The 72089-nt window shown below is 33.7% G+C and overlaps 1 protein-coding gene across 1 annotated transcript; it reads left to right on the top strand.

Moving 5' to 3' along the window:
• Positions 1-17176: 17176 nt before the first annotated feature.
• Positions 17177-47664, top strand: LOC127733774 (FK506-binding protein 5-like). Its single transcript, XM_052243087.1, has 14 exons — positions 17177-17406; positions 41268-41305; positions 41896-42070; positions 42322-42570; positions 43329-43418; positions 43818-44066; positions 44949-44984; positions 45077-45193; positions 45312-45347; positions 45618-45677; positions 45797-45853; positions 46334-46423; positions 46865-47045; positions 47405-47664. Exons 2-14 carry the CDS (start codon positions 41270-41272, stop codon positions 47451-47453), a joined length of 1425 nt encoding a protein of 474 aa, XP_052099047.1. The 5' UTR covers positions 17177-17406; positions 41268-41269; the 3' UTR covers positions 47454-47664.
• The last annotated feature ends 24425 nt before the right edge of the window (positions 47665-72089 follow it).

Here is a 72089-nt window from a genome sequence, read left to right as displayed (position 1 = left end):
CGGACTAAATTTAGATAGTACACTTTAATTTTATTAATAACCTTTTTAAACACCCTTTGATTTTCATCAAATCATACATCTATCTTATTTATATATTGATCTTACTGAATCCAAGGTGCTTATGTAGTTTGGTGTATTGCTGTCAATTCAAAAATTAAAATATTCTTGGTCAAAAAACTAGAATTTGCAGTTCTGACTAAATTTAGATGTTACACTATAACATTTTTAATAACTTTTTTAAACTACCTTGGATTTTCATCAAACTATACAGCTTTCTTTGTTATATATTTTACTTACTGAATTTAAGGTTGTCACACAGTTTGGTGTATTGTTGTCAAATTCAAAAGGTCAAATAATCTTTGTCAAAAAAGCTCGAATTTGCAGTTCGGACTAAATTTAGATAGTACACTTTAATTTTGTTAATAACTTTTTAAAACACCCTTTGATTTTCATCAAATCATAAATCTATCTCATTTATATATTGACCTTACTGAATCCAAGGTGCTTATGTAGTTTGGTGTATTGCTGTCAATTCAAAAATTAAAATATTCTTGGTCAAAAAAACTAGAATTTGCAGTTCAGACTAAATTCAGATAGTACACTATAACATTTTTCATAACTTTTATAAATTACCTTGGATTTTCATTAAACTATACAGCTAACTGAGTTATATATTTATCTTATTGAATCATAAGTAATTAGGTAGTTTGATATATAGCTGTCAAATTCAAAAATTAAAATAATTTTCTTCAAAAAAGCTTGAATTTGCAGTTCGGACTAAATTCAGACAGTACACTTTAGTTTTATTTATAACTTTTTCAAACACCCTTTGATTTTCATCAAATCATACATCTATCTTATTTATATATTGATCTTACTGAATCCATTGTGCTTATGTAGTTTGGTGTTTTGCTGTCAATTCAAAAATTAAAATAATCTTCATCAAAAAACTAGAATTTGCAGTTCTGACTAAATTTAGATGTTACACTATAACATTTTTAATATCTTTTTTAAACTACCTTGGATTTTCATCAAACAATACAGCTAACTGAGTGATATATTAATCTTACTGAATCCTAAATAATTAGGTAGTTTGATATATAGCTGTCAGATTCAAATTTTAAAATGATCTTGGTAAAAAAAACCTAGAATTTGCAGTTCGGACTAAATTCAAATAGTACACTTTAATTTTATTTATAACTTTTTGAAACCAATTTTAATTTTTGTCAAATTATACAGCTTTCTTAGTTATATATTTTGCTTACTGAATTCAAGGTTTGTTAAGCAGTTTGGTGTCTTGCTGTCAATTCAAAATTTAAAATAATCTTCATCAAAAAGCTTGAATTTGCAGTTCGGACTAAATTCAGATAGTAAACTTTAATTTGATTTTTAACTTTTTCAAACAACTCTTGATTTTCATCAAATTATACATCTATTTCATTTATATATTGATCTTACTGAAACCAAGGTGGTTATGTAGTTTGGTGTTTTGCTGTCAATTCAAAAATTAAAATATTCTTGGTCAAAAAACATAGAATTTGCATTTCAGACAAAATTAAGATAGTACACTATAACATTTTTCATAACTTTTTTAAATTACCTTGGATTTTCATCAAACTATACAGCTAACTGAGTTATATATTAATCTTATTGAATCATACGTAATTAGAGTTTGATATATTGCTGTCAAATTCAAAAATTAAAATAATCTTGGTCAAAAAACCTAGAATTTGCAGTTCAGACTAAATTAAGATAGTACACTATAACATTTTTCATAACTTTTTTAAATTACCTTGGATTTTCATCAAACTATACAGCTAACTGAGTTATATATTAATCTAACAGAATCCTTAGTAATTAGGTAGTTTGATATATAGCTGTCAAATTCAAAAATTTAAATAATCTTCGTCAAAAAAGCTCGAATTTGAGGTTTGGACTAAATTCAGATAGTACACTTTAATTCTATTCATAACTTTTTTTAACAACCCTTTGATTTTCATCAAATTATACATCTATCTCACTTATATAATGACCTCCCTGAATCCAAGGTGGTTATGTAGTTTGGTGTATTGTTGTCAAATTCAAAAATGAAAATAATCTTTGTAAAAAAACCTCGGATTTGCAGTTCGGACTAAATTCAGGTAGTACTCTTTTATTTTATTTATAACTTTTTCAAACCAACTTGGATTTTTCGTCAAATTATACAGCGTTCTTAGGTATATATTTTACTTACTGAATTCAAGGTTGTTAAGCAGTTTGGTGTATTGCTGTCCATTCAAAAATTAAAATAATCTTCATAAAAAAAACTAGAATTTGCAGTGTAGACTAAATTTAGATAGTACACTATATAGATATAAGAAGATGTGGTATGAGTGCCAATGAGTCAACTCTCCTTCCAAGTCAAAATTTATAAAAGTAAACCATTATAGGTCACAGTACGGTCTTCAACACGGAGCCTTGGCTCACACCGAACAGTAAGCTTTAAAGGGCCTCAAAACATTACTAGTGTAAAACCATTCAAACGGGAAAACCAACGGTCTAATCTATATAACATTTTTAATAACTTTTTTAAACTACCTTGGATTTTCATCAAACGATACAGCTAACTGAGTTATATATTAACCTTACTGAATCCTAAGTAATTAGGCAGTTTGATATATAGCTGTCAAATACAAAAATTAAAATGATCTTGGTAAAAAAAACCTAGAATTTGCAGTTCTAATTAAAATAAGATAGTACACTATAACATTTTTCATAACTTTTTTAAATTACCTTGGATTTTCATCAAACTATACAGCTAACTGAACTATATAATTATCTTACTGAATCCCAAGTAATTAAAAGCAGTTTGGTGTCTTTTTTGTTTGATATACTGCTGTCAAATTCAAAAATTAAAATAATCTTCATCAAAAAAGCTTGAATTTGCAGTTCGGACTAAATTCAGATGGTAAACTTTAAATTTATTTTTAACTTTTTCAAACCAACTTGGATTTTCATTAAACTATACAGCTATATCAGTAATATTGACCATACTGTCTCGAAGGTTGTTATGCAGTTTGGTGTATTGCTGTCAAATTCAAAAGGTAAAATGATCTTTGTCAAAAACGCTAGAATTTGCAGTTCAGGATAAATTCAGATAGTACACTTTTATCGTATTTATAACTTTTTTAAACACCCTTTGCTTTTCATCAAATTATATATCTATCTCATTTATATATTGACCTTACTGAATCCAAGATGCTAATGTAGTTTCGTGTATTGCTGTCAATTCATAAATTAAAATAATCTTAGTAAAAAAACATAGAATTTGCAGTTCGGACTAAATTTAGATAGTACACTATAACATTTTTCATAACTTTTTTTAAATTACCTTGGATTTTCATCAAACTATACAGCTAACTGAGTTGTATAATTATCTTACTGAATCCTAAGTAACTGAGTAGTTTGATATATTGCTGTCAAATTCAAAAAATAAAATAATCTTCTTAAAAAAAACTTTAATTTGCAGTTCGGACTAAATTCAGATAGTATACTTTAATTCTATTCATAACTTTTTTAAACACCCTTTGATTTTCATCAAATTATACATCTATTTCATTTATATATTGAACTAACTGAATCCAAGGTGGTTATTTACTTTGGTGTATTGCAGTAAAATTCAAAAGATCAAATAATCTTGTTAAAAAAACCTCGAATTTGCAGTTCGGACTAAATTCAGGTAGTACACTTTTATTCTATTTATAACTTTTTCAAACCAATGTTTTTCGTCAAATTATACAGCTTTCTTAGTTATATATTTTACTTACTGAATTCAAGATTGTTACGCAGTTTGATGTATTGCTGTCAATTCAAAAATTTGGGAAGAGACTTGTTGAAAATGGGAACGAAACAACTTAAACCATGATGTTTATATCGCATCTTATAAAAATATTTTCCGATTATTTTGATAACCTTCCTTTCCGCCTCGATATTTGTACATGTAACTTTTGAAGAAAATATAGAAAATCTGCTAGTCGCTAAAGTTATTGGAACTGATTTTTTGTAATTAATAAATGTAAATGTTTCGAATTAAAAGTGTTTTCGAATTATTCTGGTTTGAAACACATATACGTAAAATATCAAGATAAAAGTCGAGTCAATAAAATAAATGTACAAATGAACACGAAGTTTATTTTTTAATTTACACGATTAGTTAACGCGAAAAGTAAACGCTAGTTTATGTTCAGGTGCACGTAAAAATACATTTGTGAAATATGTAGTTAACGCCCGTTTACTTTTAAGTTCACGTAAAGATAAACTTGTGAAATCTGAAGTAAACGCCCGTTTACTCGGGTAGACATTAGAAATATCCATATTGACCGCATTAACGTAATTATAGTCAACGGGCGTTTACTAGCAAACGCGAATATTGTAGTTATCTCGATACGACGACTTATGCTTCCGATCAATAATTGTTACATCGGTAAGGATTAAAAACCCAAACCCAAAATTCCTTTAAATCAGTATTTTGAAGGCCTTCTTTTATCTTGGTAGGGATACATATAAGTAGACTTGGGGGTTAAAAAAGGCAACAGTAGTATACCGTTGTTCAAAATTCATAAATCGATTGAGAAAAAACAAATCCGGGTTACAAACTAAAACTGAGAAACATAAAAAAAAAAAAAAATTCGAAAGCCAAAACAAGCGCAAAGCTGAAGAGCACTGAGGACCAAAAGTTCCAAATAGTTGTGCCTAATACGGGTAGGGTTTTCCGCCTGGGACAAGAAGATCCTTTCTATTTAGAATAATTCATACTTTTGCAAACAGTAACTTTCTATAAAATGACTGTATGATAAATATTCATGATAAACCGAAGTGGTGATTAACTACAGAATAAAAACGAATACATAATTTAAAACAACCTAACCCAGCACATAAAAAATCACAGCCGAGTTGTATTTTTGTATTAAGTTTTTTTCACGAACGTCTCAAAAATCACAGTTTTGGAAGGATGGGGATCAGGTTATGGTTTTGGTAGACTTCAAAGTCGATCTTTGCAAGATCTCAGCATGATCCAGTGTTCCGATCGGATTGAAATTAAAATATCTAAACCAAGACTTTGGTAAAGACTGAATATCGTTTTCTTTTGTAGTTTAGGTGTTTGTGTTAATGTTGGGGTTAGGCTTTACTCTCACACAAACATTTCTTAAGTGAGGTCGGAAAGTGCGGCCATATACTTCAGTGATACAAATAAGTCTTCATCCTCTAGATCGCCTCTTTAGCTTTTCGGAAAAATTAACATATAAAAATATCTCTATCTGAATCTATTTTACACCTGTTTGAACATTCAAGTCTGAGGCACTTTTCATACACTAAACTGAGAAATAATTTGGGAAATTTCACGCATGCGCAGTTACCAAAAAGGAAACCCTATGCACAGAAGTGACAAAGGTTACCTCACTAACCCTTGCAAAAGTTCCATACCATAGTCCAATCCCTTACTCTAACCCAAACCCTAACGAAAACCTTAACCTTGACCCTGACCCAAACCCTTACCCTAACCGTAACTCTAACCCTAACCCGAAGTTGTTATTTTCAAGGTCTTACTTTATCTTGGGATCGGATTGAAATAAAAAAATGACATGAAAGGGGGAGTACTTTTCGACGGACAAGCCTAATAATAAGTTTTCGTCCCCTAAATCGCCTATTTATATTTTCGGAAGAGTTAACTTTAAAAAAATATCTCTATTCAAATCCATTGTCGTTGCGAAAGAGATGATCGTCTCGATTAAGATGGTCGTCCCGAAAAAGATGATGGACCCGCATCCTCGGTACAACAACTTATGCTTCCGATCGATAATTGTCACATCGGTAACTGATTGTAGTTTTGTACTAAGTTTTTTCACGAACATCTCAAAAAGCACAGTTTTTGGAAGGTTGGGGATCAGGTTATGGTTTTTGGTAGACTTCAAAGTCGATTTTTGCAAGATCTCAGCATGATCCTGTGCTCCGATCGGATTGAAAATAAAATATCTAAACCAAGACTATGGTGAAGACTGAATGTGTTTATCTTTTGTAGGTGTTTGGGTTAATGTTGGGGTTAGGCTTTACTCTCACGCAACCATTTCTTAAGTGAGGTCGGAAAGTGCGGCCATATACTTCAGTGATACCAATAAGTCTCCATCCTCTAGATCGCCTTTTATAGCTTTTCGGAAAAGTTAACTTTAAGAACATATCTCTATCTGAATCCATTCTACACCTGTTTGAACATTCAAGTATGAGGCACTTTTCATACACTAAACTTAGAAATAATTTGGGAAATTTTGCGCATGCGAAGAAGTGACAAAGTTTACATCACTAACCCTTGCAAAAGTCCTCTACCATACTCCAATCACTAACCCTAACCCAAAACCTAACGAAAACGTTAACCTTGACCCTGACCTAAACCCTTAACCTAACCCTTACCCTATCTCTAAATTGTTTTGTTGAAGGTCTTACTTTATCTTGGGATCGGATTGAAATAATAAAAAAATGACCTCAAAGTGCCAGTACTTTTCGACGGGCAAGCCTAACAATAAGTTTCCGTCCTCTAGAATGCCTATTTATCTTTTCGGAAGAGTTAACTTTAAAAAAAAATATCTCTATTCAAATCCATTGTCGTCCCGAAAGAGATGATCGTCTCGATTACGATGGTCGTCCCGAAAAAGATCATGAACCCTAACGCAAACCTTAACCTTGACCCTGACCCAAACCCACACCCTTACCCTAAATTGTTATTTTGAAGGTCTTACTTTATCTTTGGATCGGATTGAAAAAGAGGGACGAAAGATACCAGAGGGACAGTAAAACTCATAGATCGAAAACAAACTGACAACGCCATGGTCAAAAATAAAAAAACAAACAGACAAAAAATAGTACAGATGACACAACATAGAAAACCAAAGACTAAGCAATACGAACCCAACAACAACGAAATGAGTTTCCGGCCTCTAGATCGCCTTTTTATTTTTCAGAACAGTTAACTTTAAAAGAAATATCTCTATTCAAATCCATTGTCGTCCCGAAACAGATGATCGTCCCGTTTAAGATGGTCGTCCCGAAAAAGATGATAGACCCACATCCTCGGTACGACGACTTATGCTTCCGGTCGATAATTGTCACATCGGTTAGGATTAAAAACCCAAACCCAAAATTCTTTAAAATCAGTATTTTGAAGGCCTTACTTTATCTCGGCAGGGATAAATATAATAAGTCTTTGGGGAAAATATAGGCAACAGTAGTATGCCGCTGTTTGAAATTCATAAATCGATTGAGAAAAAATCAAATCCGGGTTACAAATAAAAACTGTTCAGGGTTAGGGTTAGGGGTAGTCATTTTCGACGATTCAGCCTATGTTGAAGACCGAAAGTCTTTATCTGTTGTAGTTTCGGAGTTGGGGTTAGTGTCGGGGTTAAGCTTAACTCTTTTCAAAGTCGATCTTTATTAAATCTCAACATGATCCAGTTCTCCGATCGGATTGAAATAAAAACAAAATGACATGAAAGGGGGAGTACTTTTCGACGGGCAAGCTTGCCAATAAGTTACTATCCTCTAGATCTCCAGTAAATCAGTGGTTGTCGTTTGTTTATGTGTTATATATTTGTTTTTCGTTCATTTTTTGTACATAAATGAGGCCGTTAGTTTTCTCGTTTGAATTGTTTTACATTGTCATTTCGGGGCCTTTTATAGCTGACTATGCGGTATGTGCTTTTCTCATTGCTGAAGGCCGTACGGTGACCTATAGTTGTTAATTTCTGTGTCGTTTTGGTCTATTGTGGAGAGTTGTCTCATTGGCAAGCATACCACATCTTCTTTTTTTATATTTATCTTTTCGGAACAGTTAACTTTAAAAAAAATCTCTATTCAAATCCCGAAACAGATATTCGTCCCGAGTAAAATGGTCATCCCGAAAAAGCTGATGGACCCGCATCCTCGGGACGATAACTTATGCTTCCTGCCGCTTCCTGTTACATCGATTAGGATTAAAATCATACAGAATAGATGTATCAGACACTGTGAGAAGGTAACGCAAACCCAAAATTCATTAAAATTAGTATTTTGAAAGCGTTACTTTATCTCTGAAAGGATAAGGATAAGTAGTCTTGGGGGTAACCGATTGTATTTTCTAATAAAGAATTTTCACGAACGTCTCAAAGTTGATCTTTTCAAGATATCAGCATGATTCTGTGCTCCTATCGGATTGAAATTAAAATATCTATCCTAAAAAAGGAAACCAAGACTATGGTGAAGACAGCATGTCTTTATCTTTTGTAGTTTAGGAGTTGGGGTTAATGTTGTGATTGCGCAAGCGTGATATTCCCCCAAAAAATTCTAAGTACAGAGTTATGTCGACTTTAAAAGCTCTTCAGAGCTTATGTTTGTACTTGTATTGCATATACCGACTTTAAATAAAGCCTCATGTCTTTTTTATGTCTCATATGTCTGAAAAGTGCCTTTGACTTTAATGTTCAAACATTTAAACAAAAGAATTGATTCGAGTTAACTGTTCCTAATAGCGGAAAATGCGATCTAGAGGACGGCATTTTATTAGTATCACTGAGGTGTACGGCCGCACTTTCCGTCCTCACTGAAGAACCGTTAGTATGAGAGTAAAGCCTAGCTCCCGACATTAACTTCAACTCCTAAACTACAAAAGATAAAGACATGCAGTCTTCACCATAGTCTTGGTTTTCCTTTTGGGGTTACCTTCTCACAGTGTCTGATACACCTATTCTAAATACTTTGAATCCTAACCGATTTGACAATTATCGTCCCGAGAATGAGGGTTGATCGGCTTTTTCGGGACGACCATCTTGATCGGAACGACAATGTCCATCCGGACGGTACATTTATGATTAAGTGAGAAAAAAACAAATCCGGGTTACAAACTAAAACTGAGTGAAACACATCAAATATAAGGGAACTACGACACAAGATTAAAATGTAACACACACAGAAACGAACTATAATATAACAATGGCTATTTTCCTTTACATAAGAATATATTGTTTTCAACTAGCTCAGTTTCCCTCTACCGTACTATTCCGGACCTGAACATGTCGGTAACCTGGTGGGCGTTTCCAGAACTTGGTCCGCAGAAGTGTTAGGCGAAGTCTGAGAAATTGCGAAACGTCAGGGTAATGACATCACAGACTAATTAATTTGAGTTTCTAGTTAAGGCACGAGTAAATTGTGTGTATTGTCAACCATCTTTGTTTATTAATCATGATTTATTGTAATCCAATCATGAAGTTGATTAAATCATCTCACAATTCAATCAATGTAGTTCGTGTATTGCATTATTTTATTTCAACCAAACATGTATTTCATTTGAAATATTAATGAAAAATAAACATGAGATTATTGCCAAGAAAAAACCATACACAAAGTAACACGTTTTTGTTTTCTCTTTTTTTTTTTGCCGTCTTTAATCAGACATCTCAATGTCTTCTAAAGGATCTTCTGAAATAATGTGCTAAACTTCACCGAACAGTTCTTGCCTCAGTTCGGCTACGGTTTCTGCTTTCTGGTGAGCGTAGTCGTAGAAAATGTTGCGCAATCCTTCAACAACTGCTATACGTAGACATAGCGAGTATTCGAAAGACTTGTTGTCAGTCTTGGCTTTGTTGTTTGTTGTATGCGTCTAAAGAGTAGTTCAATTGAACAATCTGTTCACAGGATCTCTTGAATCGACGTTCCCTCTCAACCAGTTTAGACATCTTGTTGGGGTATCTCATTTGTACTTTAGCTTTCATGATTGTAGTTGTTAGCACTATGAGAGTTGAAACAAGTTCTGATGATTCTTTGGAAAGGATAGCTCTTCTTAGTGACACCTGAAATTTAGAATTAAAAGAGTAAATAGATAAGACGCGGAATGTAATCTATCTTTTTCTCGCGGTGTATGAATACATTTTACTGACTTACTGTTTCAAAGTTTACCCTTACATAAATGGACGATTTTTTTTTACAAATAATCGTTCAAGACGTCAATTGGCTTATGTACAAAAATAAAATATGAAGTAGTTAATAAATAACACGCGGAATGTAAAATGTCTTTCTCGCGGTGTGTGAAAACATTTTACTGAATTACTGTTACAAAGTTTACCCTAACATAAATGGACGAATTTTTTATACAAAAAATCGTTCGAAACGTCAATTGGCTTCTGTACAATAAAAAATATGATGTAGTTTATACATAAGACACGCAATGTAAACTACCTGTCTCATGGTGGATGACAACATTTAATTGACTTACTGTTTAAAAGTGTCCCTTAATATAAATTGAAGAAAAGAAATATTAAAACTGACCTTCTCACAGTGTATCACAAACCTATACTGAATACTTTTAATAAATTTTCCTTTTGATGTGACAATTATCGTGCGGAAGCATAAGTCATCGTCTCGAAGATGCGGATCGATCACCTTTTTCGGGACAACCAGCTGTTTTGGGATGACAGTGTCCTCCCGGATGCTAAATTTGTGATTGAGTAATGCAACAAAAACTGATCTTCGCACAGTGTATGACGAACCTCAACACACTTTACTGATACAGATCCCTCTTTTATATGCAAATGATCGTTCGAGAGGGCAATTGGCTTATGTACAATAAGAAATATAAAGTAGTTAATAAATAAGACACGCAATGTAAACTGTTTTTCTTGCGGTGTATGAACACATTCAACTGACTTACCGTTACAAAGTTTACATATTTTCGTATTTGTTACTTTTCGAAGTCGATCTTATCTAAATCTCAACATGATCCTGTGCATCCTGAGTTAGTGCCACCTCCTGCATATTATCTAAGGACATATCTATGGACATCATTTCGATTAATTATGAAATGTATATGTATGACATATGTGTAGCCGATGCAACTAAATTGGTAACACAGCACAGGACTATCAAACAATGGCTTTCTGAAACCTCACTGTAGCCTGTCAGACATCTGTATGAACATTTTACATTTCGAAAAAAATCAAGACTGATTTTGTGTATAGCCATGTACAAAACAATTTCAATACTGTGACTTGGTTATTTTCAGCATAGATTTGATGTTTTATCAGTTTAATGATCTTTCTTCTTGATTAATTTGACTGTTTATACGGTTCCTTGGATGCACCTTATAGTTGCAATAACATTGATTAATTGACATACGAATTATAAATAAAGGCAACAGTAGTATACCGCTATTCGAAATTCATAAATCGATTGAGAAAAAAAACAAATCCGGATTACAAACTAAAACTGAGGGAAACACATCAAATATAAGAGGAGAACAACGACACAACAGAAACACAACAATAAAATGCAACACACACAGAAACGAACTATAATACAACAATGGCCATTTTCCTGACTTGGTGCAGCACATTTTAAGAAAAAATGGTGGGTTGAACCTGGTTTTGTGGCTAGCCAAACCTCCCGCTTTTATAGCAATGTTAAAAATAACATTAAAATGACAAGATTACATGACAGGACTACAATACAAATAAATGGGAGAACATACAGGACAGAGACACACACAAATAATAGCTACCCAAAGGTACCAGGCTTATAATTTAATACGCCAGACGCGCGTTTCGTCTACATAAGACCCATCAGTGACGCTCATATCAAAAACGTTCGAAAGCCAAAACAAGTACAAAGCTGAAGAGCATTGAGGACCAAAAATTTCAAAAAGTTGTGTCAAATACGGCTAAGGTTATATGCCTGGGATAAGAAAATCCTTAGTATTTAGAATAATTCATACTTTTGCAAACAGTAAATTTATAAAAATGACTATATAATAGATATACATGTTAACACCGAAGTGGTGACTAACTACAGAATAAAAACGAATACGTAAAACAACCTAAATCAGCAGATAAAAAAGGCACAGCCGAACAACGTATTATATGTTAGCCGAAGAGATCGACGCACAATGTGACGTCACATATAAATTTCTATAAATTTCCAAAAAATAGGATAGAGTTCAAGGTTAGGTTTGTAATACTGATATAACATGTATTAATAACAATGAAAATTACAATACTTATTAATATACAATTATGGTAGTAATTAGATAATTAATTGTATTATCAAGCTATGTCGGTATTTCTTCTAAATCAAACTGTAAACCAAATACATCGTATTAATTTAGTTGACCCAAACTAAAATCTTATAAATGAACTGGGTGATTAATTATCTTTACCGTAACACACGAATAGAACAGAAAAAAAAAAAAGATTTACAACTACAAACGATAAGACATTTGACAAAATCCGATGAGAATAACAAACATAACATCAAAACTAAATACATGGATTTTGGATAGAAAAATACCGTGACACGTCTTATAGCAATGCGAGTTCGCACTAAGACTGAAATTTTTACCTGTATACAAACTATTGTTTAAACTGTACTAATGGATGAAAATTATTAGTGACATATCACATCTTAAGTGAAACTACTTTTAATTGGATTTTATAGTGCCAGTGTAACATATGTCAAAATTGTGATTGATATTGTGTATATGCCTCAACATTTCTATGAAAATACAACAATCTTTACACTAGGAACGCGGAACTCGAAGACAGGACCTAACAACAACTTTCCAGGTAAGGCTTCTTATACGAACCATGGATAACGTTAATGAATTTTGATGCCGTTTTCAATGATAAGAAGATCAATAGGTAAATTCCGAGAGGAATCGAAGAGTACATAACTGTATAAATATTTTAATATTCATAAACTGTAATATTGTAACAGTAATATTACGTGTTTTCGTACAATATATATTTTTTCATACTTAAATTCATACGTTTCGTCTAAAATGTAGAGAGGTGAGGGTTGCACATTGATTTCATAAATCAATCTTTTGTCTACCTATATATATTGCTATTTTCATCTTTTTTTTTTTAATTGGAAAACACAGTTAACACAAATGGTAAGTTAAACGCGGCAAAGAATATGGGGAAACAATAGGTATTATTTAGTTCCATATATTTACTTGTTATTAAATACGTTAATGAAAAACTAGAAAAAAAACAATATAAATGAGCCAGAGACAGTGTTGGGAGTCAGAGTTAGTGATGGGAAACAGATACAATAGACCTGAACTTTTGGGATATTTAATTTTTTGTTTTTCATGAATGCTATTTTTGTTTCGTTTGTGCCGCTGTATGTGTATTTATTTATAAAATGTATATACAATTTCTTTGTTGTGTTATTGCATGTTTTCATACCAAAGAAGGTTCTTTATTTAATGTGTATATTATGATGTATTTGATTTTTCATGAATACAGTTTGTTTGTTTCCATTCATTCCATATGAAAATGTCACGCATAACATGCATAAGTAACAAAACAAGTACAAGTTTTATATTTTAACACTATTTTATTCATGTATCAGTATATATATATGTATATATATATAAAATAAAAAAGTATAATACAAAAACGACAGATACATATAAGTCATCCCCTGACCACCCTAACAAACTGTCACTGGAAGGGATAGGGATATGAGTATGTGTAGGTATACTGTGTGGTACAAACGCAGCAGTTCACTCTTCGAAAGGACACTCCTTACGTGTACAGATATATACAAGTTGACCACTAACTACCCTGAGATTGCACGGAAGGCGACCACCACTCAAAGCCACTTGACGGATGTTAAATTGTGGCTACCTGCATGGATACTGAGGTTAGCATTCACTTTAAAAACTAAATTGTTTTGGTTGAAGATTACAGTTAAAACATATCCACACCAACATTGTACATAGCATGTGAAATAACAACAATCATATAAATCAAACTAAGAGGCTAACCATCTATTCTCTGCTATGACATCAAGTCTACGTTCGTTATAATCCCAAACGCATTCACAACCCTTTGGAATTGAAAATTTTGAAACGACATATAGCTGTATATCATTTCCTTGATGTTCGGCTAAAAGTTTACAGTTCGGAAATCTAAAGGAATGATTAACATAACGTGCAATATTCTCATCTGTGTTAAACAGTCTCCCGTTTTTATTTCTATTTCCGTCTAGAACTGTATGTTTGTTAGGGTTGGAAATGGCTACAGGTGGCAAGCCTTGTCTTGCATATGCAATATCTCTCTGGCGGTGACTTTCTTCACTAATCCATTCACCCATGTATTCTGTTAATTTTGAACCCTTCGCAATGTTTACTGAGGCAAACACTCCTCGTCCTTTCTGTGAATCAATTGAAAGTCTGTGTATTAAGGAGGTTGTCGGTCTGTTAATATGGTCATATTCGACAAAATTAAAACTATGACGTGAGTACCGCTTTACCCGTATAAAGTAACCCCGTGGTTTTGTCGATTCTCTCCATTTATTCATTATGGCTAATTTTCGGAATGATCGTGGAAATCCTGACTTTGACTGCTTTTTAATGTTATTTGATAACGAATTTTCTGTTCTCATATTAACGAATTCTATATAAAGTGTCTGAATTTCGGTGGACTTTATTATACTATCGGAGACTTGAATCAATCTTGCAAAATCCTCCAGATATGGCGTAAAACTCCCTGTGTCTCTAGGATGGGCTGATGTTCCCCTCAGTAAACGATTTCTTGGCATCTTAGTAAATATTTCTCCTCAAAATCTACAATGCAAGTGGTTAAAAGAAATGTTATATTATGGTTATGCCAAACGTTTTGTAAGTATTACAAGTTAACTCCTAGAAGCACAACTTCAGTTTCCTTAAATTAATGAAATAATTCACAAGGCACATTTTGATTTTGCTTAGGTCGTCTAAATAAGAATGTATCAAAAGTTGAAAAGTACTTAATGCCTACTATGTCAGACCTGATGGCGATTAATCAACATGCAATTGAATCATAACATGGTATGAAACGACTCTCTGTATTCTTGGAGTCCTGATAAGCAATTATTAAAACATAAAATTAATTGAAGAATGTCACCATATGATTTTATGTAAGTTTTAAACACATTTGTGTTATCAGTTCGCCGTTTAAACTAACTCGATCAGAAACAGTAAATATGAACTGCTGCTTAACTCATTTAAGGACTACAGATGTAATACCACCAAATCACAGTACGTCACATCCGGTTGCATGCGTAAAATAGTCGAACAAATTATTCTCTTGAATTTGACAGTTGTAGGAGATTAATCCTACACTTCATTGCAGTAAAACAATTCAGTGTCATAGACATATATCTTGGGTGTTTCAAAGCACCATTATTTTTTGGTGGTTTTATAGAACTTTTGAAAACTTGAGGTTACATGGTTACCGAAGCTTGTACACAGGAAGAGAAAGGTGAACATTTGATTGCTTTACTTCCAATGATGGTTATTTTCTTAAGGCAATGAAACATTATGTGAATTTTTGTCTTTAGGATTGGACAGGATAAACTTTACTCATGCCAAGTATTTCTTTTTTTTTGAAGCAAAGATAAATTCTGCACAATTTTTTGAAAAGTGCAAATTTAACAAACACTAATAGGGGAAAATCAATGATGGTATTACACTTGATTTGGGAAGCTGCACATTCATGTACGCTCATTTATTAACATTTATGCTATTTAAGTGAAACATTACAAAAATGACGTATTTTGAATGAATTGAGTCTCAAAATCACATTTTATTAGAAAATTACCTTAAAACAGGCTCTACTGTAAATATTAATAGACAGAGCAAGCCATAATTTAAGAAATAGACAGTTATAAGTAAATGAAATTATTTTTGAAGGATTTACAACTTTTACACTAAAAGGGAAGCTTTTTATGTCCCTATATGGAACGCGGCGTTAATTTTAAGTTTTACGTAAAGACTTATTTAAACCTCCATTGAGTCAGTAAATTTTCCTATGGATGGTTTTATGGATGGTTTATTCAGCTTGAATACTTCAATTACTAATTTATTGTCATATTTCTTTCATAAGTGAGTAAAATATACCCAAAAATTTATATTTATTGGCCTAAAAAGTTTCAATTTTGAGGAAATGAGAGGTATAAATGGATTAAAAGGGACTTTATAAAGAAGACAAATGGGTCCTTTAGTGGTATTTATCATCCTAGAGTCATCTTTTGCATCATATTCAACTATTTTCAGGCAGATGAGATAAATATTTGATCGTTTATTCCCCCTATATTCTATCATGATGCTGCTTGATTTGGATTTTTCGAAGAAATTTTGTTCAAATCGCTTTAGATGTCGTATTACATCATACCAGATTTTCTCAAACTATTGAACAGATTATGACAAAATTTGACAGTAACGCTTGAAATAACTAGTACTAGTATTACAAAGGAAAAAAATCACATTCATTTGATTCATTTGATTCAACAGAAAAGTCTTCATTAGAAGTAAAACCTCCAAATTGTCATACGTTTTTTCTTATACGGTAACGGTAACCGTAAGCCATACTTCATATTTTTGTTGTACATAAGCCAATTGACGTCTCGAACGATTATTTGTATAAATAATGTCCATTTATGTTATGGTAAACGTGGCCATAGTACGTTATTAAATGTTTTCATACACCGCAAGAAGATATATACTGTATATAAGCCAATTGCCATCTCGAACGATTATTTCCATATAAAAGAGAGATCTGTATCAATAAAGTGTGTTGAGGTTTGTCATACACTGTACGAAGATCAGATTTTGTTGCATTACTTAATCACTAATTTAGCATCCGGGAGGACATTGTCGTCCCGAAACAGCTGGTCGTCCCGAAAAAGCTTATCGATCCCCATCTTCGGGACGACGACTTATGCTTCCGCACGATAATTGTCACATAAAAATGAAAATTTATAAAAGTATTCAGTATTGGTTTGTCATACACTTTGAGAAGGTCAGTTTTTATATTTCTTTTCGTCCATTTATTTTAGAGGAAACTTTGTAACAGTAAGTCAATTGAATGTTGTCATCCACCACGAGAAGGACAGTTTACATTGCGTGTCTAATTTATAAACTACAACATATTTTTCATTGTACATAAGCCAATTGATACCCGCTTCTTCGGGACGAGTTATGCTTCCGCACGATAATTTTCACATAAAAATACACCGCGAAAAGGTCAGTTTACATTGCGTGTCTTATTTATTAACAACTTCATATTTCTTATTTTACATAAGCCATAGGTGTTTCCAACTATTATTTGTATAAAATAGAGGGATCTGTAACAATAAAGTTGTTGAGGTTTGTCATACACTGTGAGAAAATCAGTTTATGTTGCATTACTTAATCATGTATTTATCATCCGGAAGGTAATAGTCGTCCCGAAACAGATGGTCCTCCCGAAAAAACTGGTCGATCCGCATCTTCGGGACCAGTTATGCTTCCGCACGATAATTGTCATATAAAAAAGGAAAATTGAGAAAAGTATTCGGATTAAGTTTGTCATACACTGTGAGAAGGTCAGTTTATTTATATATTTGTTATCGTACATTTATATTATGGGAAACTTTGTAACCATAAGTCAGTATAATGTTGTCATACACCGCGAAAAGGTCAGTTTACATTGCGTGTCTTATTTATTAACAACTTCATATTTCTTATTGTACATTAGCCATAGGCGTTTCCAACGATTATTTGTACAAAATAGAGGGATCTGTACCAATAAAGTTTGTTGAGGTTTGTTATACACTGTGAGAAAATCAGTTTATGTTGCAATACTTAATCATGTATTTATCGTCCAAAGGTAAGACATGTACTGATTGCTGATATTTTTTACCAGTACTGTATATTTAGTGGCATTAAAAGTACATGTAAACGCTATGTAAATTCCTGGTAGTGTATTTATTTTTGAGAACATGTGACAACAATACCAAAACACGGTATGGACGTGCATCACTGCATAAGTTGTTCTAAAGCAATTCGTAAACAATGTCCTTACAAAGAAGTCAATAAAACATTGACAAAGAATTTCCTTTCATGACCTACAACTCAAAATCACCAAACCCCAAACCAAATATAAAATCATTCGTTTTCAAGGGAACCAAGAAAATATTTATGTAAAACTTTCTTTGTGGATACAGTGGTTGAATTTTAAAATATCGGCTAACAGGAAGTTGATGCATATCAGATCTAAAAAAAAATGCTTCATGTAAAATATGTAAACTTTTCAAGTTTAAAAAAGTATTGTCGTGAGGCATTTTTTAAAGGTAATAAAACATTAGTTCAAATAATTCATTATTAAAGAGTTCAATGAAAACAATGGTAGTCATAAGAGTAGTAAAAAGTTACTGACCTGATATCAATAAGACTTCGTGCCGATTGATCTTCCTCCTTCTTTCAATCGATTTAAATGATCGACCTTCCTCCTTCCATTTATGACGTTTGACATTCTTCCTCCTTCCTTTCTGACGCAAAGGGAAGGAAGGAAGGAGGAATGTATCCTATCAAGAGGAAGGATAAAGGTGTGTGGCACCAAGAGGAAGGCGGAAGGTCTGCGGCGAGAAGCGGAAGGAGGAATATGTGTTGTGATAAGAGGAAGGAGGAAGGTATGTGGTAACAAGACGAAGAAGGAAAAAGAAAGGAGGTAGGTGTGTTTTAGGAAAAGGAAGGAGGAAGGTTTGTTTTAAAAGAAAAAGGAAGGAGGAAAGTGTGTTTTAGGAAAAGGAAGGAGGAAGGAACACATCAACTACAAGAGGAAAACAAAAAGTGATATCAAATGAGCATGTTTGAATACTTAAAGCGTTTCATAACGTTACAGACTGCAGCACGTACAGAATAATGTCAATTAACTTTCGGATATATTAAAGGCAATTATTTGGCCTTTTCGTTAACACCATTATCATACTTATATTCCTTTTTTTTTTAAATTAAGCCCAAAAAAACAGTTATCGGACATACTCCTTTATTCGCAGATATTATTTCTCTATAAAATTAGTTGTTGTATGAAAAAAGATACATTAGCTATTTTACATTTTATTTTAAATTTCTTTCCTGAAATCTCCTCCTCTTTATTTTCTGAAGAAAAAAGAAAAGGAGTGTATAAATATGCTAAATTGTGTTTCAAAACTTTTGGTAATTTGTACAAAGAAACTATTAACTTGTAGCACAATGAATCTGATGCTAATAAATTGGTTTTGGAAACCATTTATTAACAGTTCTTGACATATTCCTTTTCTTCTTTGCATTTATGCATTGATACACTAGATGACTCAAGAAGTCTTTAGGGATAACAAATATATACATCTATAACAGAGGAGTTGGATTATTCCTATGGTAAGATCAATCTTGTACTAGTTAAAAATATTTTTCTTAATCATCAATATTTACGTAGAATTTTTTTCAATTGAGAGAAACATATATAAGTCTTGATTTGAAAACAGATACGACCACCGATTATTAAAAACAGTGTTTACCTCTTTCTTTTGCTTCCTTCTGTTTGGTTAGTTTTCCTAAAATAAGCAAGTTTAAATATGCATTACATCCCGTCTAGTCTTTTAAAACTTTAATTATCTATCTGTAAGGATTGGACAAATCATTTTATCAGCTTACTTTAGCTGGTTTGGTTTCGTTTGAAATATACTGATAGTTTACTCATTGTAAAGAATGGTATAAAGTTAAATCACAAAAATACTGAACTCCGAGGAAAGTTAAAAAAGGAAAGTCCCCAATCAAATGGCAAAATCAAAAGTTCAAACACATCACACGAATGGATAACAACTGTCATATTCCTGACTTAGTACAGGCATTTTCTTATGTAGAAAATGGTGGATTTAACCTGGTTTTAAAGCTAGCTAAACCTCTCACTTGTATGACAGTATAAATTAGATCGTTTTAGTTCAGTGTCCCGAAGTATTGTAGAATCGTATTGTTTTACTTCATTCATTTAACATAATATTCTACTCAGTGGCGATCAATTCATAGACATATAACATTGAAAGTATTATGACCTGTCTCATTTAGATTTCTTTATATTGTTGTCATTATTTTTTCAAGCTCTTGGTACATACATTATATGTATATGTTGTTTTGAATAAAAGGCAAGAAAAAGAATTTTTAAAACTCACATAAATGTCACACAATATTACTCTGGTTCTAGAATTATTAAATGTTAATTAACTTACTTTCAACAAACATTTTCAGGTCTGTAACTGTTGCTGAAAGAAATGTGAAAGGTTTTAGTAGTACTCTTAGGTTTTTACCCATTTCATGTAACAAGATGAATCAAAAATGCGATTATATACGTGACCATGCAACACTCAATATTTTACACAACTCAATCAGATAAATGACACAAGTAACTTCATTTTTTGAAAATGCCGCCAAAATTAATAACATCATACAACTGTCTTTCTTAATATTAATACCGAAATATCAGCTCTTTTCGTATGGTCTGTATGACACCACAAGAAGTTTTGACAACAAATCTGAATACGACTTTAGAAATGATTTCTGCGATCAGAAATATTAAAATCATATTCTTTTCCACATTATACTATATGTAAACAGGTGGATGGATGAACAGATCATATCATAAATCGCGTTAAAGCTGTTATATGAAGTTCTAGTAATATTAAGATTTGAAACAAGTTTAATTATCTTACTTTTAGTTTTAAAGACTGAACTTACTACGTAAGTACTACTATCTTCGTTGTAGGGCCTTTATTTTTTCCTTTGGCATATTTTGGTTATAAAAAGGACCTTGTATATTCAGTGCACAAACATGGCAATGTTGACAGACACATAAAATATAGGGAATTTTGCGCAATCTGCTTTCTTGTGGTGTAGTTTTTATATTGTGAAGGTAGTCACTAAGTAATAGTAATGAAACATCGAAATCGTCCCTATAGAAACCAATTGCAGATCGTTTTGTCCAGATAAATGGGATTTTCTCCAGAACAAGCATATGTTACAATAATGCAAACAATTCTACCTATATGTTGTTTTCTTATTTCATTCTTCAGATCTTGGCCCTGAAAGAAATCAAATAGAATTAGTTACAATTAAAACAACAAGTCATATTGGAATACTAATCCTACACTGAACTATTAAATTGACGTGAATAGCCACATAATATTCACTTTAATTAATAACAGTGTAACTCAAGTCATATAGGAAAGTCTATGTAATAAGTATCAACAGATCCAGTAATATATAAATATACCTACCAACTCTTCAAATTTTGCTTTAATCCAAGATTCCATGTTCTGAAAAAAGAAAGAGTAGTTTAATTGAATATTTAGAATACGATTAGGTTTACAAAAAAATAGATATTTGAAGACACTCCACCAATATTTGTTTAAGTGAAACGGTATGTAGTAAACTAAAAATGCCTTTAGTTTGTACACCATATTCAAATTCATGATCACCATGTAATGTAAACTTCCTTGTTTTAAGTCGTAATTCTTTACTTAAAATTTGCAGTTTCCTTAATCTGTTGACAGTTCTCGGTTCGTAGTTTTCATGACAATGTGTAGATTTTGAAGTTTTCGTCAGCAAGATTAAAACGACAATAAAAAGTAAAATCACAAAAATACTGAACTCCGAGGAAAATTCAAAAAGGAAAGTCCCCAATCAAATGGCAAAATCAAAAAAACAAACACATCAAACGAATGGATAACAACTGTCATATTCCTGACTTGGTACAGGCATTTTCTTATGTAGAAAATGGTGGATTGAACCTGGTTTTATAGCTAGCTAAACCTATCACTAGTATGACATTTGTGTGCTTTGCCTGTTTAATTTCATTGATTCATATGTCCTGGAATATGTTTGTCAAAATCAAAAACAAAAATTATAGTTGTCAAACTTCTGTCAGCGTCCTTCTCGTCATCATAATCTACACCTCCGGACGCAAGATTTACGGATAGCGTCACGATAAAGTGTTTTACACCTTTTTACATACTTTGGACTTATTCTTGATAGTTATTTATGGATGTACTGAAAAATGACAAAACAATTTTAGTACTGAAAAATGATAAAAAACGTTAGTACTGAAAATGACTATTTATCAGATCAAAAAAATGCTTCAAATAATCTATTATGAAAGAGTTCAATGAAAACAATGGTAGTCATAAGAGTAGTAAAAAGTTACTGACCTGATATCAATAAGACTTCGTACCGATTGATCTTCTGACGTAAAGGGAAGGAAGGAAGGAGGAATGTATTCTATCAAGAGGAAGGATGAAGGTGTGTCGCACCAAGAGGAAGGCGGAAGGTCTGCGGCGAGAAGCGGAAGGAGGAATTTGTGTTGTGATAAGAGGAAGAAGGAAGGTATGTGGTAACAAGACGAAGAAGGAAAAAGGAAGGAGGAAGGTGTGTTTTAAAAGAAAAAGGAAGGATGAAGGTGTGTTATAGGAAAAGGAAGGAGGAAGGTGTGTTTTAAAAGAAAAAGGAAGGAGGAAGGTGTATTTTAGCTTCCGCTTGTTACCGCATGCCTTGATCCTTCCTCATCCTTCCTCTTGTTACCAAACACCATCCTCCTTCCTTTTGACCTTTGACATCTTCCTTCTCCCTTCCCTTTACGTCAGAAAAGGAAGGAGGAAGAATGTAAAACGTCATCAATGGAAGGAGGAAGGTCTATCGTTTAAAACTATAGCACGAAGAGGGATATACAATCGGCACGAAGTCTTATACAATATCAGGTTAGTGAATATTTACTACTCGTATGACTACCATTTTATTGAACATCTAAGAAATGAAGAATCTGAATACATGTCTTTTTTTTTTTCTTTTCTTTTTTTGTAAAACACCAACGTTTTGCTATAAAAGAAGTTTACAGCGGTTCCATAACGATTTTAAACAAGAAAATACTAATATTTTGCATATACTCCTTCTTATTCCCTCTAACCTAATATTAACTGTACTGTGATACTTTATGGTATATTTCGTCGAAATTCATTTATATATTCTTAAGAAAATAATATAAACCGTCATAAATGGAAGGAGGAAGGTCCATCGTTTAAAACTATAGCATGAAGTAGATATACAATCGGCACGAGGTCTTATACAATATCAGGTTAGTTAATATTTACTCCTCGTATGACTACCATTTTATTGAACAATTAAGAAATGAAGAATCTGATAACAAATTGTTCCTTCTTTCTCTTGTTGCTACACATTCCTTCTTATGTAAATATTATCGCTTCAACTGTCAGTTGAAGATGAGTGTACGGCACTGACTGGCTGTCAAGCCCTCGTACGGTCGGTATTTGTTTTCTTTACGCGTACTTTATACTTAATAATTAGTGGTATAAAATAAAATGATCTACTACTGTTTTACTACTTGTATGACTACCATTGTTGTCATTGAACACTTAAATAATGAATGTTTGAATTAATGCTTTATTTCTTTTGGGAAACACAAAACAAAATGCTATAAAAGAAGTGTGCATTGTGATGTAGACATTTTTGTACCCTATATTGAATAAGCGGAATGTATTCTTTTTTTATAAAAATAGTTGTTGACTATGCAAACATCAAATATTCATTGCCTTTTTTCTAAAAGACATTTTCAACGCATGTGATTTACTAAATGCACTGTAACAATGCATATGCAGAAGATTTTAAGAAAATCAGAATTTGGACTCTTATTGTTTTCTCTCGCCAAAACGATTTAGAGCTTTCAATTAGCAAAACCTCTAGCAAAATTAGATGATTTGCAAATATCATACCTAAAATACCTGTCTGTTTGTCCGCCTATCAGATTTAGTAGACTTGTATACATATGTTTTCTTTATCAATAATTAGCAGGACTACAAATCCAATTTTACAGTTGAATTTTAACTATGACATGTATTAAATACTTCATGTTCAAATAACCGTATCTATGACATTATGTTTTACACTTATATTCCTTGTTTTTTTTCCAGAAATGGATAACTGGATGAAAATACAAATGACTCAAATGGTAAGTCGAAGGAGAGAATAAATCTGTAAAAATGATAAGAGTTATTCAGTAGTATGTACTCATTTGATATTGTGGACGCAAATGCAAACTATAATTTAATCATGGTAATAGAATATAAGATAAAATGACAAAATATAAGACAGTTGGATCATTTAAAGGCAGATAAACTGAAAGGAGAAATAAAAATAATAAGTACTGATTATATAACAAAATAATCGATCTTAGCGTGTTTTTTAGAAATATTTGACCTATAATGATTGGACAGAAATTTAATTCAGTAATGTGTTCACTTCGGCTACTTTCTGTACTAAATTGTAATCTGTATTGCTTGACACTTGGGTCTGTCCGTTCTGCTGAAAGTTTTTCTTAAAAAACAAATTAATTTGATTGGGGACTTTCCTTTTTGAATTTTCCATGGAGTTCAGTATTTTTGTGATTTTACTTTTTAATCTTTTAATGTAGGTATGCAACTTTATTTCCAGTTTTATTTTGATTATGAAATGCACATTACCACTTGTACAAGATACATATCATTCAAATCAAAATAAGATGAAATAACAAAATAAAACACAGTTTAATTACTTTCAGACAGATGAATTGAAGGCGGAAATAAGAAATGGGAACATGGAATTGAAAGCATTGTTTAACAGCTTTAAGGCGGATAAATTGAAAGCAGAAGTAACGAAAGGGAACATGGAATTGAAAGCAGAAGTAACGAAAGGGAACATGGAATTGAGAGCAATGATTACAGATCTTATAGACGGTAAATGTTTGTCTTTTTGTATCGCTATCCTTCTTTCTATCGTTTTAAATGATCGACCTTCCTCCTTCCATTTATGACGTTTGACATTCTTCCTCCTTCCTTTTTGACGTAAAGGGAAGGAAGGAAGGAGGAATGTATTCTATCAAGAGTAAGGATGAAGGTGTGTCGCACCAAGAGGAAGGCGGAAGGTCTGCGGCGAGAAGCGGAAGGAGGAATATGTGTTGTGATAAGAGGAAGGAGGAAGGTATGTGGTAACAAGACGAAGAAGGAAAAAGGAAGGAGGAAGGTGTGTTTTAAAAGAAAAAGGAAGGATGAAGGTGTGTTATAGGAAAAGGAAGGAGGAAGGTGTGTTTTAAAAGAAAAAGGAAGGAGGAAGGTGTATTTTAGCTTCCGCTTGTTACCGCATGCCTTGATTCTTCCTCATCCTTCCTCTTGTTACCAAACACCATTCTCCTTCCTTTTGACCTTTGACATCTTCCTTCTTCCTTCCCTTTACGTCAGAAAAGGAAGGAGGAAGAATGTAAAACGTCATCAATGGAAGGAGGAAGGTCTATCGTTTAAAACTATAGCACGAAGAGGGATATACAATCGGCACGAAGTCTTATACAATATCAGGTTAGTTAATATTTACTATTCGTGTGACTACCATTTTATTGAACATCTAAGAAATGAAGAATCTAAATACATGTCTTTTTTTTTTCTTTTTTTTTTTGTAAAACACCAACGTTCTGCTATAAAAGAAATTTACAGCGGTTCCATAACGATTTTAAACAAGAAAATACTAGTATATGCAAAATATATACCTAATATTAACTGTACTGTGATACTTTATGGTATATTTCGTCGAAATTCATTTATATATTCTTAAAAAAATAATGTAAAACGTCATAAATGGAAGGAGGAAGGTCCATCGTTTAAAACTATAGCATTACTGAAAACATGCACATAATTATTTGTACTGAAAAGCTATAGGTAATACATGTACTGATTGATGATATGTTTTACCAGTACTGTATATTTAGTGGCATTAAAAGTACATGTAAACGCTATGTAAATTCCTGGTAGTGTATTTATTTTTGAGAACATGTGACAACAATACCAAAACAGGGTATGGACGTGCATCACTGCATAATTTGTTCTAAAGCAATTCGTAAACAATGTCCTTACAAAGAAGTCAATAAAATATTGACAAAGAATTTCCTTTCATGACCTACAACTCAAAATCACCAAACACCAAACCAAATATAAAATCATTCGTTTTCAAGGGAACCAAGAAAATATTTATGTAAAATTTTCCTTGTGGATACAGTGGTTGAATTTTAAAATATCGGCTAACAGGAAGTTGATGCATATCAGATCAAAAAAATGCTTTATGTAAAATATGTAAAATTTTCAAATTTAAAACAGTTTTGTCGTGAGGCATTTTTTAAAGGTAATAAAACATTAATTCAAATAATCTATTATTAAAGAGTTCAATGAAAACAATGGTAGTCATAAGAGTAGTAAAAATTTACTGACCTGATATCAATAAGACTTCGTACCGATTGATCTTCCTCCTTCTTTCTATCGTTTTAAATGATCGACCTTCCTCCTTCCATTTATGACGTTTGACATTCTTCCTCCTTCCTTTCTGACGTAAAGGGAAGGAAGGAAGGAGGAATGTATTCTATCAAGAGTAAGGATGAAGGTGTGTCGCACCAAGAGGAAGGCGGAAGGTCTGCGGCGAGAAGCGGAAGGAGGAATATGTGTTGTGATAAGAGGAAGGAGGAAGGTATGTGGTAACAAGACGAAGAAGGAAAAAGGAAGGAGGAAGGTGTGTTTTAAAAGAAAAAGGAAGGATGAAGGTGTGTTATAGGAAAAGGAAGGAGGAAGGTGTGTTTTAAAAGAAAAAGGAAGGAGGAAGGTGTATTTTAGCTTCCGCTTGTTACCGCATGCCTTGATTCTTCCTCATCCTTCCTCTTGTTACCAAACACCATCCTCCTTCCTTTTGACCTTTGACATCTTCCTTCTTCCTTCCCTTTACGTCAGAAAAGGAAGGAGGAAGAATGTAAAACGTCATCAATGGAAGGAGGAAGGTCTATCATTTAAAACTATAGCACGAAGAGGGATATACAATCGGCACGAAGTCTTATACAATATCAGGTTAGTTAATATTTACTACTCGTGTGACTACCATTTTATTGAACATCTAAGAAATGAAGAATCTAAATACATGTCTTTTTTTTTTCTTTTTTTTTTTGTAAAACACCAACGTTCTGCTATAAAAGAAATTTACAGCGGTTCCATAACGATTTTAAACAAGAAAATACTAGTATATGCAAAATATATACCTAATATTAACTGTACTGTGATACTTTATGGTATATTTCGTCGAAATTCATTTATATATTCTTAAAAAAATAATGTAAAACGTCATAAATGGAAGGAGGAAGGTCCATCGTTTAAAACTATAGCACGAAGGAGATATACAATCGGCACGAAGTCTTATACAATATCAGGTTAGTTAATATTTACTCCTCGTATGACTACCATTTTATTGAACAATTAAGAAATGAAGAATCTGATTACAAATTGTTCCTTCTTTCTCTTGTTGCTACACATTCCTTCTTATGTAAATATTATCGCTTCAACTGTCAGTTGAAGATGAGTGTACGACACTGACTGGCTGTCAAGCCCTCGTACGGTCGGTATTTGTTTTCTTTACGCGTACTTTATACTTAAAAATTAGTGGTATAAAATAAAATGATCTACTACTGTTTTACTACTTGTATGACTACCATTGTTGTCATTGAACACTTAAACAATGAATGTTTGAATTAATGCTTTATTTCTTTTGGGAAACACAAAACAAAATGCTATAAAAGAAGTGTTCATTGTGATGTAGACATTTTTGTACCCTATATTGAAAAAGCGGAATGTATTCTTTTTTTATAAAAATAGTTGTTGACTATGCAAACATCAAATATTCATTGCCTTCTTTCTTAAAGACATTTTCAACGCATGTGATTTACTAAATGCACTGTAACAATGCATATGCAGAAGATCTTAAGAAAATCAGAATTTGGACTCTTATTGTTTTCTCTCGCCAAAACGATTTGGAGCTTTCAATTAGCAAAACCTCTAGCAAAATTAGATGATTTGCAAATATCATACCTGTCTGTTTGTCCGCCTATCAGATTTAGTAGACTTGTATACATATGTTTTCTTTATCAATAATTAGCAGGACTACAAATCCAATTTTACAGTTGAATTTTAACTATGACATGTATTAAATACTTCATGTTCAAATAACCGTATCTATGACATTATTTTTTACACTTATATTCCTTGTTTTTTTTTCCAGAAATGGATAACTGGATGAAAATACAAATGACTCAAATGGTAAGTCGAAGGAGAGAATAAATCTGTAAAAATGATAAGAGTTATTCAGTAGTATGTACTCATTTGATATTGTGGACGCAAATGCAAACTATAATTTAATCATGGTAATAGAATATAAGATAAAATGGCAGAGGAAATTGTGCACCTTACAATCAGCATGGCTCGATCAAATGTCAATACGAATACACACAACTAGGCTGAAAATAAAACGCAGGTTCTTTATGTCGCGGAAGTGATTTTTGTATATATTAATTTGATTTGCGTACAGTTGCTATCATACATGATCTTGATTCCCATTTTACTTTTATTTCAGGACATTTCACAGATGAACAATCAAAATACATTATAAAGTACAATAACAATTGCAATCCAACCTGGTCGTCAGCCGATTTTGTAATGCGAAACTTAAAAATGGCTGGTGAGCACTTGTACATTTGGATGGAGGACGAATTTTCAGTGCAGCAACTGAAAGATAAAGTGAAGAACTTGAAAAGGTATGTTTTATGCTAAAATGTAGAAGTATATGTGTGAAAGTAAACAATTGCTTCAATTTCATTTTTTTTACAGTTTTTAAATTTAATTCAATTACATACGTTATTGATAAATGTTATGGAATTGTAATTGTGTACTACATGTGTAACAATTTTCCGTAAAACAACTGAAAGAAAAAGTCAAACACTTGAAAAAGTATGTTTTATACTGAAATATAGAAATATATGTGTCAATATTATTTTGCTTCATTTGTATCTTTAACTGTTTTCAACATTAAATTCAATTGACTACATTATTGATAAATGTTATGCAATTTGTTTTATGTGTACTACATTTGTAACAATTTATAACTATTTTTCAGGGCAGAGGAAAAGAAGGAGAGGAGAAGTGTGATAAGTCCAAAATGTTGAGCGAAGATTTTACTCTCCGGCAAGACCATAGTGAAAATAAATCAGTTTTGTTAAAATATTTTGTAGTACATACTATTTTGCTTTTTTTTTGCGATGCCGCACTGTTTGTGTTGTACAATGGAAAATAGGGCAATGTGTGTTACCTTAAAACAGATGATGACAAAATATAGTCCAATATCTATGTTTGAAAAAATTACCTATATGTAAATATACTAGCTTTTTGGTTCTCAATTAATTCCGGGTCAAGAACATATTAAATTATACCTTACCTTATCTGCAAAGGGTAGATTACTACACGATACAATACATTGACGAACGAACCACACATTCTCTTAAAAAAAAACCTGAATGTGTTTCTGTTCTGTAAGAGTTACTTGCAATTTAATATCCAAAAAGGGTTTTTTTAACGACCTTGACAACCCTGGAAGGTTTTTCAATATCCGTTTCCCTATTATCGTTTTTATACTGCGGACCTTCCTTCTTCAATGTATGACGTTTGACACTCTTTCTCTTGCTTTTTCTGACGTAAATTCACCCCCCATCCATCTATCAATGCACAGCTTCCTCCTTTGCCTTTGTGTTAGCCCTATCACAGAAAGGAAGGAGGAGGTATTTACTATAATGTAAACATATAGATACAGCCTAATATTTCGACCCGATAAGGTCTTCCTCATAGAATATTGCGTTACAAACAAAGACACGAATATATAAATTACACATTCTACTATTTTATATTTCAAAACACACACTTTTATTTATAATATAAGAATGCACTTCGAAATATTTCTATTTTTTTTTTCAAAACATAACAACAATTTACAAATATACGAATAATAGTCATAGTATAACCACACAATAAAAGGCAAATTATTAAAAAACTCAAATATGGTAAACACTCAAAAGGTAAAATGGTAAAGGCTTAATATTTTGACCCCGTAAGTTCTTTGTCAAGGGATATATACAGTAGATATATACAGGCTTGCTTGGATTTTGATTAAAATATCAAGACAAATATAATCAAAACATGTCGGGCTGATAAAAACAATACAGTATGAACAAAGTATGATAAGAGTACTAATCTTCATAACAAACAAACCGACAATTCAATAACAAGCTATTCAACATATATAGTAACATAATACAGCAGTATGTAATAGTCTAGTCGGAAAAAAGTTATCGTGCGGAAAGCATTAGTCGTCCCGAAACTACGGAAACAACTCATTTTGAAGATTGAAAGAAACAATGCATCTGCACAAACAAGTCAATTTGAAGATTGTGCAATACTTTTCGGAAAGTGCGGCTGTACACTTCAGTGATACCAATAAGGTCCCGTCCTCTAGATCGCCTTTTTAGCTTTTCGGAACAGTTAAATATAAGAAACTATCTCTATTCGAATCCATTCTACACCTGTTTGAACATTGAAGTCAAAGGCACACTGTACTTAGCAATTTTTTGCGAAAAAAAGAAGTTCTGCCTAACCATAACTCTAACTCTAACCCCTATATATTCATACACCAGCCATATCTCAACCATAATATATCCTTCCATCTATGTCTATACCCCAAATTTGTCTATAAATCTAACCCAAATCCTATCCTAAAAAAAAACCCTAACGAAAACCCAAACCTTAACCCTAACCCAAACCCCAAATTTGTCAAAATCGTTATTTTGAAAGGCCTTACTTTATCTTGGAACGGGTAAGTCTAGGGGGGTAACCGATTGGATTTTCGTATTACATTTTTTCACGAACTTCTCAAAAATCACTAGATTTTGTCTCAGTTTTAAGAGATCCATTTCTAGGTATCTATCATAATATATAAAAGAGAAGTAATAAACACCAGAAAAAATGTATGCATGTTTTTATGTAGCAGATTCAACATGATAGAAATTTAAGAAGGATTGTACAGTTGCAATCAATAGGACACAGCTTTTGTTTATATTTGAAAGGTTGGTCTGGGTTCCTCCCAGACCTTGAAATATTTACAAATGCATTTTATTTACAGTATAGTCAACAAACATAACAGGTATCCTTCTCATCAAGGAGGGGTCCTTCACAGTAGGTCTCGGTTCTTTCCAACTCTTTCACAAATCGATTCGTGACCTTCAATGTTCTAAACTCCTCTTTCCTTCTCTTTCTATATGTTTCATAGCTACGCACTTTCACAACCCGGTTTAAGCTAAAACATTCAACACTTGGCAATTTAATGGATCCATGTATTTCTCTTTGTCTTATTTCAAGAGCAACGTTCACTTTTTCTATTTGTTTTCCCTCCATGATTTTCTAGTAAAATTGTATAAGATATTTTTCGTCGGCTGATATAATATCAAGCCTGAACTGAAAATCCCCAGGAAATTTCCAACTAGAGACAATATATTATACTCAAATTGCACAAAAATAGTGATGATGCAAGTCAATTTTCATTATAGACTAACACTTATTTAGTTATGACGCAATATCTTCGGACCTTTTAATTGCAAAATTGTACTAAATAGACGGAACATATGTCAAAAGAAATATATTTTAAAAGTTTACCAGCTGTTTAGTTATTTCAATGCACAATTGCAGTTGAATTGCACATTTAAACTCCAAATTGTAACAAGAACTCAGAGATTGTGCTCTTGCAATAAACTTATATTTTTTTCTTTTTTTTTTTGCAAAAATTGTGTAATTTTTTTTCGATCTTCCATCTGATTGACTGTCATAAGGTTGTTACTAAAATAATATTTAATAAAGGTTCGTTACATGTAGTAAGTTTTTTTCTTCAAAGTCATCAATTGTTCGATTGTAAATCTTAATTACTAGTTAGAATCTGGTCATCTGAAGCTTTTTAGATATATATCATTAAAGTCTTTTAGGCTAAATTGCTTTTTTGGCGGGAATCATAAAATTTCAGTAACTAGAGTTCCCAAATTTAATTTAATTTCAAAACAAGCTTTAAGAAATTAGCTGCAATTTCATGATTTTCCAATACATACATACATACATACATACATACATACATACATACATACATACATACATACATACATACATACATACATACATACATAAATACATACACTTGAAATTAAAAAATCGACACCAAAGGAGCAGTATTTTTGGACGAGCAAGCCTATGGTGAAGACCGCATGTCTTTATCTTTTGCAGTTTCGGAGTTGGGGTTATTGTCAGGGATAGGCTTCAATATCATACAAACGCTTCTTCAGTGAGGTCTGAAAGTGCGGCTGTACACTTCAGTGATTTTAATAAGGTCCCGTCCTCTAGATCGCCTTTTTAGCTTTTCGGAACAGTTAACTGTAAGAAACTATCTCTATTCGAATTCATTCTACATCTGTTTGAACATTGAAGTCAAAGGCACACTGTACTTAGCAATTTTTTGGGGAAAAAAGAAGTTCTGCCTAACCCTAACCCCTATATATACACCAGCCATATCACAACCAAAATATATCATTCCATCTATGGCTATATCCCAAATTTCTCTATAGACCTAACCCAAACACTAACCCTAACCCTAACCCTAACCCAAACAAAAACCTTAACCCTAAACCCCAAATTCGTTAAAATCGTTATTTTGAAGGCCTTACTTTATCTCTGAACGGGTAAGTCTATGGGGGGTAACTGGTTGGATTTTCGTATTAAGTGTTTTCACGAACTTCTCACAAAACACAGTTTGGGAGGGATGGGGGGTCAGGTTAGGGTTTTTGGTACTTTTCAAAGTCGATCTTTTCAAAATCTCAGTATGATCCTATGCTCCGATCGGCTTGAAATTAAAAAATCGACTCAAAGGGGCAGTATTTTTTGACCGCATGTCTTTATCTTTTGTAGATTTGGAGTTGGAGTTAATGTCCGGGTTAGGCTTCACTCTCACACAAACGCTTCTTCAGTGAGGTCGGAAAGTGCGGCTGTAAACTTCAGTGATTTTAATAAGGTCCCGTCCTCTAGATCGCCTTTTTAGCTTTTCGGAACAGTTAACTGTAAGAAACTATCTCTATTCGAATCCATTCTACACCTGTTTGAACATTGAAGTCAAAGGAACACTGTACTTAGTAATTTTTTGGGGAAAAAAGAAGTTCTGCCTAACCCTATCCCCTATATATTCACCAGCCATATCACAACCATAATATATCATTCCATCTATGTCTATACCCCAAATTTGTCTATAAACCTAACCCAAACTCTAACCCTAACCCTAACCCTAACTTAAACCCATACCTTAACCCTAACCCAAATTCAAAATTCGTTAAAATCGTTATTTTGAAGGCTCTACTTTATCTTGGAATTTGTCATTTGAATGTGCTCCACTAAAATATTTGAGAAACGATAGCTACGCAAGTTTATTTTAAACGGGAGAAGGAAATATATGTCGGTAGGCTTTCTCTGTATTTTTGTTTTCAACTGAAAGGATATTTGATCGCTAAAACAAGGAAAACAAATCAAGACTAACCTGTTGTGCGTCTAACATACAAAGTGTGTCAAATCAAGTTATATATCTTGGATCAAGTGCTATAATATAATACAAACTAAGAATAAAGTCAATCTACTTTATTTCTAATTAGATCAAACAAATTGTAATCTTATAATCATTCTCATATTAAAGCATGCTAATAAAGAAAAAGATATCAATAGACTACATTTAATCATGAATAACAACATGCATGTAAGATGCCTCTTTGGAACTATATACATAAAATGTGAAATGAAATAAGTTGGAAAATATGTAGACCCTTATTGTCACAAAGTTCAATAAATTATGCACACAAAGAATGGAAGAAATCAATGTTTGGGGGAATCATAAAATTTCAGTAACTAGAGTTCCCAAATTTATTTTAATTTCAAAACAAGCTTTGTGAAATTAGCTGCAATTTCAAGATTTTCCAATACATACGTACATACATACATACATACATACGTACATACATACATACATATATATATACAAACATACATACATACATACACTTGAAATTAAAAAATCGACACCAAAGGAGCAGTATTTTTGGACGAGCAAGCCTATGGTGAAGACCGCATGTCTTTATCTTTTGCAGTTTCGGAGTAGGGTTATTGTCGGGGATAGGCTTCACTCTCACACAAACGCTTCTGCAGTGAGGTCAGAAAGTGCTGCTGTACACGTCAGTGATATCAACGAGGTCCCGTCCTCTAGGTCACCTTTTTAGCTTTTTGGAACAGTTTATTGTAAGAAACTATCTCTATTCGAATCCATTCTACATCTGTTTGAACATTGAAGTCAAAGGCACACTGTACTTAGCAATTTTTTGGGGAAAAAAGTAGTTCTCCCTAATCCTAACCTCTATATATACACCAGCCAAATCACAACCATAATATATTATTCCATCTATTTCTATACCCCAAATTTGTCTATAGACATAACCCAAACACTAACCCTAATCCTAAACCTAACCCAAACAAAAACCTTAACCCTAACCCAAACCCCAAATTCGTTAAAATCGTTATTTTGAAGGCCTTACTTTATTTTGGAACGGGTAAGTCTAGGGGGGTAACCGATTGGATTTTCGTATTAATTTTTTTCATGAACTTCTCACAAATCACAGTTTGGGAGGGGTGGGGAGTCAGGTTAGGGTTTTTGTTACTTTTCAAAGTCCATCTTTTCAAAATCTCAGTATGATCCTATGCTCCGATCGGCTTGAAATTAAAAAATCGACCCCGTTAGGTGATACCAATAAGTGATACCAATAAGTTCCCGTCCTCTAGATCGCTTTTTTAGCTTTTCGGAACAGTAAACTGTAAGAAACTATCTCTATTCGAATCCATTCTACACCTGTTTGAACATTGAAGTCAAAGGCATACTGTACTTAGGAATGTTTTGGGAAAAACAAGAAGTTCTGCCTAACCCTAACCCTAATACTCACCCCTATATATTCATACATCAGCCATATCACAACCATAATATATCATTCCATTTATGTCTATACCTCAAATTTGTATACAGACCTAACCCAAACACTAAACCTAACCCTAAACCTAACCCAAACCGAAACCCTAACCCAAACCAAAAATTCGTTAAAATCGTTATTTTGAAGGCCTTACTTTATCTTGGAACGGGTACGTCCAGAGGGGTAATCGAATGGATTTTTGTATTAAGTATTTTCTAGAACTTCTCACAAATCTCAGTTTGGAAGGGGTGGGGGTCAGGTCAGGGTTTTTGTTACTTTTCAAAGTCAATCTTTTCAAAATCTCAGTATGATCCTATGCTCCGATCGCCTTGAAATTATAAAATCGACCCCGAAAGGATAGTACTTTTTGACGAACAAGCCTATAGTGAGGACCGCAAGTTTTTATCTTTTGTAGTTTCGGAGTTGGGGTTAATGTCAGGGTTAGGCTTCACTCTTTTCAAAGTCAATCTTTTCCAAATCTCAACATGATCCTGTGCTCCGATCGGATTGAAATTAAAAATTCAACCCCAAAGGGGCAGTATTTTTGGACCGCATGTTTTTATCTTTTGTAGTTTCGGAGTTGTTGTTAATGTCGGGGTTAGGCTTTACTCTCACACAAACGCTTCTTCAGTGAGGTCGGAAAGTACGGCTGTACACTTCAGTGATTTTAATAAGGTCCCGTCCTCTAGATCGCCTTTTTAGCTTTTCGGAACAATTAACTGTAAGAACTATCTCTATTCGAATCCATTCTACACCTGTTTGAACATTGAAGTCAAAGGCAAACTGTACTTAGCAATTTTTTTGGGAAAAAAGAAGTTCTGCCTAACCCTATCCCCTATATATACACCTGCCATATCACACCATAATATATCATTCCATCTATGTCTATACCCCAAATTTGTCTATAAACCTAACCCAAACCCTAACCCTAACCCTAACTTAAACCCATACCTTAACCCTTACCCAAATTCAATTTCGTTAAAATCGTTATTTTGAAGGCTTTACTTTATCTTGGAATTTGTCATTTGAATGTGCTCCACTAAAATATTTGAGAAACGATAGCTACGCAAGTTTATTTTAAACGGGAGGAGGAAATATATGTCGGTAGGCTTTCTCTGTATTTTTGTTTTCAACTGAAAGGATATTTGATCGCTAAAACAAGGAAAACAAATCAAGACTGACCTGTTGTGCGTCTAACATACAAAGTGTGTCAAATCAAGTTATATATCTTGGATCAAGTGCTATAATATAATACAGACTAAGAATAAAGTCAATCTACTTTATTTCTAATTAGATCAAAAAAATTGTAATCTTATAATCATTCTCATATTAAAGCATGCTAATAAAGAAAAAGAGATCAATAGACTACATTTAATCATGAATAACAACATGCATGTAAGATGCCTCTTTGGAACTATATACATGAAATGTGAAATGAAATAAGTTGGAAAATATGTAGACCCTCATTGTCACAAAGTTCAATAAATTATGCACACAAAGAATGGAAGAAATCAAAGTTAAAATGTAACACTGTCAAACAGACAGGCATCATGATTTTCTTAATTCGTGATAGTAGAAAATCATATATTTAACACCCATACCTTAACCCTTACCCAAATTCAATTTCGTTAAAATCGTTATTTTGAAGGCTTTACTTTATCTTGGAATTAGTCATTTGAATGTGCTCCACTAAAATATTTGAGAAACGATAGCTACGCAAGTTTATTTTAAACGGGAGGAGGAAATATATGTCGGTAGGCTTTCTCTGTATTTTTGTTTTCAACTGAAAGGATATTTGATCGCTAAAACAAGGAAAACAAATCAAGACTGACATGTTGTGCGTCTAACATACAAAGTGTGTCAAATCAAGTTATATACAAATAAAAAGTAAAATCACAAAAATACTGAACTCCGAGGAAAATTCAAAAAGGAAAGTCCCCAATCAAATGGCAAAATCAAAAAAACAAACACATCAAACGAATGGATAACAACTGTCATATTCCTGACTTGGTACAGGCATTTTCTTATGTAGAAAATGGTGGATTGAACCTGGTTTTATAGCTAGCTAAACCTATCACTTGTATGACATTTGTGTGCTTTGCCTGTTTAATTTCATTGATTCATATGTCCTGGAATATGTTTGTCAAAATCAAAAACAAAAATTATAGTTGTCAAACTTCTGTCAGCGTCCTTCTCGTCATCATAATCTACACCTCCGGACGCAAGATTTACGGATAGCGTCACGATAAAGTGTTTTACACTTTTTTACATACTTTGGACTTATTCTTGATAGTAATTTATGGAAGTACTGAAAAATGACAAAACAATTTTAGTACTGAAAAATGATAAAAAACGTTAGTACTGAACATGAGAGAAATTTTCAATAATGAAAAATGACTAACAATTTCAGTATTGATAAATGAGTGAAATTTCTAATATTTAGAAATGACTGAAATTTTCAGTATAGCAAAATGACTGAAATTTTCAGTAATGAAAAACAACTTTTTCCAAACATTACTGAAAATATGCACATAATTATTTGTACTGAAAAGCTATAGGTAATACATGTACTGATTGATGATATGTTTTACCAGTACTGTATATTAAGTGGCATTAAAAGTACATGTAAACGCTATGTAAATTCCTGGTAGTGTATTTATTTTTGAGAACATGTGACAACAATACCAAAACAGGGTATGGACGTGCATCACTGCATAATTTGTTCTAAAGCAATTCGTAAACAATGTCCTTACAAAGAAGTCAATAAAATATTGACAAAGAATTTCCTTTCATGACCTACAACTCAAAATCACCAAACACCAAACCAAATATAAAATCATTCGTTTTCAAGGGAACCAAGAAAATATTTATGTAAAATTTTCCTTGTGGATACAGTGGTTGAATTTTAAAATATCGGCTAACAGGAAGTTGATGCATATCAGATCAAAAAAATGCTTCATGTAAAATATGTAAAATTTTCAAATTTAAAACAGTTTTGTCGTGAGGCATTTTTTAAAGGTAATAAAACATTAATTCAAATAATCTATTATTAAAGAGTTCAATGAAAACAATGGTAGTCATAAGAGTAGTAAAAATTTACTGACCTGATATCAATAAGACTTCGTACCGATTGATCTTCCTCCTTCTTTCTATCGTTTTAAATGATCGACCTTCCTCCTTCCATTTATGACGTTTGACATTCTTCCTCCTTCCTTTTTGACGTAAAGGGAAGGAAGGAAGGAGGAATGTATTCTATCAAGAGTAAGGATGAAGGTGTGTCGCACCAAGAGGAAGGCGGAAGGTCTGCGGCGAGAAGCGGAAGGAGGAATATGTGTTGTGATAAGAGGAAGGAGGAAGGTATGTGGTAACAAGACGAAGAAGGAAAAAGGAAGGAGGAAGGTGTGTTTTAAAAGAAAAAGGAAGGATGAAGGTGTGTTATAGGAAAAGGAAGGAGGAAGGTGTGTTTTAAAAGAAAAAGGAAGGAGGAAGGTGTATTTTAGCTTCCGCTTGTTACCGCATGCCTTGATTCTTCCTCATCCTTCCTCTTGTTACCAAACACCATTCTCCTTCCTTTTGACCTTTGACATCTTCCTTCTTCCTTCCCTTTACGTCAGAAAAGGAAGGAGGAAGAATGTAAAACGTCATCAATGGAAGGAGGAAGGTCTATCGTTTAAAACTATAGCACGAAGAGGGATATACAATCGGCACGAAGTCTTATACAATATCAGGTTAGTTAATATTTACTATTCGTGTGACTACCATTTTATTGAACATCTAAGAAATGAAGAATCTAAATACATGTCTTTTTTTTTTCTTTTTTTTTTTGTAAAACACCAACGTTCTGCTATAAAAGAAATTTACAGCGGTTCCATAACGATTTTAAACAAGAAAATACTAGTATATGCAAAATATATACCTAATATTAACTGTACTGTGATACTTTATGGTATATTTCGTCGAAATTCATTTATATATTCTTAAAAAAATAATGTAAAACGTCATAAATGGAAGGAGGAAGGTCCATCGTTTAAAACTATAGCATTACTGAAAACATGCACATAATTATTTGTACTGAAAAGCTATAGGTAATACATGTACTGATTGATGATATGTTTTACCAGTACTGTATATTTAGTGGCATTAAAAGTACATGTAAACGCTATGTAAATTCCTGGTAGTGTATTTATTTTTGAGAACATGTGACAACAATACCAAAACAGGGTATGGACGTGCATCACTGCATAATTTGTTCTAAAGCAATTCGTAAACAATGTCCTTACAAAGAAGTCAATAAAATATTGACAAAGAATTTCCTTTCATGACCTACAACTCAAAATCACCAAACACCAAACCAAATATAAAATCATTCGTTTTCAAGGGAACCAAGAAAATATTTATGTAAAATTTTCCTTGTGGATACAGTGGTTGAATTTTAAAATATCGGCTAACAGGAAGTTGATGCATATCAGATCAAAAAAATGCTTTATGTAAAATATGTAAAATTTTCAAATTTAAAACAGTTTTGTCGTGAGGCATTTTTTAAAGGTAATAAAACATTAATTCAAATAATCTATTATTAAAGAGTTCAATGAAAACAATGGTAGTCATAAGAGTAGTAAAAATTTACTGACCTGATATCAATAAGACTTCGTACCGATTGATCTTCCTCCTTCTTTCTATCGTTTTAAATGATCGACCTTCCTCCTTCCATTTATGACGTTTGACATTCTTCCTCCTTCCTTTCTGACGTAAAGGGAAGGAAGGAAGGAGGAATGTATTCTATCAAGAGTAAGGATGAAGGTGTGTCGCACCAAGAGGAAGGCGGAAGGTCTGCGGCGAGAAGCGGAAGGAGGAATATGTGTTGTGATAAGAGGAAGGAGGAAGGTATGTGGTAACAAGACGAAGAAGGAAAAAGGAAGGAGGAAGGTGTGTTTTAAAAGAAAAAGGAAGGATGAAGGTGTGTTATAGGAAAAGGAAGGAGGAAGGTGTGTTTTAAAAGAAAAAGGAAGGAGGAAGGTGTATTTTAGCTTCCGCTTGTTACCGCATGCCTTGATTCTTCCTCATCCTTCCTCTTGTTACCAAACACCATCCTCCTTCCTTTTGACCTTTGACATCTTCCTTCTTCCTTCCCTTTACGTCAGAAAAGGAAGGAGGAAGAATGTAAAACGTCATCAATGGAAGGAGGAAGGTCTATCATTTAAAACTATAGCACGAAGAGGGATATACAATCGGCACGAAGTCTTATACAATATCAGGTTAGTTAATATTTACTACTCGTGTGACTACCATTTTATTGAACATCTAAGAAATGAAGAATCTAAATACATGTCTTTTTTTTTTCTTTTTTTTTTTGTAAAACACCAACGTTCTGCTATAAAAGAAATTTACAGCGGTTCCATAACGATTTTAAACAAGAAAATACTAGTATATGCAAAATATATACCTAATATTAACTGTACTGTGATACTTTATGGTATATTTCGTCGAAATTCATTTATATATTCTTAAAAAAATAATGTAAAACGTCATAAATGGAAGGAGGAAGGTCCATCGTTTAAAACTATAGCACGAAGGAGATATACAATCGGCACGAAGTCTTATACAATATCAGGTTAGTTAATATTTACTCCTCGTATGACTACCATTTTATTGAACAATTAAGAAATGAAGAATCTGATTACAAATTGTTCCTTCTTTCTCTTGTTGCTACACATTCCTTCTTATGTAAATATTATCGCTTCAACTGTCAGTTGAAGATGAGTGTACGACACTGACTGGCTGTCAAGCCCTCGTACGGTCGGTATTTGTTTTCTTTACGCGTACTTTATACTTAAAAATTAGTGGTATAAAATAAAATGATCTACTACTGTTTTACTACTTGTATGACTACCATTGTTGTCATTGAACACTTAAACAATGAATGTTTGAATTAATGCTTTATTTCTTTTGGGAAACACAAAACAAAATGCTATAAAAGAAGTGTTCATTGTGATGTAGACATTTTTGTACCCTATATTGAAAAAGCGGAATGTATTCTTTTTTTATAAAAATAGTTGTTGACTATGCAAACATCAAATATTCATTGCCTTCTTTCTTAAAGACATTTTCAACGCATGTGATTTACTAAATGCACTGTAACAATGCATATGCAGAAGATCTTAAGAAAATCAGAATTTGGACTCTTATTGTTTTCTCTCGCCAAAACGATTTGGAGCTTTCAATTAGCAAAACCTCTAGCAAAATTAGATGATTTGCAAATATCATACCTGTCTGTTTGTCCGCCTATCAGATTTAGTAGACTTGTATACATATGTTTTCTTTATCAATAATTAGCAGGACTACAAATCCAATTTTACAGTTGAATTTTAACTATGACATGTATTAAATACTTCATGTTCAAATAACCGTATCTATGACATTATTTTTTACACTTATATTCCTTGTTTTTTTTTCCAGAAATGGATAACTGGATGAAAATACAAATGACTCAAATGGTAAGTCGAAGGAGAGAATAAATCTGTAAAAATGATAAGAGTTATTCAGTAGTATGTACTCATTTGATATTGTGGACGCAAATGCAAACTATAATTTAATCATGGTAATAGAATATAAGATAAAATGACAAAATATAAGACAGTTGGATCATTTAAAGGCAGATAAACTGAAAGGAGAAATAAAAAAAATAGGTACTGATTATATAACAAAATAATCGATCTTAGCGTGTTTTTTAGAAATATTTGACCTATAATGATTGGACAGAAATTTAATTCAGTAATGTGTTCACTTCGGCTACTTTCTGTACTAAATTATAATCTGTATTGCTTGACACTTGGGTCTGTCCGTTCTGCTGAAAGTTTTTCTTAAAAAACAAATTAATTTGATTGGGGACTTTCCTTTTTGAATTTTCCTCGGAGTTCAGTATTTTTGTGATTTTACTTTTTAATCTTTTAATGTAGGTATGCAACTTTATTTCCAGTTTTGTATTTTAATTATGAAATGCACATTACCATTTGTACAATATACATATCATTCAAATCAAAATAAGATGAAATAACAAAATAAAACACAGTTTTATTACTTTCAGACAGATGAATTAAAGGCGGAAATAAGAAATGGGAACATAGAACTGAAAGCATTGTTTAACAGCTTTAAGGCGGATAAATTGAAAGCAGAAGTAACGAAAGGGAACATGGAATTGAAAGCAGAAGTAACGAAAGGGAACATGGAATTGAGAGCAATGATTACAGATCTTATAGACGGTAAATGTTTGTCTTTTTGTATCGCTAAACACAGTCACAACTGTATTCATTTCTTACCGTTTTGTTGGGAAATAGATCTGTGATAAAAATGTCGATATCAAGTTGTATAGAGAATCCACAACTCAACAGGCTATTGCTCAGAAGTTCACTGTTGTTAGAAATTAACAATATAATATAATTTGTTAATTGCTTATGTTGTTGATATCAAAGCTGTTTTTGTGTTTGATAATATTGCTTATGTTTTTAAACAGCAAATACTAAAAGTGAGAGCAGCGGGCAAAAAGACAGCACACAGAGGGCTGACACAACATCAGATGAGGATGAAGATAGTCAATATATGCATTACCAAGGAAACACTAAACACGAACACAGTGAGGATGATGATGATGACGAAGATAGCAGTGATCATAGGGATGTTCATGATGATGAAGCTAAGGATGATAGGATTGATAACGATGATGTAGAAATAGAAAAAGAACAGAAACAGACAGATGGATCAGGTAAAATAGATAGTATTATATTTATCTACCTTTCATTGCTAAACTCTATCGTTATTTCTAAGCAAATTGAGAATGGAAACGGCGTATGCGTCAATGAGTCAACAACCCGACCAAAGAGCAGTAACAGCCCAAGGCCAACTAGTGGACTTCCCCAATGCGAGAAAATACAGCACTAGGAGGCAAGCTGTCCCATTAAACAAAAATGTGTCCTAGTTCAGTGAAAAAGGGCGTCACATTAAACTCCGAAACATATAGAAAAAAAAATCTGTAAAGGAAGGTTTGTAATCTCATATTTTCCCCATTAACTACTTATACTTACTATTACTACAGATTTTCAAGCTTACTAAAGAGAAATTAAGGTAATGATGACTTTAGAATTACAAAACATTTGATAAAACATATAACACATGATTTTGTTGAAGGAATCGTGGCAAAACATGTTTAATTTAAGACATTTAAAAACAATTGTACTGTTACAAAATGCCTTGGAATTGCCATACAGAACCATCTCAAGACAGAAAAAAAAGAAAAACTGTACAGGAGTGTTGGTCTTGATATAACTAGCCGTTATTTATTTGTTCCTTAGAGTTTTTTTTAAAATACGACCAAAAATGAACAATGAAACAAATAAGTTTGTAAACACGATCCAATATGAATGGAAATGTCGCACAAGGATCACAATCGTTCGCGGATTTTTACGTGAGTGCAATATATGGTAAGAAAAAATAGGTAAATAAATCATCATTATTTTTTGTCAGACACTATGATTGTTAAAGGCGAGAAATGGTTTACCCCAAGAAGAACACCATCTCAACCCAGTTCATCGAAGTCAAAGCTTAAACCTAAAGGTATGTATGTTACATAAGAAAAAAAAACATATGCCACATCCATCTATACTACTAAAATAACAAGTTTCAATTTGATAGCGGACATGACATAAAAAAGACGAATCAAAGAAATCAACTTTATATATTACAAATATTGGACAATGGAGTTAATTAGAAATAATGCCATCCAAGGCCCTTATGTTGTCTATATACTGTATTACTTTCTTAACGTTTCGCTGAGAAATAGACCTGTGATAAAAATGTCGATATAAAGTTGTATAGAGAATCTACAACTCAACAGGCTATTGCTCAGAAGTTCACTGTTATTATAGAAATTAATAATATAATTTGTTAATTGCTTATGTTGTTGATATCGAAGCTGTTTTCGTGTTTGATAATATTGCTGATGTTTTTAAACAGCAAATACTAAAGGTGAGAGCAGCAGGCAAAAAGACAGCACACAGAGGGCTGACACAACATCAGATGAGGATGAAGATAGTCAATACATGCATTACCAAGGAAACACTAAACACGAACTCAGTGAGGATGATGATGATGACGAAGATAGCAGTGATCATAGGGATGTTCATGATGAGGAAGCTAAGGATGATAAGATTGATACCGATGATGTAGAAATAGAAAAAGAACAGAAACAGACAGATGGATCAGGTAAAATAGATAGTATTTTATATATCTACCTTTCATTGCTAAACTCTATCGTTATTTCCAAGTAAATTTAGAATGGAAACGGCGTATACGTCAAAGAGTCAACAACCCGACCAAAGAGCAGAAAGCAGCCCAAGGCCACCTATGGGACTTCCCCAAAGTGAGAAAATACAGCACTGGGAAGCAAGCTTGCCCATTAAACAAAAATGTGTCCTAGTTCAGTGAAAAAGGGCGTCACATTAAACTCCGAAACATATAGATGAACAAATTAAAAAAAAAAAATTCAAGACTAGCAAAAAACGTAGACTCCTAACTTGGGACAGGCGCAAATATGCGGCGGGGTCAACGTGTTTTGTAAGATCTCAACCCTCCTCCTCAACCTCTAGCCAATGAAAATAGCAATACGCACAGTAAAAACTCAGTTAAAAAGAATTTCGAGTCGGATGTCAGAATAGGTAAAAGAAGAAACTAAGCAAAATAATACACTAATTAACAAAGGAATACTAGCAGTTACTGATACGCCAGCTTCAGATCTCAAGTTAAATGACTGAAAAATTAGGGTGAGGGTTAGGGTTTGAGTTAGGGTTATGTCTTCAACATATGACAATCAAGTACAATCCCCCCCTTTTAGGGGTTTAGTAGAATACCATTCTTAAACATATGTGAAAAACACAACCTGTAACATGCTAACAACTGTTTTGAGAATAAATGTGGCTATTACCGATGATGAAATTGAGTAAATGTTTTGACTAGTTTGTGATATCGAAAACCCTGGTGTAATAAATTTTCAGTTATACATAGATTTGTTTCGTTAAAATCAAATACGTTGTTACATACACGAGCGAATCGAATTCATTAGTTGGTCAACATTCGTTCTTTTTTCAGACACAGTATGTTTTGAAGAACAGGTTCGGGAGAAAGGTGTGTATATCAAATGTAATTCCTTATTATACTTTTCACCTTTACCTTCAAGATATATATTTTATTGAACTATTCTACTTTACTTTCAACAGTGATTGAAATGCTGTGTGTGGAACCAATAAATGTGACACCTTCTTCAAAGCATACCTTTTCTCCAAAACAGAACAGTCCACCAGAGCCAATACTCCCAGCCCAAGGGAAGCCAAAAAGTAAGGATATATTTTTAATCTACTGTTTACGTGCATGCATTGCGTTTTGAATTGTATGTGATGGGTAGATAGCAATATAGAAAAAAAAAAAAAACATTTTCTGTTGGGTTTTTTTCAGGAAAAAGCTTGACACAGGTGTTTGAAGAACTGCAAAGTACGTATAATTTTAAAAGCTTATAAATTTTCAAACAATATATATACGATTATATGGTCAGAATGTAAAAGTTAAGAAAACCGAAATGTGCATAATCACATGATAAAGTGCAATCGTGTGGATAAATGGTACAGCTTAACATTTTCATGATTTATTGATTTAAGACATTCTAAATTACTATTTCTGCAATAAATTGGGTAAAACTGATAATTGATCATTGCATTTGCAAATGACGATTTCCGATAACTAATTTCCAAATTTTCTTTACAGAGTCACACAAATTACAGAAATTTCAAGAAAAGGAACAGTCCAACACATCCAAACCAATTGGTAAGTAAAACAAACAAGAGCATTTTGTACAAATTCTGTAAGCAACTCATTTATTCATTCTGTCAATATCTTATGATGATTTTAAAAATGAAATTATTAACAAAATTATTTTTTTTTAGTTCCGCAGACCAAACACAGCCTTCGTAAAACAGAAAAGAAAAAATCTGTAAAGGAAGGTTTGTAATCTTATATTTTCCCTGTTAACTACTTATAGTTACTATTACTAAAGACTTTCAAGTTTACTAAAGGGAAATTAAGGTAATGATGACTTTAGAATTACAAAACCTTCGATTAAACATATAACACATGATTTTGTTGAAGGAATCGTGGCAAAAAACATGTTTAATTTAAGACATTTAAAAACAATTGTACTGTTAAAAAATGCCTTGGAATTGCCATACAGAACCATCTCAAGACAGAAAAAAAGAAAAACTGTACAGGATTGTTGGTCTTGATATAACTAGCCGTTATTTATTTGTTCCTTAAAGTTTTTTAAAATACGACCAAAAATGAACAATGAAACAAATAAGTTTGTAAACACGATCCAATATGAATGGAAATGTCGCACGAGGATCACAATTGTTAGCGGATTTTTACGTGAGTGCAATATAAGATAAGAAAAAATCAGTAAATGAATCATCATTATTTTTTGTCAGACACTATGATTGTTAAAGGCGAGAAATGGTTTACCCCAAGAAGAACACCATCTCAAACCAGTTCATTGAAGTCAAACTTTAAACCTAAAGGTTTGTATGTTACATACCAATAAAAAACATATGCCACATCCATCTATACTACTAAAATAACAAGTTTCAATTTGATAGCGGGCATGACGTAATAAAGACGAATGAAAAAAAATATACACGGGTCATAACCTTTACTTCATTTTAGATAGGAGTTGAAACTACTACATGTACTCATTGACCAAACAAATATATCTACAAATAGTTTCCAGTTATAGTAAGAAAATCAGGACGTATTTAAATAGATTAATTTTGAAAGCAGAGGAAATTGTGCACCTTATAATCAGCATGGCTCGATCAAATGTCAATACGAATACACACAACTAGGCTGAAAATAAAACGCAGGTACTTTATGTCGCGGAAGTGATTTTTGTATATATTAATTTGATTTGCGTACAGTTGCTATCATACATGATCTTGATTCCCATTTTACTTTTATTTCAGGACATTTCACAGATGAACAATCAAAATACATTATAAAGTACAATAACAATTGCAATCCAACCTGGTCGTCAGCCGATTTTGTAATGCGAAACTTAAAAATGGCTGGTGAGCACTTGTACATTTGGATGGAGGACGAATTTTCAGTGCAGCAACTGAAAGATAAAGTGAAGAACTTGAAAAGGTATGTTTTATGCTAAAATGTAGAAGTATATGTGTCAAAGTAAACAATTGCTTCAATTCTATTTTTTTACAGTTTTTAAATTTAATTCAATTACATACGTTATTGATAAATGTTATGGAATTGTAATTGTGTACTACATGTGTAACAATTTTCCGTTAAACAACTGAAAGAAAAAGTCAAACACTTGAAAAAGTATGTTTTATACTAAAATATAGAAATATATGTGTCAATATTATTTTGCTTCATTTGTATCTTTACCTGTTTTCAACATTAAATTCAATTGACTACATTATTGATAAATGTTATGCAATTTGTTATATGTGTACTACATTTGTAACAATTTATATCTATTTTTTCAGGGCAGAGGAAAAGAAGGAGAGGAGAAGTGTGATAAGTCCAAAATGTTGAGCGAAGATTTTACTCTCCGGCAAGACCATAGTGAAAATAAATCAGTTTTGTTAAAATATTTTGTAGTACATACTATTTTGCTTTTTTTTGCGATGCCGCACTGTTTGTGTTGTACAATGGAAAATAGGGCAATGTGTGTTACCTTAAAACAGATGATGACAAAATATAGTCCAATATCTATGTTTGAAAAAATTACCTATATGTAAATATACTAGCTTTTTGGTTCTCAATTAATACCGGGTCAAGAACACATTAAAATATACTTTACCTTATCTGCAAAGGGTAGATTACTACACGATACAATACATTGACGAACGAACCACACATTCTCTTAAAAAAACCTGAATGTGTTTCTGTTCTGTAAGAGTTACTTGCAATTTAATATCCAAAAAGGGTTTTTTTAACGACCTTGACAACCCTGGAAGGTTTTTCAATATCCGTTTCCCTATTATCGTTTTTATACTGCGGACCTTCCTTCTTCAATGTATGACGTTTGACACTCTTTCTCTTGCTTTTTCTGACGTAAAATCATCCCCCATCCATCTGTCAATGCACAGCTTCCTCCTTTGCCTTTGTGTTAGCCCTATCACAGAAAGGAAGGAGGAGGTATTTACTATAATGTAAACATATAGATACAGCCTGATATTTCGACCCGATAAGGTCTTCCTCATAGAATATTGCGTTACAAACAAAGACACGAATATATAAATTACACATTCTACTATATTATATTTCAAAACACACACTTTTATTTATAATATAAGAATGCACTTCGAAATATTTCTATTTTTTTTTCAAAACATAACAACAATTTACAAATATACGAATAATAGTCATAGTATAACCACACAATAAAAGGCAAATTATTAAAAAACTCAAATATGGTAAACACTCAAAAGGTAAAATGGTAAAGGCTTAATATTTTGACCCCGTAAGTTCTTTGTCAAGGGATATATACAGTAGATATATACAGGCTTGCTTGGATTTTGATTAAAATATCAAGACAAATATAATCAAAACATGTCGGGCTGATAAAAACAATACAGTATGAACAAAGTATGATAAGAGTACTAATCTTCATAACAAACAAACCGACAATTCAATAACAAGCTATTCAACATATATAGTAACATAATACAGCAGTATGTAATAGTCTAGTCGGAAAAAAGTTATCGTGCGGAAAGCATTAGTCGTCCCGAAACTACGGAAACAACTCATTTTGAAGATTGAAAGAAACAATGCATCTGCACAAACAAGTCAATTTGAAGATTGTGCAATACTTTTCGGAAAGTGCGGCTGTACACTTCAGTGATACCAATAAGGTCCCGTCCTCTAGATCGCCTTTTTAGCTTTTCGGAACAGTTAAATATAAGAAACTATCTCTATTCGAATCCATTCTACACCTGTTTGAACATTGAAGTCAAAGGCACACTGTACTTAGCAATTTTTTGCGAAAAAAAGAAGTTCTGCCTAACCATAACTCTAACCCCTATATATTCATACACCAGCCATATCACAACCATATTATATCCTTCCATCTATGTCTATACCCCAAATTTGTCTATAAATCTAACCCAAATCCTATCCTAAAAAAAAACCCTAACCAAAACCCAAACCTTAACCCTAACCCAAACCCCAAATTTGTCAAAATCGTTATTTTGACAGGCCTTACTTTATCTTGGAACGGATAAGTCTAGGGGGGTAACCGATTGGATTTTCGTATTAAATTTTTTCACGAACTTCTCAAAAATCACTAGATTTTGTCTCAGTTTTAAGAGATCCATTTCTAGGTATCTATCATAATATATAAAAGAGAAGTAATAAACACCAGAAAAAATGTATGCATGTATTTATGTAGCAGATTCAACATGATAGAAATTTAAGAAGGATTGTACAGTTGCAATCAATAGGACACAGCTTTTGTTTATATTTGAAAGGTTGGTCTGGGTTCCTCCCAGACCTTGAAATATTTACAAATGCATTTTATTTACAGTATAGTCAACAAACATAACAGGTATCCTTCTCATCAAGGAGGGGTCCTTCACAGTAGGTCTCGGTTCTTTCCAACTCTTTCACAAATCGATTCGTGACCTTCAATGTTCTAAACTCCTCTTTCCTTCTCTTTCTATATGTTTCATAGCTACGCACTTTCACAACCCGGTTTAAGCTAAAACATTCAACACTTGACAATTTAATGGATCCATGTATTTCTCTTTGTCTGATTTCAAGAGCAACGTTCACTTTTTCTATATGTTTTCCCTCCATAATTTTCTAGTAAAATTGTATAAGATATTTTTCGTCGGCTGATATAATATCAAGCCTGAACTGAAAATCCCCAGGAAATTTCCAACTAGAGACAATATATTATACTCAAACAGCACAAACATAGTGATGATGCAAGTCAATTTTCATTATAGACTAATACTTATTTAGTTATGACGCAATATCTTCGGACCTTTTAATTGCAAAATTGTACTAAATAGACGGAACATATGTCAAAAGAAATATATTTTAAAAGTTTACCAGCTGTTTAGTTATTTCAATGCACAATTGCAGTTGAATTGCACATTTAAACTCCAAATTGTAACAAGAACTCAGAGATTGTGCTCTTGCAATAAACTTATATTTTTTTCTTTTTTTTTTTTGCAAAAATTGTGTAATTTTTTTTCGATCTTCCATCTGATTGACTGTCATAAGGTTGTTACTAAAATAATATTTAATAAAGGTTCGTTACATGTAGTCAGTTTTTTTCTTCAAAGTCATCAATTGTTCGATTGTAATTCTTAATTACTAGTTAGAATCTGGTCATCTGAAGCTTTTTAGATATATATCATTAAAGTCTTTTAGGCTAAATTGCTTTTTTGGCGGGAATCATAAAGTTTCAGTAACTAGAGTTCCCAAATTTAATTTAATTTCAAAACAAGCTTTATGAAATTAGCTGCAATTTCATGATTTTCCAATACATACATACATACCTACATACATACATACATACATACATACATACATACATACATACATACATACATACATACATACATACATACATAAATACATACACTTGAAATTAAAAAATCGACACCAAAGGAGCAGTATTTTTGGACTAGCAAGCCTATGGTGAAGACCGCATGTCTTTATCTTTTGCAGTTTCGGAGTTGGGGTTATTGTCAGGGATAGGCTTCAATATCATACAAACGCTTCTTCAGTGAGGTCTGAAAGTGCGGCTGTACACTTCAGTGATTTTAATAAGGTCCCGTCCTCTAGATCGCCTTTTTAGCTTTTCGGAACAGTTAACTGTAAGAAACTATCTCTATTCGAATTCATTCTACACCTGTTTGAACATTGAAGTCAAAGGCACACTGTACTTAGCAATTTTTTGGGGGAAAAAAAAGTTCTGCCTAACCCTAACCCCTATATATACACCAGCCATATCACAACCAAAATATATCATTCCATCTATGGCTATATCTCAAAATTCTCTATAGACCTAACCCAAACACTAACCCTAACCCTAACCCTAACCCAAACAAAAACCTTAACCTTAAACCCCAAATTCGTTAAAATCGTTATTTTGAAGGCCTTACTTTATCTCTGAACGGGTAAGTCTAGGGGGTAACTGATTGGATTTTCGTATTAAGTTTTATCACGACATTCTCACAAATCACAGTTTGGGAGGGATGGGGGGTCAGGTTAGGGTTTTTGGTACTTTTCAAAGTCGATCTTTTCAAAATCTCAGTATGATCCTATGCTCCGATCGGCTTGAAATTAAAAAATCGACTCAAAGGGGCAGTATTTTTGGACCGCATGTCTTTATCTTTTGTAGTTTCGGAATTGGAGTTAATGTCCGGGTTAGGCTTCACTCTCACACAAACGCTTCTTCAGTGAGGTCGGAAAGTACGGCTGTAAACTTCAGTGATTTTAATAAGGTCCCGTCCTCTAGATCGCCTTTTTAGCTTTTCGGAACAGTTAACTGTAAGAAACTATCTCTATTCGAATCCATTCTACATCTGTTTAAACATTGGAGTCAAAGGCACGCTGTACTTAGCAATTTTTTGGGGAAAAAAGAAGTTCTGCCTAGCCCTTACCTCTATATATACACCAGCCATATCACAACCATAATATATTATTCCGTCTATTTCTATACCCCAAATTTGTCTATAGACCTTACCCAAACACTAACCCTAACCCTAACCCTAACTCAAACAAAAACCGTAACCATAACCCAAACCCCAAATTCGCTAAAATCGTTATTTTGAAGGCCTTACTTTATCTTAAAACGGGTAAGTCTAGGGGTTAACCGATTGGATTTTCGTATTAAGTTTTTTCACGAACCTCTCACAAATCACAGTTTGGGAGGGGTGGGGGTTCAGGTTAGGGTTTTTGGTACTTTTCAAAGTCGATCTTTTCAAAATCTCAGTATGATTCTATGCTCCGATCGGCTTGAAATTAAAAAAATAGACTCCGTTAGGGGCAGTACATTTTGACGAGCAAGCCTATGGTGCAGACCGCAAGTTTTTATCTTTTGTAGTTTCAGAGTTGGAGTTTATGTCGGGGTTGGGCTTCACTCTCACACAAACGCTTCTTCAGTGAGGTCGGAAAGTGCGGTTGTATACTTCATTGATTTTAATAAGGTCCCGTCCTTAAGATCGCCTTTTTAGCTTTTCGGAACAGTTAATTGTAAGAAACTATCTCTATTCGAATCCATTCTACACCTGTTTGAACATTGAAGTCAAAGGCACACTGTACTTAGCAATTTTTTGGGGAAAAAAGAAGTTCTGCCTAACCCTAACCCCTATATATTCACCAGCCATATCACAACCAAAATATATCATTCCATCTATGGCTATATCCCAAATTTGTCTATAGACCTAACCCAAACACTAACCCTAACCCTAACCCTAACCCAAACAAAAACCTTAACCCTAAACCCCAAATTCGTTAAATTCGTTATTTTGAAGGCCTTACTTTATCTTGGAACGGGTAAGTCTAGGGGGTAACTGATTGGATTTTCGTATTAAGTTTTATCACGAACTTCTCACAAATCACAGTTTGGGAGGGATGGGGGGTCAGGTTAGGGTTTTTGGTACTTTTCAAAGTCGATCTTTTCAAAATCTCAGTATGATCCTATGCTCCGATCGGCTTGAAATTAAAAAATCGACTCAAAGGGGCAGTATTTTTGGACCGCATGTCTTTATCTTTTGTAGTTTCGGAATTGGAGTTAATGTCCGGGTTAGGCTTCACTCTCACACAAACGCTTCTTCAGTGAGGTCGGAAAGTACGGCTGTAAACTTCAGTGATTTTAATAAGGTCCCGTCCTCTAGATCGCCTTTTTAGCTTTTCGGAACAGTTAACTGTAAGAAACTATCTCTATTCGAATCCATTCTACATCTGTTTAAACATTGGAGTCAAAGGCACGCTGTACTTAGCAATTTTTTGGGGAAAAAAGAAGTTCTGCCTAGCCCTTACCTCTATATATACACCAGCCATATCACAACCATAATATATTATTCCGTCTATTTTTATACCCCAAATTTGTCTATAGACCTTACCCAAACACTAACCCTAACCCTAACCCTAACTCAAACAAAAACCGTAACCATAACCCAAACCCCAAATTCGCTAAAATCGTTATTTTGAAGGCCTTACTTTATCTTAAAACGGGTAAGTCTAGGGGTTAACCGATTGGATTTTCGTATTAAGTTTTTTCACGAACCTCTCACAAATCACAGTTTGGGAGGGGTGGGGGTTCAGGTTAGGGTTTTTGGTACTTTTCAAAGTCGATCTTTTCAAAATCTCAGTATGATTCTATGCTCCGATCGGCTTGAAATTAAAAAAATAGACTCCGTTAGGGGCAGTACATTTTGACGAGCAAGCCTATGGTGCAGACCGCAAGTTTTTATCTTTTGTAGTTTCAGAGTTGGAGTTTATGTCGGGGTTGGGCTTCACTCTCACACAAACGCTTCTTCAGTGAGGTCGGAAAGTGCGGTTGTACACTTCATTGATTTTAATAAGGTCCCGTCCTTAAGATCGCCTTTTTAGCTTTTCGGAACAGTTAATTGTAAGAAACTATCTCTATTCGAATCCATTCTACACCTGTTTGAACATTGAAGTCAAAGGCACACTGTACTTAGCAATTTTTTGGGGAAAAAAGAAGTTCTGCCTAACCCTAACCCCTATATATTCACCAGCCATATCACAACCAAAATATATCATTCCATCTATGGCTATATCCCAAATTTGTCTATAGACCTAACCCAAACACTAACCCTAACCCTAACCCTAACCCAAACAAAAACCTTAACCCTAAACCCCAAATTCGTTAAATTCGTTATTTTGAAGGCCTTACTTTATCTTGGAACGGGTAAGTCTAGGGGGTAACTGATTGGATTTTCGTATTAAGTTTTATCACGAACTTCTCACAAATCACAGTTTGGGAGGGGTGGGGGGTCAGGTTAGGGTTTTTGGTACTTTTCAAAGTCGATCTTTTCAAAATTTCAGTATGAACCTATGCTCCAATCGGCTTGAAATTAAAAAATCGTCCCCAATAGGGACAGTACTTTTTGACGAACAAGCCTATGGTGATAACCGCAAGTTTTTATCTTTTGTAGTTTCGGAGTTGGGGTTAATGTCGGGGTTAGGCTTCACTCTTTTCAAAGTCAATCTTTTCCAAATCTTAACATGATCATGTGCTCCGATCGGATTGAAATTTAAAAATCGACCCCAAAGGGGCAGTATTTTTGGACCGCATGTCTTTATTTTTTGTAGTGTCGGAGTTGGAGTTAATGTCTGGGTTATTCTCCACTCTCACACAAACGCTTCTTCAGTGAGGTCGGAAGTGCGGCTGTACACTTCAGTGATTTTAATAAGGTCCCGTCCTCTAGATCGCCTTTTTAGTTTTTCGGAACAGTTAACTGTAAGAAACTATCTCTATTCGAATCCATTCTACACCTGTTTGAACATTAAAGTCAAAGGAACACTGTACTTAGTAATTTTTTTGGGGAAAAAAAAGTTCTGCCTAACCCTAACCCCTATATATACACCAACTATATCACAACCAAAATATATCATTCCATCTATAGCTATATCCCAAATGTGTCTATAGACCTAACCCAAACACTAACCCTAACCCTAACTCTAACCCAAACAAAAACCTTAACCCTAAACCCCAAATTCGTTAAAATCGTTATTTTGAAACCTTACTTTATCTTGGAACGGGTAAGTCTAGGGGGGTAACTGATTGGATTTTCGTATTAAGTTTTTTCACGAACTTCTCACAAATCACAGTTTGGGAGGGGTGGGGAGTCAGGTTAGGGTTTTTGGTACTTTTCAAAGTCGCTCTTTTCAAAATCTCAGTATGATCCTATGCTCCAATCGGCTTGAAATTAAAAATCGACCCCGTTAGGAACAGTACTTTTTGACGAACAAGCCTATGGTGATAACTGCAAGTTTTTATCTTTTGTAGTTTCGGAGTTGGTGTTAATGTCGGGGTTAGGCTTCACTCTTTTCAAAGTCAATCTTTTCCATCTCTCAACATGATCCTGTGCTCCGATCGGATTGAAAATAAAAAATCGACCCCAAAATGGCAGTATTTTTGGACCGCATGTCTTTATTTTTTGTAGTTTCGGAGTTGGAGTTAATGTCGGGGTTGGGCTTCACTCTCACACAAACACTTCCTCAGTGAGGTCGGAAAGTGCGGCTGTACACGTCAGTGATTTTAGTAAGGTCCCGTCCTCTAGATCGCCTTTTTAGCTTTTCGGAACAGTTAAATGTAAGAAACTATCTCCATATGAATTCATTCTACACCTGTTTGAACATTGAAGTCAAAGGAACACTGTACTTAGTAATTTTTTGGGGAAAAAAAAATTCTGCCTAACCCTAACCCCTATATATACACCAACCATATCACAACCAAAATATATCATTCCATCTATGGCTATATCCCAAATTTGTCTATAGACCTAACCCAAACACTAACCCTAACCCTAACCCTAACCCAAACAAAAACCTAAACCCTAAACCCCAAATTCGTTAAAATCGTTATTTTGAAGGCCTTACTTTATCTTGGAACGGGTAAGTCTAGGGGGGTAACTGATTGGATTTTCGTATTAAGTTTTTTCACGAACTTCTCACAAATCACAGTTTGGGAGGGGTTGGGGTTCAGGTTAGGGATTTTGGTACTTTTTAAAAGTCGATCTTTTCAAAATCTCAGTATGATCCTATGCTCCAATCGGCTTGAAATTAAAAAATCGACCCCATAAGTGGCAGTTCTTTTTGACGAACAAGCCTATGGTGATAACCGCAAGTTTTTATCTTTTGTAGTTTCGGAGTTGGTGTTAATGTCGGGGTTAGGCTTCACTCTTTTCAAAGTCGATCTTTTTTAAATCTCAACATGATCCAGTGCTCCGATAGGATTGAAATTAAAAAATCGACTCATAGGGGCAGTATTTTCAGACCGCATGTCTTTATTTTTTGTAGTTTCGGAGTTGGAGTTAATGTCGGGGTTAGGCTTCACTTTTTTCAAAGTCAATCTTTTCCAAATCTCAACATGATCCTGTGCTCCGATCGGATTGAAAATAAAAAATCGACCCCAAAATGGCAGTATTTTTGGACCGCATGTCTTTATTTTTTGTAGTTTCGGAGTTGGAGTTAATGTCGGGGTAGGGCTTCACTCTCACACAAACACTTCCTCAGTGAGGTCGGAAAGTGCGGCTGTACACGTCAGTGATTTTAGTAAGGTCCCGTCCTCTAGATCGCCCTTTTAGCTTTTCGGAACAGTTAAATGTAAGAAACTATCTCCATATGAATTCATACTACACCTGTTTGAACATTGAAGTCAAAGGAACACTGAACTTAGTAATTTTTTTGGGAAAAAAAAAGGTTCTGCCTAACCCTAACCCCTATATATACACCAACCATATCACAACCAAAATATATCATTCCATCTATAGCTATATCCCAAATTTGTCTATAGACCTAACCCAAACACTAACCCTAACCCTAACCCTAACCCAAACAAAAACCTTAACCCTAAACCCCAAATTCGTTAAAATCGTTATTTTGAAGGCCTTACTTTATCTTGGAACGGGTAAGTCTAGGGGGGTAACTGATTGGATTTTCGTATTAAGTTTTTTCACGAACTTCTCACAAATCACAGTTTGGGAGGGGTGGGGGTCAGGTTAGGGTTTTTGGTACTTTTCAAAGTCGCTCTTTTCAAAATCTCAGTATGATCCTATGCTCCAATCGGCTTGAAATTAAAAAATCGACCCCGTTAGGGGCAGTACTTTTTGACGATCAAGCCTATGGTGATAACAGCAAGTTTTTATCTTTTGTAGTTTCGGAGTTGGGGTTAATGTTAGGGTTAGGCTTCACTCTTTTCAAAGTCAATCTTTTCCAAATCTCAATATGATCAAGTGCTCCGATAGGATTGAAATTAAAAAATCGACCCCGAAATGGCAGTATTTTTGGACCGCATGTCTTTATTTTTTGTAGTTTCGGAGTTGGAGTTAATGTCGGGGTTGGGCTTCACTCTCACACAAACACTTCCTCAGTGAGGTCGGAAAGTGCGGCTGTACACGTCAGTGATTTTAGTAAGGTCCCGTCCTCTAGATCGCCTTTTTAGCTTTTCGGAACAGTTAAATGTAAGAAACTATCTCCATATGAATTCATTCTACACCTGTTTGAACATTGAAGTCAAAGGAACACTATACTTAGTAATTTTTTGGGGAAAAAAAAATTCTGCCTAACCCTAACCCCTATATATACACCAACCATATCACAACCAAAATATATCATTCCATCTATAGCTATATCCCAAATTTGTCTATAGACCTAACCCAAACACTAACCCTAACCCTAACCCTAACCCAAACAAAAACCTTAACCCTAAACCCCAAATTCGTTAAAATCGTTATTTTGAAGGCCTTACTTTATCTTGGAACGGGTAAGTCTAGGGGGGTAACTGATTGGATTTTCGTATTAAGTTTTTTCACGAACTTCTCACAAATCACAGTTTGGGAGGGGTGGGGGTCAGGTTAGGGTTTTTGGTACTTTTCAAAGTCGCTCTTTTCAAAATCTCAGTATGATCCTATGCTCCAATCGGCTTGAAATTAAAAAATCGACCCCGTTAGGGGCAGTACTTTTTGACGATCAAGCCTATGGTGATAACAGCAAGTTTTTATCTTTTGTAGTTTCGGAGTTGGGGTTAATGTTAGGGTTAGGCTTCACTCTTTTCAAAGTCAATCTTTTCCAAATCTCAATATGATCAAGTGCTCCGATAGGATTGAAATTAAAAAATCGACCCCGAAATGGCAGTATTTTTGGACCGCATGTCTTTATTTTTTGTAGTTTCGGAGTTGGAGTTAATGTCGGGGTTGGGCTTCACTCTCACACAAACACTTCCTCAGTGAGGTCGGAAAGTGCGGCTGTACACGTCAGTGATTTTAGTAAGGTCCCGTCCTCTAGATCGCCTTTTTAGCTTTTCGGAACAGTTAAATGTAAGAAACTATCTCCATATGAATTCATTCTACACCTGTTTGAACATTGAAGTCAAAGGAACACTGTACTTAGTAATTTTTTGGGGAAAAAAAAATTCTGCCTAACCCTAACCCCTATATATACACCAACCATATCACAACCAAAATATATCATTCCATCTATGGCTATATCCCAAATTTGTCTATAGACCTAACCCAAACACTAACCCTAACCCTAACCCTAACCCAAACAAAAACCTAAACCCTAAACCCCAAATTCGTTAAAATCGTTTTTTTGAAGGCCTTACTTTATCTTGGAACGGGTAAGTCTAGGGGGGTAACTGATTGGATTTTCGTATTAAGTTTTTTCACGAACTTCTCACAAATCACAGTTTGGGAGGGGTTGGGGGTCAGGTTAGGGATTTTGGTACTTTTTAAAGTCGATCTTTTCAAAATCTCAGTATGATCCTATGCTCCAATCGGCTTGAAATTAAAAATCGACCCCGTTAGGAACAGTACTTTTTGACGAACAAGCCTATGGTGATAACTGCAAGTTTTTATCTTTTGTAGTTTCGGAGTTGGTGTTAATGTCGGGGTTAGGCTTCACTCTTTTCAAAGTCAATCTTTTCCATCTCTCAACATGATCCTGTGCTCCGATCGGATTGAAAATAAAAAATCGACCCCAAAATGGCAGTATTTTTGGACCGCATGTCTTTATTTTTTGTAGTTTCGGAGTTGGAGTTAATGTCGGGGTTGGGCTTCACTCTCACACAAACACTTCCTCAGTGAGGTCGGAAAGTGCGGCTGTACACGTCAGTGATTTTAGTAAGGTCCCGTCCTCTAGATCGCCTTTTTAGCTTTTCGGAACAGTTAAATGTAAGAAACTATCTCCATATGAATTCATTCTACACCTGTTTGAACATTGAAGTCAAAGGAACACTGTACTTAGTAATTTTTTGGGGAAAAAAAAATTCTGCCTAACCCTAACCCCTATATATACACCAACCATATCACAACCAAAATATATCATTCCATCTATGGCTATATCCCAAATTTGTCTATAGACCTAACCCAAACACTAACCCTAACCCTAACCCTAACCCAAACAAAAACCTAAACCCTAAACCCCAAATTCGTTAAAATCGTTATTTTGAAGGCCTTACTTTATCTTGGAACGGGCAAGTCTAGGGGGGTAACTGATTGGATTTTCGTATTAAGTTTTTTCACGAACTTCTCACAAATCACAGTTTGGGAGGGGTTGGGGGTCAGGTTAGGGATTTTGGTACTTTTTAAAGTCGATCTTTTCAAAATCTCAGTATGATCCTATGCTCCAATCGGCTTGAAATTAAAAAATCGACCCCATAAGTGGCAGTTCTTTTTGACGAACAAGCCTATGGTGATAACCGCAAGTTTTTATCTTTTGTAGTTTCGGAGTTGGTGTTAATGTCGGGGTTAGGCTTCACTCTTTTCAAAGTCGATCTTTTTTAAATCTCAACATGATCCAGTGCTCCGATAGGATTGAAATTAAAAAATCGACTCATAGGGGCAGTATTTTCAGACCGCATGTCTTTATTTTTTGTAGTTTCGGAGTTGGAGTTAATGTCGGGGTTAGGCTTCACTTTTTTCAAAGTCAATCTTTTCCAAATCTCAACATGATCCTGTGCTCCGATCGGACTGAAAATAAAAAATCGACCCCAAAATGGCAGTATTTTTGGACCGCATGTCTTTATTTTTTGTAGTTTCGGAGTTGGAGTTAATGTCGGGGTAGGGCTTCACTCTCACACAAACACTTCCTCAGTGAGGTCGGAAAGTGCGGCTGTACACGTCAGTGATTTTAGTAAGGTCCCGTCCTCTAGATCGCCCTTTTAGCTTTTCGGAACAGTTAAATGTAAGAAACTATCTCCATATGAATTCATACTACACCTGTTTGAACATTGAAGTCAAAGGAACACTGAACTTAGTAATTTTTTGGGGAAAAAAAAAGGTTCTGCCTAACCCTAACCCCTATATATACACCAACCATATCACAACCAAAATATATCATTCCATCTATAGCTATATCCCAAATTTGTCTATAGACCTAACCCAAACACTAACCCTAACCCTAACCCTAACCCAAACAAAAACCTTAACCCTAAACCCCAAATTCGTTAAAATCGTTATTTTGAAGGCCTTACTTTATCTTCGAACGGGTAAGTCTAGGGGGGTAACTGATTGGATTTTCGTATTAAGTTTTTTCACGAACTTCTCACAAATCACAGTTTGGGAGGGGTGGGGAGTCAGGTTAGGGTTTTTGGTACTTTTCAAAGTCGCTCTTTTCAAAATCTCAGTATGATCCTAGGCTCCAATCGGCTTGAAATTAAAAATCGACCCCGTTAGGAACAGTACTTTTTGACGAACAAGCCTATGGTGATAACTGCAAGTTTTTATCTTTTGTAGTTTCGGAGTTGGTGTTAATGTCGGGGTTAGGCTTCACTCTTTTCAAAGTCAATCTTTTCCATCTCTCAACATGATCCTGTGCTCCGATCGGATTGAAAATAAAAAATCGACCCCAAAATGGCAGTATTTTTGGACCGCATGTCTTTATTTTTTGTAGTTTCGGAGTTGGAGTTAATGTCGGGGTTGGGCTTCACTCTCACACAAACACTTCCTCAGTGAGGTCGGAAAGTGCGGCTGTACACGTCAGTGATTTTAGTAAGGTCCCGTCCTCTAGATCGCCTTTTTAGCTTTTCGGAACAGTTAAATGTAAGAAACTATCTCCATATGAATTCATTCTACACCTGTTTGAACATTGAAGTCAAAGGAACACTGTACTTAGTAATTTTTTGGGGAAAAAAAAATTCTGCCTAACCCTAACCCCTATATATACACCAACCATATCACAACCAAAATATATCATTCCATCTATGGCTATATCCCAAATTTGTCTATAGACCTAACCCAAACACTAACCCTAACCCTAACCCTAACCCAAACAAAAACCTAAACCCTAAACCCCAAATTCGTTAAAATCGTTATTTTGAAGGCCTTACTTTATCTTGGAACGGGCAAGTCTAGGGGGGTAACTGATTGGATTTTCGAATTAAGTTTTTTCACGAACTTCTCACAAATCACAGTTTGGGAGGGGTTGGGGGTCAGGTTAGGGATTTTGGTACTTTTTAAAGTCGATCTTTTCAAAATCTCAGTATGATCCTATGCTCCAATCGGCTTGAAATTAAAAAATCGACCCCATAAGTGGCAGTTCTTTTTGACGAACAAGCCTATGGTGATAACCGCAAGTTTTTATCTTTTGTAGTTTCGGAGTTGGTGTTAATGTCGGGGTTAGGCTTCACTCTTTTCAAAGTCGATCTTTTTTAAATCTCAACATGATCCAGTGCTCCGATAGGATTGAAATTAAAAAATCGACTCATAGGGGCAGTATTTTCAGACCGCATGTCTTTATTTTTTGTAGTTTCGGAGTTGGAGTTAATGTCGGGGTTAGGCTTCACTTTTTTCAAAGTCAATCTTTTCCAAATCTCAACATGATCCTGTGCTCCGATCGGATTGAAAATAAAAAATCGACCCCAAAATGGCAGTATTTTTGGACCGCATGTCTTTATTTTTTGTAGTTTCGGAGTTGGAGTTAATGTCGGGGTAGGGCTTCACTCTCACACAAACACTACCTCAGTGAGGTCGGAAAGTGCGGCTGTACACGTCAGTGATTTTAGTAAGGTCCCGTCCTCTAGATCGCCCTTTTAGCTTTTCGGAACAGTTAAATGTAAGAAACTATCTCCATATGAATTCATACTACACCTGTTTGAACATTGAAGTCAAAGGAACACTGAACTTAGTAATTTTTTGGGGAAAAAAAAAGGTTCTGCCTAACCCTAACCCCTATATATACACCAACCATATCACAACCAAAATATATCATTCCATCTATAGCTATATCCCAAATTTGTCTATAGACCTAACCCAAACACTAACCCTAACCCTAACCCTAACCCAAACAAAAACCTTAACCCTAAACCCCAAATTCGTTAAAATCGTTATTTTGAAGGCCTTACTTTATCTTGGAACGGGTAAGTCTAGGGGTGTAACTGATTGGATTTTCGTATTAAGTTTTTTCACGAACTTCTCACAAATCACAGTTTGGAAGGGGTTGGGGGTCAGGTTAGGGTTTTTGGTACTTTTTAAAGTCGATCTTTTCAAAATCTCAGTATGATCCTATGCTCCAATCGGCTTGAAATTAAAAAATCGACCCCATAAGGGGCAGTTCTTTTTGACGAACAAGCCTATGGTGATAACCGCAAGTTTTTATCTTTTGTAGTTTCGGAGTTGGGGTTAATGTCGGGGTAAGGCTTCACTCTTTTCAAAGTCAATCTTTTCCAAATCTCAACATGATCCTGTGCTCCGATCGGATTGAAATTAAAAAATCGACCCCAAAGGGGCAGTATTTTTGGACCGCATGTCTTTATCTTTTGTAGTTTCGGAGTTGGAGTTAATGTCAGGGTTAGGCTTCACTCTCACTCAAACGCTTCTTCAGTGAGGTCGGAAAGTGCGGCTGTACACTTCAGTGATTTAAATAAGGTCCTATCCTCTAGATCGCCTTTTTAGCTTTTCGGAACAGTTAACTGTAAGAAACTATCTCTATTCGAATCCATTCTACACCTGTTTGAACATTGAAGTCAAAAGAACACTGTACTTAGCAATTTTTTTGGGAAAAAAGAAGTTCTGCCTAACCCTTACCCCTATATATACACCAGCCATATCACAACCAAAATATATCATTCCATCTATGGCTATATCCCAAATTTGTCTATAGACCTAATCCAAACACTAACCCTAACCCTAACCCTAACCCAAACAAAAACCTTAACCCTAAACTATCTCTATTCGAAACCTTTCTACACCTGTTTGAACATTGAAGTCAAAGGCACACTGTACTTTGCAATAATTGCTGTAGGTAAAACCATGGCATCAGGGCCAGTCGATCTTGGATTAAATCCAGAAATTAACTGTATGTTCACAAACAATGTAGAAATGTGTAAAAGGATTCCGCAATTACCACATGAATGGAAGAGAATCATTTTCGTATCGTATCCAAAGGCAGATAAAACCGTGTTAGAGATGACCTCTAGTAATGTGAACACAGCGATAAAACGTATATGGAGCCTAGGGCATATAGAAAAGCCTATTTCAGCCACCAAAATAAGAAAAAGTACATCGACACATGTACGTGCTGCCGCTCCTGAGTCGCGAGAAGAGATAGCCAGGCACATGTCCCATGAGCCGTCGACGGCTGATAAGTATTACCAGCTCTATGATTAGCGAGAGAGAGCATAACCCGTTTGTCAATTGCTTGCTAGAGTGATGGAGGATCCAAATGAAAAAAGCATCTACTGGCTAAAACTATTGCTAGAGTGATGGAGGATCCGTTGCTAAGTGTAAAAAAAAGCATCAACTAGCCAAAAACAAGAGAAGAAAAACATTCTCCACCTGAAATGAAGATTTGGACAACACTATAGATTACTACTCCAATGAAGAAATAGTCGGACCACCCTCCCCGTTATTAAGCAACGAGTTAGTCGATTCTCCAGAAGAGTCTGACACAGAGATTACAGAGACACCAGAAGACAAAATAGCGAGCAGTGTCGAATCGTCAATAAGAAGTAAATATAAACACTATATAAGTAAAGTTCATGATAGTGAATCGGCTGGTGAGTCTCTACAACAACATCGTCGAAGATCTTTCACTGAAGATGAAGCGTCAACACTCATTAGACTCTGTGAAACAAATCTTAACTCCGGAAAGATAACAAGAGCATCCATTATGGACACACTGCACTCCACAGTACAAGGATGTATACTACTCCTTAGACTTAAAGATAAGTTCGCGGGAAAAGACTATTGGAAAATGATCACAGACAGGATCCACACCGAAAGAAAAAAATAAAGAAAGAAAGAAAACTGGATATGATTCACGAATTATCTATGTGTTAAATCTGACTCAAAATTCAGGAATAATCTGTATTTTGTAGTATCTTTATTTAGAATTTAACTGCCGTAACGCAGCATCCATTTAGTCAACTGTTTATTTAGTGTTGATGTAAGGACAGTCAAGAATTGAGTGCGAATCTGACTTGAAATTCAGGAAGAATCTGTATTTTGTAGTATCTTTATTTAGAATTTAACTGCTGTAATGCAGTATCCATTTAGTCAACTGTTTATTAAGTCTTGATTTTAGGACAGTCAAGAAACGCCAGATCGTTCATAATTGTGTATTCTGTTTTTTATCTTTACATTATGGCACATTTATTTGAACATCCTTATGGTTTTGTTTGTTTCCATTCAAAGGAGTAGGTCCGGTAAGGGCCGATTTTGGCCTCAAACTTCAGGTTCATCTGATGAAAGATTTTGGACACTTTTTAAACACTTAAGTGTCTACTTCAGTCGATTCAATTAGTTTTTGTGAAAGATTTGAACAGATTAAGTCATTAAAAACGCTCAAATTCAAGTTAAAATATGAAAAATCTATTAAATATGCCATAACATATCACTTTTCAGATGGTTTTTGTCAAAAATGAAAGTGGCCGCATTTGTGTTCATTCTCAACCTTTATATATGTTATGTATTATCATCAAATACAACTTACATTCAAATATTAAAAATGAACACAAATGCGGCCACTTCCATTTAAGACGGAAAACGTCTACAATTTAACTCAAATACTAAAATTGTGAAGATTTCAGTAATTTAGCATGACTTAATGACGATAGTACCCGATACATGTGCATAGTATTGTCAAAAACAGCCCATATTTATGTAACAGTAGTATTCTACTTTCCATTAAATAGATATAAGTTTGCATTCGAACAATTATGTAAAACTGCAATATTTTGGGGCCAAAAAGGGATCTTACTGGACCTACTCCTTTTGAGTTTACTGATGCTTTATTACTTTGTCAAAATCAAGATTTTCCGTTGCTTGGTGCCAATTATATCGCTGTCTTTTCAGTTCATGATGTGTTAAGAAGCTTTCAATTATGAAAAGTGTGTAAATGTAACCAAAAACATACAACTACAAAGTTAAAAGAGATTTGAAAGTATGTTATTAAACTTTTGTTTTTTTTCTGATAGCAGAATAACAGTGTGGTCTTGTAAAATGTTGTATTCTTACAATAAATATATGCCTTTAATGCAAACTTATTTTCATTTGCCATGTCAGAACAATATTATAGAACGATGCCCAAACAAGAATAGATTGATAAATTACATTATTATACAATCATCAACCAAAAAAGTGCCAATTGTGACTATACAGAACACGTTGATGTATACTCATTTGTACACACATATGTACACATATTAAAACACGTACAAATGTGCACACAAATACAAAAAGGTGTGCCAATATGTAAAAATATTAACATATATATATACATAAGTGTACCTCTTACACAATGGTATGCACACATAAATACATGTGTAAACACATACACAAAAAGAATACACACATACATACATTTGTATACATATACACAAACATGTACATACATACAAATGGGTAAACATAAACAAAAGGATATACATGCATATACACACAAATGTATACACATACAAAACATAAGCACATGTGTATACACATAACAAATGTATCCACACATTCACACTTGTGTACGCACATACACAAAGGTACACAACCAAATATGTATGCACATACAGAAACATATACAAATGTGCGTACACATATTCGTATGAGTGTTTTTATGAAGGTATCCATTCGCATATGTGTGTATTTTTAGAATTTCTTCCTTTATTTTGCGGAGATCTCATCTAAACTATCATCAGAGGTCTGAGAATATAATATATCAATTTGATAATAGCAAATATCCCAAAATGGAAAAAAAAACATAACATGCAAAATCATCCCAAAATAGTAGCCAATTACCGCAGTAGCCAAATTAACGCAAAAGAGGTAGCCATTGACAGAAAATTCTTTGTCAATGATTGATTGACTTCTTTGAAAACAAATTGCTTTAGAACAACTGTATGAAGTGGCGAAGTTCCAGACCCTGTTTTGGAATTGTTTTCACATGTCCTCAAAAATGAAAAGCAATGACTGATACGATACGTATTATAACGTAAAAGTACACTGGGTGAAAATGATATGTATAAGTCTAATGTCCAATGGACAAAAACCGAATCGACCAGTTGGGTTCATTTTCGGTTCAGCCATGCCCCCCTCCCCCCCACACACACACCAGCCCCCTTTCGTTACCGAATACCTTCCTCCTTCCTTTTTCTAAAATACACCTTTATCCTTCCTCTTGTTACCACATACCTTCCTCTTATCACAATACATCTTCCTTCTTCCGCCTCTCGCCGAACACCTTCCTCCTTCCTCTTGGAACCATACACACACACACATACCGTCCTCCTTCCTTTTGTTACCGAATACCTCCCTCCTTCCTTTCCCTAAAACACACCTTCATCCTTCCTTTTTCTAAAACACACCTTCCTCCTTCCTTTTTCTTTTAAAACGCACCTTCCTCCGTCCTTTTTCCTTCTTCCTCTTGTTACCACATACCTTCCTCCTTCCTCTTATCACAACACATCTTCCTCCTTCCGCTTCTCTCTGCAAACCTTCCTCCTTCCTGTTGGTGCCACACACCTTTATCCTTCCTCTTGATAGGATACCTTCCTCCTTTCTTTCCTTTACGCAGAAAAGGAAGGAGGAAGAATGTCAAACGTCATGAGTGGAAGGAGGAAGGTAAATCATTGAAAAGGATAGAAAGTAGGAGGAGGATCAATCGGTACAAAGTCTTATTGATATCAGGTCAGTGAATTTTTATTACTCTTATGACTTCCATTGTTTTCATTGAACACTTTTATATTGAATTATTTGAATTAATGTTTTATTTATTTGGGGAAACACAAATAATTTGCAATAAAACAGGTTTTCATTGTGATGTATACATTTTCATATCCTTATACGTATAATTGGACTGTATTCTTTTTTTTTTTTAATAAAATGAGTTGTTGACTATGAATAATCACATAGTCATTGCCTTTTTGTTAAAAGAAATTATCAACATAAGAAATTTACCTAATGCACATCAGCAATGCCTATGCAGATGAATGTATGAAAATCAGAATTTCTACTATTATTTTTTTCTTTCGAAAAAATTATTAGAGTTTTTAAATCTTGCGAATTTGCCTCTGGCAAAATTTGATGATTTTACATAAAGCAATTTTTAGATCTGATATGCATCAACTTCCTGTTTGTCGATATTTTTAAATTCAACCACTTTACGACAAGGACAGTTTTTCGTAAATATGTTCTTGCTTCCCATGAAAGCTAATGATTTTATATTTGGTTTGGGGTTTTATGATCTTGAGTTGAAACGTGTACGCAAGTTTTAGAATTGACCTACTGCAACTTCCTGTTTTTAGATAGTTGAAAATTTATCTACTTATTGTACATGAAAGGAAATTATTTGTCAATGATTTAATGACTTCTTTGAAAACAAATTGCTTTAGAACAACTGTATTCAGTGGCGCAGGTCCAGACTCTGTTTTGGCATTGTTTTCATATCTCCTCAAAAATGAATAGCAATGACTGATACAATACATATTATAACGAAAATGTACACTGACTGCAAATGAAAGGTAAAGGTCTAAGGTCCAAAAGGCCAAAAAGGCCCAGATGGATTAACTCTCAGTTAGTCTTTATCGTAGGTCCAAATTTATGCCAAACAGTCCATCATGCCTTCCCCATATGTACAAAATCTATAAAAATTACCCTCGGCAAGACTTTTTTACACACTTTTTTATACCTTAGTTTGGACATATGATTTTACATAATTTACATGAAATATTTTTTAGATCTGATATGCATCAACTTCCTGTTAGCCGATATTTTAAAATTCAACCACTGTATCCACAATGAAAGTTTTACGTAAATATTTTCTTGGTTCCCTTGAAAACGAAAGATTTTATATTTGGTTTGGGGTTTGGTGATTTTGATTTGTAGGACATGAAAGAAAATTCTTTGTCAATGTTTTATTGACTTCTCTGAAAGGACATTGTTTATGAATTGCTTTAGAACAACTTATGCAGTGATGCACGTCCATACCCTGTTTTGGTATTGTTGTCACATGTTCTCAAAAATAAATACACTACCGGGATTTTACATAGCGTTTACATGTACTTTTAATGCCACTAAATATACAGTACTGGTAAAAATATCATCAATCAATACATGTCTTACCTACAGCTTTTCAGTACAAATAATTATATTTTCAGTAATGTTTCTTTAAGGTGTGTTAATAGGCAGGCTTTTTTATCATTTTGATTAGGTAATTGAGTAATGATACAATACTAGTATGATTGACAACTGTCATGATCACCAAACAATCAGAGACAATGTGGGGCCTTAATTACAATGCCCCACCTCCTTAAATGTCAATCATATTGACCACATTACTAATCAACCTCAGTCTTACATAATTATACAGACCCTTCAATAAACATCTAAATACACAAATATTTGACCTCATAATTGAATACACAAATGCATATATTAGATATGTTTGATATATAGAGATGATAGATTTATTCATTGCCTGTTACAGTGTATTACTTTTGATCTACAATACAAAAGTGATTCTGTAAATTTTGTCTGAAAGACAAATGATTAATTAAGGATTAACAAGATCTTTTTTTTTTTAAATGAAATCTAAATATAAATATATAAAAGGTATTCAAGTAAGGCCTATAATTCACTTGATAAATCTGCAATAATCATCTGTAATTAATCAACAATTTAGGTTAGTTTGTTTAGTTTTTTTTATAAGTGATTGGCTTGAAACAGTTATTTAATTTATAAAACTTTTAAAAAGAACAAACCTTTTTTTCTTTAGTTTATTCTCAATCAAATGTCTGTTAACAATATTAGTCATTTGAATATAAGAAGTGTATACTATATATATTTTTGCAATCAAGAAAGAATCCACATTTCAACAAATAAGTTTTTTAATTTGTTTATGTTGAAAAAGTACATGTTCAATGCCCTTTGCTGAAAGATATTTAAAAATTATAAATTGATTAAAATACACTCTACAACTTGTAATCTTCGATGTCATATTAATTATTATAATTGTTTCAAAATCAATTAGCAATGCTCAGAGGAGAAAAATAGTATACCTATGTTTCAACTTACAAAATGCCCCAAAACAACCTTTTTAGAATATTTTTTAACAAGTTTTTTAAGTTCTTAGCTTCAAGTCTATCTGTCGGTCCTATGTCTTACCAGGATAATTGGTAAACTCAATATTAGAAGAATCTTTGATTCACACTTTGTTTTGAACATGTTACCGGGAACATTATTTGGTTAATATATAAACTGCAGTTTAAACGAAATTCAATTTGATTCACATTTAGTTCATTTTATCTTCTGTAAAAGTGCTTTTCCTCTAAAGACCTGCAGTTAATGCAATTGTCAGCAATAGTGCTTTATTAGTGTTCTATTTTGTCCACACCATACCTAAACATAGTTAGAAATTATTCAAACTACTCTTCCAATCTTTTCATGAGTGATTTCCATCACTTTAATTAAAATTCTTCTGAGGTGTAGATTATGATGACGATAAGGACGCTGACAGAAGTTTGACAACTATACTTTTTGTTTTTGATTTTGACAAACATATTCCAGGACATATGAATCAATTAAATAAAACAGGCATAGCACACAAATGCTTTATTGTCATTTCAATATTTTGCTGACGACAACTTCAAAATCTACACATTGTGATGAAAACTACGAACTGAGAACTGTCAACAGATCAAGGAAACTGAAAATTTTAGATAAAGAATTACGACTTAAAACAAGGAAGTTTACATTGCATGGTGATCATGAAGTTGAATATGGTGTTCAAACGAAAGGCATTTTTAGTTTACTACACTGCTACAGGGAACCCTGTGAGGGAAAGGGTTCTTTTATTGTTATGGTGAGTTTATGGTCACGTTCAGATTTGTTATGTTTTGATGGGACAAATATTTGATATTTGGGGGAGGGGCGGGGGGTATTTTCTGACGGATAGAACTATTCATTTTGATCTGTAACTACGCATGCTACATTTTTACTGCAGCAAAGTTGATTTCGAAAATAATACATATTGTCTGGGTTTTTTAAGTCGAAATTGACAAAAAAAAAACAAAAAAAAACCAAAATACTCATGAAAATCTGAGACACTAACCCAATTATATATTGGACATTGTTCACGCAGTCAATTTATAGTTATTCTGATATAATACAACATGTATTTTTGTTTCTTATGTAGATTCTACAAATTTGGTCAATAAATGGACATCATATTTTATAAGGTAACGTATCAGAACACAGCATTTCTTTTGTTGATTTCCAAAAGTAATCTTTAATGGAAAGCTATCAAATGTATCTAAGATTTTTATATTAGCAATGGCTTGTCATTTTATCTTTTCAACACACTTTTTGCACAGGGTAAAGTTGTACCGGCTTCAAATATTGAAATGTTTCGTTAAAGTGATTCGATGACATCAGGCACTGAAAGCATATGAAAAATTTAAAAACTGCTACATAAATATAAATGAAAATGACAAGTGGTACCACTACCACGGCGGGTTATTTGTGTAGAACTTGACAATATTTCATTCCCAATCCCCTCAGCATGTATTCAGCAATACTGCAGAAATAAGTGTGTCCTTATGACAATATCAAATAGAATGTTAAAGCAAAAGCAGTAATTTAAGCTAGGATCTATCAAGAAAATTGGATACTGCGAGTAAATTATTTTCTGTTAGATGAAATTAAGTAAACACTTTATTCATTTTAACCATTCCCAATCATTGATGATCTGACAACAAAGATTAATACTTTTTTGTAGGTAGAAGAGGTACAGGACCTGATTGAAGAGGCAACTAAATTGTGGGGTATGTATTTGTCTAAAAAAATCACGTCAGTTTGCATTTGATAACACCGTTACTCTTGAATCAATGTAAATACATATGTACCCATTCGTCTATTCAAGTGTTTTTGTTTTCATCCTTGTCAAAATATTTTGTCCATTCAATTGCTTGATTTTCCTATTCACCTACATAGTCTCACATTGTTATTTATAAAAAATTGTGTGAAATGTTTTTCATTTGAGTAGGTTGCATGAGACTAAGCTGCTCAAAATTATATCAGTGGGTACAATTTTGCATAATGGACAAGTAATTGCTAAAATCTTTGATACAAGTTCCTGAAACAATACCGTATGCAGCAATGAATGACTCATTTTACTTAAACATATACGATGATTTACTTGATATAAATTGACATGATTGACGTATAATATTTATAAGAATTATAAATTTATTTTTTTTAATTTTTTACCATAGAACCATGGAAGGCTTCGTATGTGCATATGATAGGATACAAGGTTGGTTGCAATATATACTATTGAAGTATAGATTACCAGGTTTTCTACACATTGACATCGTGAAATATATACCATGAACCCCAATGTGAACCTTAAAGGCTGGTGAGTGTAGTGAGTGGGCTAAGAAGTTCATACTTTGTCGAGTGGCTGGTATTTTAGGCAGAAAATGCGATCATCTGGTCACCACACTATATGTAGGGTATCTTTCCCGTCCATTGAGCAGTATTTACGCTCAACGAAAGTAAAGCTTGATAATTTCTCCTCACAATTTGTGACGTAACTGATAACCTCTCCACAGACATAGCGACGTCGCTGATAAGTTCTCCTCAGGTTTCAAATCAGTGATATGAGAATTTCAGGGTGATATGCAATAAGCGAAGGAAGATAACACTGTTTATAATATTAATTACTCTATGTGATAAAATTTCATTGATACTGTTATGATAGGCAGGTCTTAGTTTTATTTTACTTTGAAAATACAGTATAAATTATTCCCATTAAAATACCTTAAACTACATAATTGTTGTCAGTCGTTTATTTAGCACCCTTTTTCATACGTTTGTCTATACATGTGTCATTTTATAGGTAATTCAATTAATATTATCGGATTTTTTTCTTTAGATGGAAGAGGTGTATCAACTGATAATAGGACAGCAAAAAGAAGGTATTTATTTTACGCCTTACCTTAGCAATTGTGCTTGTTTGTATTATTTCAAGGACATG

This window comes from Mytilus californianus, unplaced genomic scaffold, assembly GCF_021869535.1.
Source record: "Mytilus californianus isolate M0D057914Y unplaced genomic scaffold, xbMytCali1.0.p SCAF_3, whole genome shotgun sequence".
NCBI lineage: Eukaryota > Metazoa > Mollusca > Bivalvia > Mytilida > Mytilidae > Mytilus > Mytilus californianus.
Note: the sequence above shows the minus strand (reverse complement) of the source record. Positions and strands in the feature narration are given on the sequence as shown.

Excerpts from the sequence above, each read along its gene's own strand:
- LOC127733774 (XM_052243087.1), top strand. The coding sequence starts at position 41,270 with ATGGATAACTGGATGAAAATACAAATGACTCAAATG. Across the intron at positions 45,194-45,311 it reads AGCCCAAGGGAAGCCAAAAA|GAAAAAGCTTGACACAGGTG; the intron begins GTAAGGATATAT and ends GGTTTTTTTCAG. Across the intron at positions 45,348-45,617 it reads GGTGTTTGAAGAACTGCAAA|AGTCACACAAATTACAGAAA; the intron begins GTACGTATAATT and ends TTTTCTTTACAG.